This window comes from Salarias fasciatus, chromosome 18, assembly GCF_902148845.1.
Source record: "Salarias fasciatus chromosome 18, fSalaFa1.1, whole genome shotgun sequence".
Classification (NCBI taxonomy): domain Eukaryota; kingdom Metazoa; phylum Chordata; class Actinopteri; order Blenniiformes; family Blenniidae; genus Salarias; species Salarias fasciatus.
Genome location: NC_043762.1, coordinates 25,273,675 through 25,345,412, shown reverse-complemented (window position 1 = coordinate 25,345,412; position 71,738 = coordinate 25,273,675). Strand labels below are relative to the sequence as shown.

At 43.0% G+C, this 71,738-nt stretch overlaps 3 protein-coding genes across 5 annotated transcripts; 2 read left to right on the top strand and 1 right to left on the bottom strand.

The window, feature by feature from the left end:
* Positions 1-7,152: 7,152 nt before the first annotated feature.
* On the top strand, positions 7,153-13,530 carry cyp7a1 (cytochrome P450, family 7, subfamily A, polypeptide 1). Its single transcript, XM_030114501.1, has 8 exons — positions 7,153-7,354; positions 8,247-8,487; positions 8,576-8,785; positions 9,720-9,914; positions 10,081-10,280; positions 11,914-12,044; positions 12,171-12,349; positions 12,754-13,530. The coding sequence occupies exons 1-8, from the start codon at positions 7,272-7,274 to the stop codon at positions 13,051-13,053; spliced, it is 1,539 nt and encodes a 512-aa protein (XP_029970361.1). The 5' UTR covers positions 7,153-7,271; the 3' UTR covers positions 13,054-13,530.
* Positions 13,531-30,070: 16,540 nt separating this feature from the next.
* Positions 30,071-49,337, bottom strand: amph (amphiphysin). 3 transcript variants are annotated; one of them, XM_030114499.1, is made up of 21 exons: positions 49,210-49,337; positions 46,639-46,719; positions 46,387-46,441; positions 44,908-45,002; positions 44,291-44,386; positions 44,108-44,215; positions 43,947-44,032; positions 42,406-42,481; positions 42,253-42,335; positions 42,038-42,176; positions 38,169-38,288; positions 37,986-38,069; positions 37,217-37,243; positions 37,098-37,121; positions 35,485-35,733; positions 33,746-33,775; positions 32,908-32,949; positions 31,180-31,230; positions 30,843-31,031; positions 30,648-30,749; positions 30,071-30,203 (listed from the first exon to the last, which is right to left on the bottom strand). In XM_030114499.1, the coding sequence occupies exons 1-21, from the start codon at positions 49,276-49,278 to the stop codon at positions 30,099-30,101; spliced, it is 1,911 nt and encodes a 636-aa protein (XP_029970359.1). In that variant the 5' UTR covers positions 49,279-49,337; the 3' UTR covers positions 30,071-30,098. The 3 variants fall into 3 exon arrangements, with proteins under 3 accessions (XP_029970359.1, XP_029970357.1, XP_029970358.1); XM_030114497.1 differs by lacking the exon at positions 33,746-33,775 and having other exon boundaries at positions 43,947-44,215; XM_030114498.1 differs by lacking the exon at positions 33,746-33,775 and having other exon boundaries at positions 35,485-35,730; positions 43,947-44,215.
* A 5,236-nt stretch (positions 49,338-54,573) lies between these two features.
* On the top strand, positions 54,574-59,302 carry inhbab (inhibin subunit beta Ab). The gene is made up of 2 exons (XM_030114500.1): positions 54,574-55,051; positions 58,296-59,302. The coding sequence occupies exons 1-2, from the start codon at positions 54,661-54,663 to the stop codon at positions 59,075-59,077; spliced, it is 1,173 nt and encodes a 390-aa protein (XP_029970360.1). The 5' UTR covers positions 54,574-54,660; the 3' UTR covers positions 59,078-59,302.
* The last annotated feature ends 12,436 nt before the right edge of the window (positions 59,303-71,738 follow it).

The following is a 71,738-nucleotide window of genomic DNA, read 5'->3' as shown; positions in this document are numbered from 1 at the left end:
GAACAGAGGAATAGAAGTTTTATTTGAGGTCTACATCTACATTCTGTGGTGGCCGGTCTTGAGGGCCTCTCTGCCCTGCTTCTGATCCTCTCAGAGGTCAGAGGTCATATTTGCATGATCACAGTCACATTTCCATGATCACACTGATCTTTAATCACTCTTCTTATTCTGCATGTGGACTCAGTCCAGTGGCGTATTTACCTAGCACTGGGTCCTCATGCAGAATTCTTATATGTGCCCCCAATGGCAGAAATTATACATTTTTCAGACAAAAAAACAAAAACACTCAGATTAAGTGAAAAAAAAAAAACGCCCATAAAAGTCAAATATCTGTCAGTCATTAGAAATGCTTTTGTGTGGAAAAAAAAGAGAAGAAAAAAGAAAAGAGGATGAGCATTACAGCTCAGCTTCCTAACACAGTGTGGTGACGGCGCACCAGAACAACAGATTAAAAGCTCTGGATCATTTAAATACACAACAGCTCTGCTTGTCTCTGCTTACCTTACAGCTGCACCTTCCTGGCTTTTCTCTCTGCAAATTCGTCTGTCAGGGTCCGGGCGGCATGATGCTGAGCCAGAGTCTGCCAGTGAGAATCTTGGTCTCTTGAGTACAGGAACTACTTGTGATACAGCTTAACTGCTACTAAGTAAATAAAATGTGCGGAAACGATCGTTCAGTTCTTCTTTTTTACTGAAAAAACGCTGCATCGCATCATTGAACATATCACCACGTCCTGCCAGCTTTTTCTCACAACATGCAGAGACAACCTGCACTTCAGAGGCCCTTCTTCTTCTGTGGTGTCTGTGGAAAATAAGGTTGAACCATAGATTGTATATAAATGGATAGGCCTTTCGTGACGTCACCCATAGAGTTCCCAACCGCCGTGAAGATTTCAGCGAGTCCAGCAGGACGTCTCCACATTGAATATTTGAACCCGGATGTAAATGTGATTGGTCCCGCCCGTCACGTGACCGCGTCACGTGGACAGAGGAGGCGCTGTGATGGGGCGATTTATGCAAAACTTTAACTCGTAATATAAAATCAACAGAAGATTTATGTGAAAATCAGAGTCTGGTGAAGCCAGCACGGTTATAGAAACTAGTGATAGAGACCAAAATACGTCCTGAAACCGGGCGCTTTATATGTTTATTTGCACTCAGAAAATCGGCATTTTTGAATGGGTTCCAATGGGACCTGGGCTCTTTTTGAAACCAGCATCATCGCCCCCTGCTGGAATCTCTCCGGAATTACAGTTTTTTTGCACTTCCGCATTATCTTCATGTTTTATGCGCGGAGGTTGGCGCTTGGGTTGAACATGCAAACAGCACACCTAGTGGCATGAAGTGCAAATGCAGTTATGGCCCCATTAGGTAGGTTCCTGACGTGTCAGTGTAAATAATACGGGGGATTTCAAGTTGTGTCGCTGATATCCGCCGTCTGCCGGGGCCCCCTACCAGCAACTAACCGGTGAGTACTCGGAAAGGGCCCCATGCGGGGGGTTTTCGACACGCTGACATTGCAACGTCTAGTGTAGCGCCTTTAATTTGTCATTGAAACTGACTGATATCAGCCGTCCCTCGGGGCCCCCTTCAGGTCGGGGCCCTACCTGGGAGTGCCCCTCGACGTCATGTGCCCCCATGCAACTGCGTGCCATGCGTTACGCTAGTGACGCGTCTGACTCAGTCACCTTGTTGTCTTGTGATGTGTCAGACTACTGGCTGGCTGTATTAGGTCTCTCCTGACGCTCTGGTTTGTAAATTTATATCTGGATTCTGTCCTCTTGTGAGGTCCAGCAATATCATGAAGAAACAATAATAAAAAAAGAACTTAGTACACCTAGTGTCAAAAGGAAGGACACAATGAACTACAATGCCCAGTAGGCTGTGTTGTTTCCAATGAATCTCAATTAACAGTGGCTCAAAGTGTGCCAAGATAAACACACAGACAGCATCACACCACCAGCAGCAGCCTGGATCAGACACAAGAGAACGTAGAGACTTTAGATAATTACCAATACCTTGTAACTGCTGTGGATGACATGTTGAATTTCACTTTCATAAAGAGAGAATCTCCACAGAAAAAGTCAACGACTGCTCTGTGTGAGGAAACACTGAAATTCTCAGACTGATCTGTCTCTGGTGGTTGTATTCCATAGATCTTTTATTGAACCTGCGCTGACCTTTTCTATCATGTGCAGGTTTGCGAACCTCAGCATCAGGTTAAAAAAAAAAAGAATCACTGAACAGTAACAAAGACTCACAGTAAGCTTGTTGGAGCTCAGCAGAGTAAACGAACTGATCAATACACCAGGAGAATAGAATCAGAATCAGAATCAGAATAGTCTTTATTGTCATTGCAACAAGTTAGCGGAGTTACAAGTTACAACGAAATTACTTGGGTTTTTTTTTTTTTTTTGGAATATGTTTATTCATTTTTTCTTTACATTGACATAACACAACACAACACAACACAACACAACACAACACAACACAACACAACAGATCAGCGTCACTCAAAATTTATTAAACTAGGATAGCTTTGAAAATGGCAGTCAGCTTAAGAGTTGATGAAGGCTCGTGACATGATTGTGGACACATGTCCGTCAGTACAGTCCAGGAAATGTTTCCACGTGTGGTTGAATATATCTATCTCAGAATGGACCAAACATGTAAGAAAGTCCAGTGGAATGTATTCCAAAATAAGGTTTCTCCATCCATAAACAGTGGGTGACTTACTAGAAATCCACTGTAACAAGATATTCTTCCTGGCACAAAATGTCTAAACATTAAATAGTTTACTGTTATATTTGTCACCAATTTGCTTACTTGGTAGATTGAGGAGAAGAGTGACTGGATCGAAACTAACACTGATTTTAATAATATTTCTAATCTCAGATAGAACAGACTCCCAGTATCTCTGGATCTTGGGGCATGACCAAAGACAATGGGTCAGGCTGCCATCCTGAGCTCTGCATTTAGGACAATGTGACGAAGCACCTGGTTTGAATTTTGATAGACAGTCTGGGGCCAAGTGTGTTCTGTGCAGTAACTTAAGTTGTAAGTCGCAGCTTTCTAGACACTGTTCCATGTTTCTTCTGTAATATCAATACCCAGCTCTCTTCCCCAGGTCTGAGTAAGCGAGGGGCTTTCCAGTTTACAATGACCTCTCAGTATCTTGTAAAACTTAGACTTAGACTTAAAGGTGCTGTAGGCAGGATTCTGCATCTCCGCCATCTTGCTTAGGGTTACGTAAGCAAGATGGCGATTTGACCCATTTAAGATGGCGATTTGAAACCCAGCACAGCCAATCCTGTCCTGTTTTCTCTGACATCACGCCCTTACGCAAGTTAAGCCCCTCCCACAAGAACGTGTGACGAACGCCCCTCGACCAATCACAGTTAGAGCCTCCGGGGCTCTTCTGATTGGTCAAAGATACCTGGAGCTGTCGAGATTGCTTTTCAGCTCAGAACAGAGACAGATGGAAACGCTGCGCCCTCGTGGTAATGCAGTTATGCTACACTCCTAAAGGATTATCAATGGATACTCTAACATATAATCCAAAGAAAACACAGAAAAATTAGCATTGACTAGCAAAATCCTGCCTACAGCACCTTTAAAATTAGACTTCCTTTTATTGTCATTTCACATTACACAACAGTGCACTGAGGAACGAAATTTTGTCGCATTTGGCTTCCTCGGTTTCAACAACACTCAATAAATAGATAAAGATAAAGGAATGCTTTAGTATGAAAAAAAATAAATAGTATCAAAAATAGATATGAAGACAGGGCTAAGCATATGATATCCATTTAACACTATCAGTTAAGAAGATCTGACTAATAATAAAATATTTACAAAAACCGGATATTGCACTGATTGATTAGAGAATCAGTCCTCAACTACAAAACAGAGGAATATTGCACAGAACCATGGAGAGGTGATATGAGTGGCACAAATATGTGCATGAATATTGCACCGACAATGTCCAACAGATATCCAGATTCAATATGGGATAGTTATGTCCCATTCAGTAGTCTGACAGCCAGGGGGAAGAAACTGTTCATAAATCTGGTCGTTCTGAAGCGGATACTGCAGAACATTCTGCCAGACGGCAGCAGGGAGAACAGTCCATGGTGAGGGTGGGTGGAGTCCGAGGTGATCCAATGTGCTCTGACTGAGCAGCGGCTGTGTGAAATGTCCTGAATGGAGGGGAGTGGGGACCCGATGATCTTCTCTGCCGTCCTCACCACTCTCTGCAGAGACTTCCAATCTGCAGCTTTACAGCTCCTGGACCAGATGGAGATGCCGCTGGTCAGCAGGCTCTCGATGGTCCCTCTGTAGAAGGTGGAGAGGATGGGCGAGGGGAGGGAGGCTCTCCTTAGTCGGCGCAGGAAGTGCAGGCATTGCTGTGCTTTCTTGGCCTGAGATGTGGTGTGGAGAGACCAGCTGAGGTTGTCTGTGATGTGCACCCCCAGGAACTTGATGTTGGTAAAAAATGGTAAATGGACTACACTTGTATAGCGCTTTCTACCCTGCTTGACAGAGCCCAAAGCGCTTCACACTGCAATATCACATCAACCCTTTCACACCATACTGGGTGGTGGTAAGCTACTATTGTAGCCACAGCTGCCCTGGGGCAGACTGACGGAAGCGAGGCTGCCAATCTGCACCATCGGCCCCTCCGACCACCACCAACCATTCACTCTCACAACTTTCATACTAGGCAAGGTGGGTGAAGTGTCTTGCCCAAGGACACAACGCCAGTTTTACGCCTGCGGGAGCGGGGATCGAACCGCCAACCTTCCGGTTATGAGACGACCCGCTCTACCAACTGAGCTACTGTCGCCCCTGTTCTCGACAACTTCCACGGCTGTGTTGTTGATAAGCAGTGGAGTGTGGCTGGGTCGAGATCTCCTGAAGTCGACAATGATCTCCAAACATCCTAAGTGAAATCACTCAAGTTCCAAAAAAACAACCTTTCAATGTCTGAAACCTCAGTATTCTCTCGCAAAGATTGCTTATTAACAAAATCCCTTATCTGAAAAAAACGGAAAAGATTGTTCTTTTCTATTCCAAAGACTTGTACAATTTGATCAAATGACATGAGGGTGCCCTCCCTAAACAGACAGCGAAATTACTAGGGTTTTAAAGACGCCCAGGCAGCCTATTACGGCGCTCCTTCTAATCAAGAAGACGAAAGCCATCATCTCCAACAGCTCCGGTCCCTGACATGCTGACTTCTGGTTTTTGTCTTCCGGCTTTTGGTTCAGACTTCCTCGTATGAAGGCCAACAGATACAAGCACTCTTTCTTCCCGAGGCCATTTCAGTCCTGATTACGTGACAGGGAAGGAGTCGTGCCAACCTTGATTTGTGACTTCTTACAAGAACCAGGAACTTTGAATATGCACTGATTGCACACTAACAACGTTGATTTTATACCTGAACACTGTCTCGTTATTGGTAATCAGTCCGACGACTGTTTGTGACGGTGTATGGAGGAACAGCCATGGGAGTAGAGGATGGTGCTGAGGATGCAGCCCCGCATTGTGCCTGTGTTCATGATGAGGTGTGTTGCTGAGGAAGTCCAGCATCCACCTGCTGCACCGTGAACCGCCCAGGCCGGGCCTGCTCAGGTTCTGCACCCAACAATGTGGGGTGACGGTGTTTCAGGTGGAGTTAAAATACAACTAAAGGTGTTTTTGTCATCCAGGTGAGTCAGCACTGAGTGCAGGGCTGCGATGACTGCATCATCTGTTTCTAGATAGATAGATAGACAGATAGATAGATAGATAGAAACAGACTTCTCTTAGAATTCTTCAGTGTTGATGAGCATTCACAACAATGTTCGAGTTTAAAAGCGAGATGATGATTAATTGTGGTTCTATTGCACCATTCGCCAGAACGTGTGATGTTTTCATGCAGCTATTACTGCTGTTTGTTATCCTTTCATGCTGTCTTTCTTGATGAACTCGTTTTCTTGTCAACTGGCACAACAGCAAGTCTGAACAGATGACAACACACATCACAACGTAAAATGTGCTCATTCAGGCTGTCTCGCTTTCTCTCTCTCTCCCTTTCCTGCCCTCTCACACACACACACACACACACACACACACACACACACACACACACAGCATGAGCCCATGAAAGACCTTGAAACTATTTACCAACTCATATGTACTATCAGAAAATCGGAATACAGTCTTTCAGGTAACGTTGCCCATGGACTCTGGTCAAGGCCATCACACAGACACGCATACCTAGAAAGGACACACACACGCGCATACACACACACGCCCATACACACACACACACACACACACACACACACACACACACACACACACACACACACACACACACACACAGACTCACGGGTTTGTGCAGTTGTACTTGTGCTTCCACCAGGATCGTGACCATTTAAGAGTTGAACCCTGACGTTACTTTCCCTGCACATGAGCCCTCGAGCCACATGTTAACCTTTAGATATTGGAAAGTTGTCATTTTTTGATCCTCGCAGGGTAGGTTAGCAATACCAGACCGCACAATGGCAAACAAAAGAAGGAATCACACAAGCCTTGTATCCACAAAAATCAAAATCTCAGAGAAATCAACAAAATATAAGAACCCAGATCACATATCTTTTGATTTTCCAAAAGAAACACTTGTTGCTTGAAAAAAAAAAAAAAAATTAGATGATTATTTCATGTTATTTGGAGGGGAATTAACATTTTTCTTGCAAAATACGTCCAAAAGCTCTTGACTGCAGCTCTACATGTCATGTCACATGAACATGACAAAGTGGTTTTTTTTAGGTATGAGTGCAGATATGAGAAACAGTGCAGAAAACGGTGAAATGATAAAATCCCTGCTCCAGACAGCACACTCATGTTGACTATGCTGCACAGCAGACCCAGAAAAAAAAAACAAAAAAAAAACAGCTTCCCTTGTTCCTTGTGCAAACTGTGACCTGGCTGAGGCTGACTCCTCTGGTTACATCACCGTGATTACTGGCCTGATAACGCCCTCGGGTCCTCCCTAAGGAGCAAGTCAGGTATAAAACAGAAAATTGCGGCGTGCTGCCTGTTGTCATACAACTGACACTGCTCAGCCCTTGTGACAGCTGGAAGCTGAAGCAGTATCTTTTCCCCCTGGACTGGTAGCTGGACCTAAGCAGGCTGTGTTTTGCTCCTCTCAGTTTTATCTGAGCTGGTATTCAACTTTTCCGCTGATTGGATCTTCCTCCCATCATCCTCGTTGGCATCAGCACCATGGTAATCAGCTTCGCTCTGATCTGGGCTGTGGTGGTGGGATTGTGCTGCGTCCTCTGGCTCGCAGTGGGAATCAGGCGCAGGTAAGACATTTCATCAACCAACGACAAGAATCTCATGATTATGAACAACTCTGCCGTGGTCTCTGTGCGTGCATGTCCATTCATTTAATGAGGTAACTTTATCAAGAGAGAGTTACTATTAAAAGAAGAGCTCTTAGTCAAGACGGTGCAATACGGTGTGTTTTGGTCAGCATGCTGTCAGCGCCCTCACGGCATTGTAATAGAGTGAAAAGGCGGGTGACTGTAGTTGTTATTGTGCTCCTCCACATGACACATGGCTCACAGACGTCATGTGTTTTGTCATGGAAAAAAGTTAAACTGAAAACATTAAGCTATTTTAATCTTTTTTTTTTTTTAATAGAGCAGCTTAAGGAGTAGTGACATCATGACAGGACATTTCAGTTACATGATCTATGCATGTATTCACTTTCCTTAAAAACGGTTGCATGCATGTGGTCTAAGTCAATAAATCGAGTTGCGCATCCCAACTAATTCAACCTGTATTTCAGTAAACTGGATTATATTCTGGATTCCTAATTACTGAGTAACGACATGTCTAATATGTCTCAAGGAAATGTCTCCAAAACGTCAAGACAGTCTGAAGGTTAAAAGAAGAATGTTTGTTTTAATTCATTAAAAGCCAATTTAATATATTAATATTACAAATAAATCAAAACTGACAGTCAGTAACACATGATGCTGTTAAAAATACTTAAAGTACAAATGCTGCAAAAACAAATTCAAATTAACAGCTGTCATTAAGAAATTATATTAAATAAAAGGATTTAAAAATATGTATCTTTTATTAATTAAAAGTAGACACTAATCAAAGTTGAAAGAATTTTAATGTGGAAATGGGCAGTTTGTTCTTAATGAGTATTTCTTCTCGCCTCTTTCTGTTTGATGCTCACAGGCAACCTGGTGAGCCTGTCATTGAAAACGGCTTCATCCCCTACTTGGGTTGCGCTCTGCAGTTCGGCGCCAACCCTCTGCAGTTCCTCCGCAGCCGCCAGAAGAAATACGGACACATTTTCACCTGCAAGATCGCCGGCCAGTACATCCACTTCCTGTGCGACCCTTTCTCCTACTATTCAGTCATCCGTCAGGGGCGGCACTTCGACTGGAGGAAGTTCCACTTTGCTACCTCTGTTAAGGTGAGAGATACCCTCCTGTATTGTCTTCATCACACTTCAGGCAAGTCCAAAAATAGTCTTTAACCTTCGTCTACATTTTCTTCTCCAGGCTTTTGGACATGACAGCTTCGACCCTCGCCACGGTCACACCACGGAGAACCTCCACCAAACCTTTCTGAAGACCCTGCAGGGAGAAGCTCTGCCCTCCCTGATCGAGACCATGATGGGCCACCTCCAGGACGTCATGCTCAAGTCTGGCACGCTCAACCCCAGAAAGGACCACTGGGAGGTGGATGGCATCTATGCTTTCTGCTACAAGGTCAGTGAACCCCTCAAAAAACACATCATGACAAAAAAACAAAAAAAAAAAACAAAACAAAACAAAGCATAACTTAAAGACTTCACAATTATCGAGGAATTGACCTTTGGCTCAGCTCCACCCCTACCGTAACCGTTGTGAATTCAGACAAGGCGTTACAGATGACTGCAGCTTTACAATGACAGCTGTCAAAAACGTCAAAATCATACCGCAACAGGTACGGGGCAACTTCTGGAGCCAGCATTAAAGTATTTCACTGAAGAGCCTTTGGCAGGGTTGGCATTATGCAATGGAGGATTATATGCAAAATTTTAAACTGGATGTGGATGAGAAGAAGCTGAAGAGAGGCACAGAGCTTGCTGGCCACCTAGTTTGTCTGTGTTAAACCTCTTATCTTGCATGATAAGCTAGCAAAGTTGATAGCATTATGCCATTGATATTATAGGGTGAGATTGCTAAGATTATAGAAGACCTTGCCTTACCTGGGAAGAAACGTGGATATCCTTGTTCCTAGCTGTGGCACCGAGTTGGCTGTGAGGTCTGCAGCACAGCTTCATCCACAGGAAACATTTGTCCATGTTTTGTTCAGGTTTTGAAAAGAGGATAAAGTAAACCTTGTTGCCCATTCTTTCACTTCCTAGCTCAGTTGCATGTGCCCGAGCTCATCGTTTAAACAGGGTTTCCTCGTAAATGATTTAAAAAATCTTGCCAGCTCTATTAGTTCTCAACACAGTTTTGTTCGAGTCAGGGCAGTTGGTCATTGACCATGATAAGCTCGTTTGCATTCAGGAGCAGGGATCCGCCAATGTTCAATTGGACTCCCTGTTAAATTTTCAAGTGCTTCCATGTTCTACATTTGAGCATCTGTGTTGGAAACAGGTACCTGTAGCTCCAACAAGTCTTTAAAGGGTTAGTCTGTCCTCCTCTCCTTCAGGTGATGTTTGAAGCTGGATACCTGACTCTGTTTGGTAAAGAGTTTGGTGATGATAAGTGCCAGGCTCGGCAGGCTGCTCAGAAAGCCTTGGTGCTCAACGCTTTGGAGAACTTCAAGGAGTTTGACAAGATCTTCCCGGCACTTGTGGCTGGCTTGCCTATCCATGTCTTCATGAGCGCCTACAGTGCCAGAGAGGTCAGTCAGTTTTTCCTACAACTTCCGGAGGTTATTTATATGTTTAGTGATCTAAGAAGCTGATGTGCACTTAGAGGCACAGCTTTTTATTGCTTTGTTGTAGTTTATTTGTGCTCATATCATCATTGGTGTTTTTCTGTTTGCATCATGTTCTTTGAATGCATAGAACCTGGCAAAGACCATGCATGCTGAAAAACTGTCCAGAAGAGAGAATGTGTCTGATCTCATATCCATGAGGATTATCCTGAACGATTCCTTGTCTACCTTCAATGACCTGAGCAAATCCAGGACCCACGTGGCTCTGCTCTGGGCCTCACAGGCTAACACCCTGCCTGCTACCTTCTGGAGTCTCTTTTATATGATCAGGTATGTGCATACCTGTCTGTATTTTCTGTTTACGGGCCATCAGAGAAAGTTGACAGATAAGCGTGAATAGAAGCACATTAATTTTTCATTTTGATCAATATAGGACAAGTATCATCAACTACACCTTTATTGTTGCTTGGGATCAAATAGTCAGAGAAAAGCAGAGATGCAAGCTGTACAAGTTTATTTCCAACTCCATTCCTGGAAGGCCGAGTAGCTAGAATAGACTGTTACGCATTAAAAACTTCCACTCTTGGGTTCAAACCTACAAAGTTTAATATTTTGGATAAGAAAGGCTAGTCCAACAGTCCAACACATGGCACAAAACTTCTTTTAAAATTGGTTAAAATCAAAATTTTGTGATGGTTTGAATGATTCTTTCAAAGAGAGAACTTTGCTGTCTTCCACAAATAGCCCGGGGCTAGGGTGGCTGGCGCTCCCAAGAATGCACACGCTTAAGTAGCTAATTAGTCATAGTAGGGTAGTAAGTTATTGCTAAACATATGCATTCAGATACCCGTCTAACTGGCTGGACAGAGTGAACATACAGACTGTTTCGAAACTGTGAAGGAAGCTAATACACAGTCCACTCAAACCGTGCTGCTGCATCATGTTTGACTGTGCGGATGGGGCTAAAAGCAGACATGACCTTGAAATGCTAACGTCAGCTGTGTGCTGTCTGCATGGTCGTGTTTGTTCATTTGCACATTTCTTCTTGCTCTCTTCTGAACTCAACCACCAGCAGTAAACTGAAGGCAGATTCAGACTACTGGGTTAAACACCGAGATACATAGCTGTGGCTTCGGTGGCCTTTTTTGGACCATGTTCAGCTCAGTTCAGTTCAGTTCAGACAATTTTATCTATCCCTCCAGGGGCAATTTGAAGGTTGCTTCCCAGTGCACATTCATGCATGAAGGAAGCCAACAGCAAGATCCTCAATCAACCTGTTAAGGAAGCATATTTAAGCACTGAAAGGAGGGAATGTCAGGAAACTGTAATTAGCCTTGGCATACAAATCAAAGAGCGAGATAAAACAAGATAAGATAAAAGATAAAGCAAATAAGGCAAAAACAAAGCAATAAAAAAACTGTAATTAAAACACAATCAATGAATAAACAGTGACCTCTAAATAAAATAATTTCAAATGGGAGTGGTCTTTGTTCGGGCGTTTAATAGCAGAGGGAAAGAAGGGCGTTGAGTAGTGACTAGTTTTTCTTTGAGGTATATTATGACGTATGCCTGAAGGCAGAAGAGAGAATTCATTTCATGGAACATGACAGTATGTCACGTTATAGTATGGCACAGCAGTTCACAGAGAACCAGAATGTGTTTGGCTCTTTAGTGGATAATGTTTTTACCTTCCATCCTGTAGAATAAATGTGAAAAAATTTGCTTGAGCAGGAAAAAACATATACATAGTTTTCCAGCATATGCAGTGAGTCTAGGCTGGATCTTTATTCTTCCATGTTTATGTGTCTGAAGTGTATTGATGTCTTTTCTATGCGTGTACATGTGGGTTTGTTGTCCTTCAACCTGTCCAGGGTCTGTCCTGGCACCGCCCATTGTTGGCCCTACACAGGATAAAGCACTTTATTTATGGATGGTTATAAAATAAGACTATTTCTGTGTGCAGGAGTCCAGATGCTCTGAAAGCAGCACATGAGGAGGTGCACAAAGTCCTGACGGAGGCAGAAATGAGTATTGACCCCAGTGACCCCCAACTGAGCCTGAGCCGAGAGCAGCTGGACAACATGCCTGTTTTAGGTACTGCCGTGACAACAACATGAAACCCACTCTGGAGGCTGCGAGACTTCATTCATCCAGCTGAAAGTATTCAAGTTTTGAATCAAAATTCTTAATCTGAATCTGTTCTTTTTTCTTTCTTCTCAGATAGCATCATCAAAGAAGCCATGCGGCTTTCCAGTGCGTCCATGAACGTGCGCGTCGCCAAGGAAGACTTCCTACTTCAACTGGACAACAAGGAAGCTTACCGCATAAGGAAAGACGACGTCATAGCCCTGTATCCACCCATGCTGCACTACGATCCTGAAATCTACGAGGATCCTTATGTAAGAACCTTGAGGATACGTGTCTGAATGCGAGAGAAGACCTTTACGTCTTTACCCAGTGACAGCATTAGTTATCTGTCCATTCATTGGTTGGTACATGGTTTCGTCAAACCTGACACTGAAAGGATGTCTTCAATGCTGAAGAAGGACAACAGAGATGAACCTTTCAAATCTATCTCTCCGCAGTTAAAAAAGAATCCCATGAAACGTAGTTTGCTAAAAGACTCAAAATTGTCTCCGGAAACTTAAAATCTTTCACAGCTGAATTGAATTTGGCGGTCAAAGGTTCTCGTCCTCGCCACATGTATGAGTCCCAACAGACTTTATTGTGCCTATTAGTGAAAGCATATAACTGCAAAACTGAATGAACACTCAAACTCGTGTTCCTCTGTTTCATCCTGCAGGAGTACAAATTCGACCGCTTCCTGGATGAGAAGGGTCAGATGAAAACCGTATTTTACCACGGCGGCCGGCGGTTGCGTTACTCCTACATGCCTTTCGGCTCGGGGGTCACCAAGTGTCCCGGAAGATTCTTCGCCGTCTACGAAATCAAGCAGTTCCTGAGTCTGGTGCTGGCCTATTTCGACATGGAACTGCTAGACCCCGCTGTCAAGGTCCCGCCTCTTGACCAGTCCCGTGCCGGTCTGGGAATCCTCCAGCCGACTTACGATGTGGACTTCAGGTACAAGCTGAAATCGCTGTAGTAGGCACTCTCTGAGCGACTGAACCTAATCGTGTAAATAGTGTACTGTATATTTCAGCATGCAGGTGGTGACGATGCAGACGCCACACTGCATATGTACATAGACTGAATTCTGTATTTTATCTGCTTTAATTCGCTGCGTGAAGAACACACATTGTACATATGAATAGAGTCCTCACAGATTGTTGAAAACTTTATCAAACTGTGTAAAGAGATAACAGGGGTTTTTCTTTAGAAAGAAGGATCGCTGTGATTCTAATGCCGAACCAGTTCTGAGCACAGATAGAAAAACCCAGGATTGGAGCATATTTTGTTTTCTCTTGATGACCTGGAGACGTGACGTTTCTCCTCTGCAGCAGAGTTCAATGGAGTCATATGAGCCACGCCAAGATGCACTCGACCTGTTTCTTTTCACACGTGGTTTCCCAATACGTGACAATGAGATCGTGATCTGTTTCACAATCTCAATCTGGGAAAATCTGTGACATTGTCCTTTCATGTTTTTTTAAACTGTACGTGTAAGCAGTGAATAAGACAGAGCATTGCTGCAACTCTTAGAACTCTCACATTTCAAAATAGCTGGGAGAGTCCAGCTAAAGTTGGATGCTGGAAAGAAATCTTGGCTGTTTGTGGCCTTTTCCCTGTAAAGAGAGAAATTCCTCCAACATTTCCACAAAATTACTTATTATATTTTGCAAAACCAAAAACCAGAAACCAAGTTCACTGGGACTGGTTTTGTTCTTACCATCAAAGTGTTTCTGACTGATTGGACTCATTCCTATACTACTCTGTTATCTACTTTGTACTACGTACATTTTATTTTTGTTGAATTGAACATTTTTCAATAAAAGGAAAATATAAATATGTTTCTGAATGTCTTTCACATTCTCTTCACTGATAAAGCTTGAACTTCACTTTTCTCACAGCCAAACCAGCACAGTGTGAATTGATTGTATTGATCCGTATCTACACTCATTTGCTCTCTTTCACCACTTGTACATGTTACATAACACGACACGCAGTCTGTCAGAGGTTAATCAGTTATTTGTAGACACAGTTAAGTGAACTTGTTACATTAGTCTTGCAAAGAAGGAGTTATTGAGCACACAGCATGCTGATGATGTTGTCCTTTCAGGTGTCAATTTCATGAAGCTCCTATTTACTGGAGGAAAAGCTCATCATTATTATGAGCTTTTGGTGTGCAGCATTAATCACTGCCAGGATTTAAAGCAATTTCACATTTTGTTGTGCCTTGTGCAATACTTTACCATACAACACTTTATATAACTTCTTGAGAATGGATCCCAAGGTAGAAGTTTTTGAAAATGCTCCAACTCCATCGTCATGTAAACGGTAGAAATGCTACATGTGCAACACGGCCATAGTAAATATTTCTTCTGCACATGCACGAGCAGATGAACAGTAAGGGCCAATCCCAATTCTACCACTTACTCCTACCCCTCTGCCCTCGGCCCTACACCTATCATTCTCCTACCCCTTTTAGAATAGGGCTGAGGGCTAGGGTTATCTTTGCAGCACTATGAATTGGGATACCAGTGGTTTCCCCTCCTCTGTGCCAGAGCCAGATTTTACAAGTTTCAGGTCCTACAACAACAAAAAATTATGGATATTAGAAATGATAGAAATTACATTAGAAATTACTTTTGTTTTTTAATAATGGTATTATTATTTACCTTATATTTCTTCTTGAGGTTCTCCCACTTTTTTGAAGCTTTCTGGGCTGTAACTTCCCCTTCCAAGCCATTTTCTTTTATGAATTTCCTAAATTAATACATATATATTTATATAAACACTTTTTATTACTGACATATTGTAGCTTAGACGAATAATATAACTTACTCCCATTGTGTTTTGGCGCTGTATTTTGATTTCAAAAACTTTTCTTCATTTTCACCTCTAAACTGAACTAGGAGTTTCATCGGGGGTCCCTGTGTCAAACATATTACGTTAAAAACATGATGAAAGATGACGTTAATATAGTGATTAGTGCTCTTCAGAAGTTACAAAATACGATTGGAAACGGTGCTACACAGCACTAAAACGTTAATCCATGACTGGGACACTGTCATGCTAGTATATCTATAAATTTCAGTGAAGCAAATGCACTTTTTATAGCTTTTTAAATAGTATTCAGAAAGCAAGCTTGTATTTGTGCAACTCCTTGGTGGGCGCCATGTTGTTTTTTTCTGGCCAATGCAAAACTCCGCCTACCCCTATTGAGAATAGGGAGCATCCATGCAGACTTCTCTGAAAGGGGTGAAGTAGCCCTCCCCCTCTCCCCTACCCATATTCAAAAAGTAGAATTGGGATAGCCCTTAAAGCGATACTCAACATTTTGGCAAATTGGCCCATTTAGCGCAATTCCTTAGTCATTTCAAACAGCATGCTTAATTTTTTTGTGAGGGCGAGCTGTTGTTTATTCAGAGGCGAGTCGGGGAAGGTTTTCAGGACGGACACAATGGAGGTGAACGGTATTTTTGTTCCCCCTCGTCAAACTCATCAAATACACAATCCAACAACGCCAAAACACTTTGGTGGACACGTTATAATCCGCACATTCACTACACTGTGGAACACCAATAAATAATATTGTAGCGTTACGACACTGAAGCAAATACTGGGAACTACTTTTTCTTTTGAAATCACTACGCCCAGACGCCATGTTTAGTAAGTAGTTCCGTCTTAGCAATCTTCGCATAAACAACTCAATCTGGTCATTTTGCATTAATATTTCACAGCGTAGTGAATGTGCAGATTATAACGTGTCCACCAAAGTGTTTTGGCGTTGTTGGATTTTGTATTTGATGAGTTTGACGAGGGGGAACAAAAATACCGCCCACTTCCATTGTGTCCGTCCCGAAAACCTTCCCCGACTCACCTCTGAATAAACAACAGCTCGCCCTCACAAAAAAAGTAAGTATGCTGTTCCAAATGACTAAGGAATTGCGCTAAATGGGCCAATTTTCCAAAATGTTGACGTATCCCTTTAAGCCTCGTGATATGATAGGGGTAGGGCTGAGGGGCAGGGGAAAGGGGTAGAATTGGGATTGGCCCTAAGAACAAGGTTTTCAGTGACATGACTTCCGGTCCACATTCTCCTTGGCCTTGTTAATTTTACAGTTGAGACTCACTTGGAATGGCAATTCAACTTTGTCATCTGTCCTTATAAATGTTTTAGTTCTAGTTAATGTTTATAGTGTATTGTACTTTGTGTGCCTATATTATATGTGTGGCTTCACTATTAAAACACGCGATAGCACCAACTACTGGCCCAACATGAAAACTACATCTTTTATTAGCTCTTAAAATTCTGATTATTGAGCAATTTGTTCAACGCAGATGAAAGTAAGCAGGTCTTCAGTCTTTAAATTACTTTATTTCAAGGGGGGAAAAAATCCTTTCATTTGTACGTAAGTGACTGTTGGTCAGCTCTAACCATGTAGTAATTTAATAAGAGGACGGAGTAAATTTCCAGACTGAAGAATCCTAACAGACCAGTCCAAAGAACAACATTGAACCTGGAGAACATTTTCCTTCTGTCAGGCGTGGTAGAAGAAGAGAAGAACTCTTTATTTCTGCACGGCTTACAGCTTTTATAGTCGCACTGACTCAGCAAAGTCGCAAAGCACTGCGTGTGTCACAATGTCCCATTAAAGGATGAAGTGTGCATTAGAATGTGTCAAATATCTCTACATATTGGAATCAGCACGTTGAGTCCATTATCTGCAGGTAAAACTGCACAGCGTTTCCATGCCATGCATGCGTGGATGTTGAACCTTTTCACATTCTTTCCACCAAGGCGAGCCGTGCACATGTGCAAATGTTGACATACAAATCAATGCCAGCATATTTCTCTCTGTTTGTTTTCTGGCTCTACGCCAATGCCAGAGAAACGTTTTCCCTTCTGAGAATTCAGAAAAACAAGGTTCAAAGGTCGATCTGTGACTTTTTTCTTTTGAACCATGACATGCAAGATCACTGAATTTCTCAGTACCAATATGACCTTGACATTTGATGCAAAACCTTGAATATCAGACAAGTTGATCAAATTTACGCTTTCAACAATTTCTGTATTTAAAAAACTGCCTTTTTGATGAAAAAGCATCCAAATGTTTATCTCCATTCAAGATCATCTCAACTCAAATTGTTACTGAAAATCCCAAGAAATTGGAATTACTTGGAAATAACTATTTTGTTGCGTCTCCCTGAGTTAAGCCAGTTTTGAAAATATGCGCCCTGCAGGTTTTGCCTTAGTTGTCAGACGTAACGTCTCATTATGAGTTTGTTTTTCACTTTTTGTAATTGGTGGTTGACTCAACCCTGAGGACCAGTCTTTAAATTTCATCACTCCACCTGTAATTACAGAGTCAGTCAGGTCAAACAGGACACACACACACACACACACACACACACACACACACACTTGACTTGTCTCTACCAAGGGTGTTATTCTTCACAAACATACTGACTTACACACTTATGTAATGGATCGCACTTTCAGTTTTCTTGTGTTTTAAAGATGATATTCAAAGAATAAATTGATAAATAAATCACATGCAAAATGAGGTTCTTTGCATGTAAATCGTGTGTTTTAAACACAGTGATCAGGTGGAAATGTTCAGTTACTGGCGGTCATCGTAGAGCTCCCACAAACACAATAATGTAGCGCTGAACATGTTGGTTTCAAAATCTGTTTGTTGTTGAATTTCAAAAGTTCATTACTGTCATTTCCTTCTGGATTGTTGGGAAGTTACCCTCCACAAAACCCGTGAGTGATCTGACACCAACATTAATGTCAACATGTGACCTTCACCATCTAACCTCCAGGAACTCTTCAGCCTCACTGCTCAAAGGAAAAAGTCTCACTGCTGTGAAATCAACCTGTCCTCATTAGGAAACCAGACTGATGTGTGAATCAGTTTCACCTGCACAACAACACCAGGTGGAAATGAGGCAATTAGCAAGACAATCCCAAGGAGGAGTGGTTCAGCAGGTGGTGACCACTGACTGTTCTCTGTTCTCATCCTTCCTGGCTGATGTTTTGATCATTTTTGCTTTTTGTCAGTGCTCACCCCTCGAGGTACTCCGACATAACGCGAATATAACCCACACAAGTTGTTCATGTAGTGCAGCTCATCCAGGATGGAACGTCAATGTGCATTGTGTCAAGTAGGTCTGCTGTGTCTGTCAGCACAGTGTCCGGAGCATGGAGGCAGGCCAGGACACCGGGCGACGTGTAGGGCGCTGTCGGACGGCAACAACCCAGCAGCAGGACTGCAGCCTGCTCCTTAGTGCAAGGAAGAACAGAAGAAGCACTGCCAGAGTCTGAACAATGACCGCCAACAGGCCACTACGCATGTTTCTGCTTTAGCTGTCAGAAACAGACTCCATGCACATTCCACTATGTAATGACTAAAGATTTTCAATTGATTTTTTTTTTCATTCATTAATATCTGAGATGCTATTTTTAGTGGTTCCTTTGTTTTTTTAGCAGTGTACTTGTTTCAGTACAGAACAGTCTAAAATAATTTCTTTTTTTTTTGGTTTGAGCCTGATTAGATCATCTGGATGGGAAATCTTCTGAACATGCTCTGCAGATCTGCTGAATTCTAAAATATCTCACAAATGTGTGTTGTTGTTTTTTTGACTTCTTTCCAGTAGTCTTCAGTGCTACAGACTGCTTTTTATTGACTGAACTGTGACAACCCCCTGTTTAGGCCAACTTTTGGTAAATAATATAGAACAATATGGGACACTGAGACATGCATTTATAGTTAATAAGGGCTGTTATTTTTTTTTTTAATGTTTGGCTTTGCATAGGCCCAATTCTAAACTGTTCAGCCCAAACACTTTCAAACCATCAGCTGTCCAACATTTTTCAAATGAGCAGTGTTCACATAAAATGAGCCACTCAACTTTCAAAACAGATAATTACCTCCGCCAGGAGGTTATGTAATCACGTCGCTTTGTTGGTTGGTTGGTTTGTTGGTTTGCTGGTTGGTTGGTTGTTTGGTTGGCAAGATCACGGAAAAAGTAATGGACGGATTGCAATGAAACTTTGTGGAAAGGTGGGTCTTGGGCTAACTTAGAATCCATTAAATGTTGGTGATGATCATCACGAATTTTTAAAGGATTCTTTATCATTGACCAGTAGGGTGTACCGCCCAGCGGAACTTTAGTTTTAGTTCCTAGTCGGACCTGTTTCGGAACAGTCGCACAGCAGCACAACAAAATTGCCACAAGTTGGCTTCTCTTCAAAACTTGATCAGAGCTTCGCCTGTAAGTGATTTCACCCTGTGTTGGACTGTTTGTTTCCTTTGTTATGCATCTCTGCATGTCCGTCATTGTGTTGTTTTTTTTTATTGCTGAGTTATGTTACGTCAGGAACGCACTGGACGCGGAAGCATAGCGGAGGCGCCGCGAACGTCTCCGCGCCGGCACTTGGCTGTTCGCACTGGAGGCGTCTCTGCTGCCTGCGCTCTCCGCGCTGGTCACACATCGACTGCACTCGGCTGGATCCGTCTGCTCTCGGTTTTCACGTTTGTTCCCTCTGTCTCGCTCTGCCAGTATGGATGTGTGTGTGACTTTTTCTCCTCCTGTCCTCTTTTTTTCTGCATCACGTGAATGTCTGTCGCTGTGTGTGTGTGTGTGTGTGTGTGTGTGTGTGTGTGTGTGTGTGTGTGTGTGTGTGTGTGTGTGTGTGTGTGTGTGTGTGTGTGTGTTTGATTGGGTGCGTACGTGCGTATGTCTGTTTGTGTGTGTGTCCATCTCTCTTGTGATTAGACCCAGTGACAGACGGACGAACCACACCGTAACTAATCGTCATTTAATTTATTTTATTTTGAAAATTGACCGGATTCTCTTGCCTTTTCTGTTTCCGACTTCCTGCCGGGTCCGATCTGCTTGATCCAGCTTGACAAATGGCGCTCTCGCCGCTCGCGTGAAAAGTAGAATGAAGCGGAGCGGGCGCGCTGCAGAGCGTGAGTCGCGGCGCGCACGGCGCCCCCCTGCGCGTTGTGTGCGGCCAGTCAGATAGGTTAACATGGGAGGCGATCAGAAGCGCCGTGTGCGGCGCTTCCGCGTCCAGTGCGTTCCGTTAGGGTGATGACTTTCATTTGACCAGTGTAGTACTGTATCTATCCAGCAGAGGGCCTCAGTACTACGTCTTAAATTGATGATAGGGTTTGTTTACATCTGTTTACTGATATTTTTATATGGTGTTCTTATTGTTGTTGGTGACTGATTTCACCTGTGGCGGAGGTCTGCGCTCTCTGAGCGCCAAATTCTAGTTTTCTATTAAAACAATCCACCTGGTTTAAATCTGAACAAAAGGAGATTATAAAGGAGCATAACAAGAAGACCCATAGATCTTCCACACCACATTGATGGATTTCGGGGAGCTGGAATATATTCCAGTGAAGGCAGGTTACACCTGGAGAGGTGAAAAGTATTTTCCAGGATGTCAACTATAAGCAGAGTGACAAGTTCTCTGGGCACATGCACTGGATTCATCACAGAAGTAATCAACAGCACCCACTAGTGGCCCAACATGAAAACTGCACCATGGTAAATGGTAGATGGACTACACTTATATAGTGCTTTTTCATCTGCATTAGCAGAGACCAAAGCGCTACATTATCACATTCACCCATTCACACACACATTCACACGCCCGTGGAGGCGGCTGCCATGCAAGGCGCTCAGTCCATCCACCATTTTCAGTGTTTCTGTGTTTCCTTGTAGACTGGGATTGTTTTCATAACGTTGCCATGGAAACACAAAACTTTTTTGAAACCTGAAATGTAAAAATGATGCAATGGGGTGTGTGTGTGTGTGTGTGTGTGTGTGTGTGTGTGTGTGTCCCGCCCTGTTTGTCCTGACTGACTCTGTAATTACTGGTGGGGTGATACAATTAAAAGACTCTTCCTCAGGTTTTCAAATTAAAATGATTCACTCACTATGACAGAAGATCAGAAATCATCGTGAGACTTTACCCTTGAAGAGATAAGGACGAATCAGCCGTGTGAACATTAAGACTGACTTAACTAAAAATGGCCATTAGAAGTAACACAGTATTTTCTGTGTGGAATTAGAAAACTTATCTCATTTGAAAGGGGTTTCCTGTCAACCAATCTGTGGTTCAGTACAGCAGGATTTTTTTTTTCTAACCTGTCGTGTCCAGCATGGAAGCAGCAGAATGGAAGTCTGGCTGCTGTTATGTGCCCGACAGATTTGCTTTTCCAAGAGGAGCTTATAAGTGTAAAGCTCCTCTTGTTAACATGTTAGTGCAGTACAGCAGGATATTAAAGCTCGCTCAAATAAACATCTAGTTTTCAACACAGAAAAGACACATTTAATCAGTGACTGTACTTTTTTAACACAAGCTTGATTTTATATTTTCATTTGACTGAAGGGAAAATTGTTCTAGGTGAAAAAAGAATCTCCATGAAAACAAACCCAGTAAATAAAGACTGAAAAAAAAAGTTGAAAAGCAAAATGCAGGTGGAGGTAAACAAATCCAGACATTCATTATGGCATTCATAAAGAGACACTGTTCTAAGAATTCAGATTTAAAGAGATAACTCATGAATGTCTGAACATAATTCAAGAATCTCAGTTCTGGGTTTGCTTGATCTCAGCACTTCTTTTGACAATGTTGATCAGAACGTTCTGTTAGACAGACTGAAACTCTGAGTGGGCATCTCTAGTACAGCATTAGACAGGCTTAATTCCCATCTAAAAGAGAGGAACCACTAATTTCAAGTCTGAGCTCAGTAAAAAAGGACATGGAGTTCCTCAAGGCTCCACCCCAGGCCCACTTCTGTTTTCTATGTAGGCTACCTGCCACCTCTGGCTCGGATTTTAGACTGCAGCTGACATGCTTACCAGGAGACTACAGTAGAATTGAAGCACTGAGTGATGGGATTGAGCGGGTCAGCCTTTGGATGTGCCAAATCTATGGGCTCAATACAATGCCATGAATACTTTGCATCTGCAAATGAATGTTTGCACATGACTTCAGAGTTTTGCACATAATTTCATAGTTTGTATTTGTAAATCAAGTTTTCCCATGTTGTGTAAAAAGTGAAGTCAATCCTAACGTGCAAAAAAAGCTGTAATTCCAGGGAAATTTCAGCAGGGGGCAATGATGGTTTCAAAAGAAGCCTATGTCTCATTGGAACCCATTCAAAATGTCGATTTTCAGAGTGCAAATAAACATACAAAGCACCCAGTTTCTGAACATGTTTGGTCTCTATCACTAGTTTCTACAACCATGTTGGCTTCACCAGACTCTTATTTTCACATAAATCATCTGTTGATTTTATTTTATGAGTTAGATTTTTGTATAAATAGCCCAATCACGTCACGTGATGCGGTCACGTGACAGGCAGGACCAATCACATTTACATCTGGTTTCAAGAGTTCAATGTGGAGATGTCCTGCTCAAATCCTCAACATGAGATTTCAGAGCGCTGTGGGGGACATCGCGTAAGTTTCGTCTATCTTTTAACCACAATCAGTGGTTTCAACATGGTCCCAGTAGAGAGTCGAGCTGCGACTCAGGTGGGTTATAATTGATGGTTTTGTGGGAATTAAAGTTCATATTTACTGTATGCCTCTAGTTTATTGAATGGTGCAGTTGTCTTATGATCCTGCCACCTCAGAAGACGTGGACCACATCAGTCCAGTTCTAGTTCTCAGGTCTTCACACTGGCTTCCTGCCATACAGAAAATACAGTTTTGAAATATCATTACTGGTTTCCAAATCTCTGGATGGTTCAGACCCAATTATATCTTTTGTTATGTTACCAGCCATCCAGATCACTCAGGTCATGTGGATCCAACCTGCTTTCCTGTGTCAGAACCAAACATGCAGAAACTGCTTTGAGTCTTTGTGCACCAAATATTTGATACAGTTGAGTTGGCATTGCATACGGACCTGCAGGGACAGGCTGTGATTAGATCTTCCCTGTGGAGGAAGGGGTTATAACTGAAATGCTTCTTTAAAGTTGACATGAAACAAGTCCAGTGTTTTTCTATCTGAAGAGGAAAAAGGGAGAATTTGGGCAGAGCAGAATAAAAGGGAGGTGTGATTAGCGTCTCCAAAGATAAGAAAGAGGGCCTGTGGGTGCTGCGTCTGCAGGCTGCTCACCGCTGACTGCAGGACATACAGTACCAAGCTGAGTCACCATGAGCAGAAGAATATATACAGCAACCATCACCACACACGAATCCTCCCGTGGTGGACAGAATGGCGTCATGCCAGCGGCGAGCAGTTCAATGTCCATGTTGTGGTGAGTCAGCTGGGAAAATACCTCTCACCACAATAACAGAAGCATCTGTCTTCTTATCAAAACAGAAATAATAAACAGTACAAGCATTTTAGAATACCCCACAGTCTATATTAATCAGTTAGACTGTACTCTTCCCACTAGTTTGCATGATCTGAAAGAAATGCCTCATAAAAGATAAACACTGAATGAAATGTCTTGTTTTGAGTGACTCTCAAACTCCATCCTCAGTTTGTCGTGTTTGTAGATTAATTAACTTGTGTAATTTAAAGGTGCATTAAGGAGTTTTACAACCTTAAAAATACTTATTTTCCACCATAAATATGTTACACATTTTTAATGATGTGTACAATGTGCCCTGACATATTCATTACAAGTACCTCTAACAGCGCTAAATTGTCACTTGAAAGTTGCAGTGCCGGTCCGGCACCCGAATTTCTTTGGGGAGAATTTGAAAGGAATGACGTAATGCGTGCTCCGGCTGGTTAAGTTTAGTTTTTTCCGCCATTACTCCGCCAGATGCTTAGTGAGCAACAACTGAGCAGGAGCTTCCAGAAAGTAAGAAAAGACTGGCTTCTAGCACTGCCACAGCTCCAGCACAGACTCCACCAGGTAAAAGAAACTTACATTTTACTCGAGTGCTGCTAAACGAGCGAGGAAGGAGTTCCTCTCTTCCGTGCAGGCAAGTCACAGGGACAAGTTTTTCACTAAGCTGCATTACGCCCAAGGCCTGCAGGGGGCGCTGTTTCGCATAAAACGTGCAAACTCCATAATGCAATTTTTCTTTTCTGATCCCCTGTCTGTCTTTCAGGAGAGGAAAGGCAGAAACCCAGCCAATTTCTATTATCCTAAAGTGAAAAATAGAGAAGTATCTATGGTTCTGCTCTGTCTGATGCACCAGCATAACAGTTTTCACCTGTGATCAGCTGAAATCAAGGAGAAACCAACGAGAGAGATGTGTGTCAGCGTCTCGTCCACTTTAAATGTTTGACTTGACTTTTTCTCAATCCTTTGTTGGCAACAGAAAAATTTGTCTGCATTGCCTTTGCTGTTCACTGTTTGCTGTCTGACTTCCTTTCCAAAAAAAAATGGAACTTGATTTAAAAATGGTTTCTTGAAACTTAGATCCTCTTTTCTGGGAAGGCATTCAAAGCTCCAGGTCTCTGAGGTGTTTGATACGACGCCCAATGAAACAGAATCATTCTGGAATTTCTTGGAATTCTGAGTTCATTGTTGGCATGTTACAGTAATGTGGATTTGCACGGCTCTGAAAAGATTTAAAATTTATTAGTTCATAGATGACGTTTGAGTCTGTGAGCACATTGACGTGCAATTCTAAGTAATAAAGTGGAGGCAACCGGAAGCATCTTGTGTAACAAAAGGAGTAACTGGATGACTGGGTGGGGGGACGATGCAGGCTGAAAGGGGAAAAGGTGAGAAGTCACACTTCTGCAGTGCAGCTCGTTCCTATCAGCGGAGCGGCATGTCATGCAGAAGCTTCGTTTCCTGCCACGGCTGCTGTGGATCAAAGCGGGAATATTCTCCCCTCCGCTTCTCCACAACCTCCCTGTCCCGTCTGTTCAAACAGTGAAAACATGTTATTGACGAGGGTCCAGATGAACTGAACCCTCCACAGAATCACCTCAGCTTTCTGACTGTCACGTGCACATCCATCACCGCCCTCCACAGACGCCTGATGTGATACAACCGAGGTCCAAACACGAAGCGGTTCACGATTGTTTTCATGAGCGTTTGACCCATTTATCTGACGGCCGTGTTTGGAAACCTTCTGTTTGTTCCAAAGTTGTAGCTACAAACTGATGAAAACCCACAAATACACGATCAGAGATGATGAACACTGAGATAAGAGCTGCTGTTAAATCTCACCCTGTTGTTTTGTTAAATGACGTCTTTAATTCAGAGTGAAAACAGTGGAGGTTGATCCATTTCCAGACTGAACTCTGCTCCTCGCACATTAAACTGACACATGTGATTTACAAGGCCATTCTGAGAGGTGAGGTGAAATGGTGAGTCATATTTCCATTACTTTGATTCATTCAATACAATTTCAGTTGTTCCAAATTTTGAAATCAAATAATGTAGCTGGATCACACATTTCCACCGCCCAATGTTCAGCTTGTATTCACAAATTAAACACCAATACAGAAAGAATAACTTCTGTCTTTGCTAACTGTGGAGTTTTGTGCTCGTGCGCTACGTTCTCTCACATCCTGGGCGTCTCTTGAGGGCTAAAACCCCCCGTCCTCAAATCCGAGTGACGGCCCTGCTCAGGAGTCTGTCGCTGATGAACCGCAGCCCCTCAGACTCAGCATGTTAATGTTCAGTGGAACCAGAGGTTCTGCTCTTCAAAGTGAGGGTTTCAAAGGCCATGTGGCTCGCTGCTCACATTGCAGAACTTGACTGGGCTCCATCAGGGTCTTAAAAGTGCTTTAAAATATTGAATTTACAAATCAGCTTTTAATATCTTAAGAAAAGTCTTAAAAAGCTCAATTCAGTACTGTAGGTCTTAAATTATGTTGCCATAAACCTGATCGGTACGTCTCACTAACATTCCTTCTCTCTCTTGAACTCAGACTTCATGGTCTGAACCTCCCCCCGACCGTCTGCAGGTCCTGGATTTACAACCTGTTTGGTGTTTTTTGCTCTCTGTGTCTGTCCTCCTCCCTTTTCCTGTCCTCCTCCAGCCTCACTCTACTCACTCTACCCAGAAGAGAAACTCTCCCTCTCTGAGTTTGGCTCAGCTGGTTTCTCCCTGTTGAACAGGAGGGTTTTTCTCCTCTTCCCTCCGTCTCCTCATGCAAAAAAAATAATAATAATAAAAATAAAAATAATTAAAAGGGGGTGGGGGGAGTTTAGTCTAACAACAACAAAGTTACACTGGCAATTTTTTTTTTTTTTTTTCTGGAAACTTGACCAAAAAATGAAGAGGAAACTGTACATGCAGCTGGAACTTTCTCTCACCTTAATAAGATCTGTGCTTTGCTTCGTTCCTTCTTCTGAACGCCACAAGCAGTTCCTCAGAGGCAGATCTGTTGGCGAAATGCCAAAAGAAAACACCACCGGCCTCCTCCACTTGTTTCACAGGAACTTGGCTTCATTAGGAATCTGAAGCTAAGTTAAAGAGAAATGTAGACGTTTGAAAATTCTCTGCCACTTCTGGCCTGAAACTGTTAAGAAAGCTCAATTTGGTTATTTATTAAAGATCCTCTCTCATGTAAATGATATGAAATGATAAAACTGAAGTCTACATTTTATTTGTTGTTGAAGACATGCGTCTGAGTGGCCAGTGTCAATGTGCCAATTTGTTGATTTATTGAAAGTCTTTAATTACATATATACAATGATTACAAGGAAAACAACTATATCTGCACCACTGATGCCATTTTGTACTAATATACAATATTTGAAATGTACAAACATGCTGGGAAATAAATACGTTACTACTGGAACCCTGAAGAGGCGTCCTGCTGTTTCCAGTTTGTGACCCTTCACGGGAATTTCTACTTCAGATAAAGCAGGATGAGTCATGATAACTCCTTAGAGATCACTGATAGAAGCAGCTCTGACTGATCAAGTTGTTGCATAAGTGAAGGGAAGAAGCTGGTGACGGCTGTGGAACACCACCAGCTGGTAGGAAAGGGAACGACAGCAAACATGTGAAGCTGAGAGAGAAACTTGAACTTCAAGCCACAGTCCGACAGCATGTAGTGATGAAGTCGGGTTCAGTGAGGAGCATCGGGTTGCTGCAAATGAATAACTGAGTGCTGAACCCTGCACAAAGCCGCCGCTGCTCGGAAAAAAGCCCCATCAATCACGACAGCTGATAACGCCGACAGCAGCCCTGACCTGGGATGACTGGGTGGGGGGACGATGCAGGCTGAAAGGGGAAAAGGTGAGAAGTCACACTTCTGCAGTGCAGCTCGTTCCTATCAGCGGAGCGGCATGTCATGCAGAAGCTTCGTTTCCTGCCACGGCTGCTGTGGATCAAAGCGGGAATATTCTCCCCTCCGCTTCTCCACAACCTCCCTGTCCCGTCTGTTCAAACAGTGAAAACATGTTATTGACGAGGGTCCAGATGAACTGAACCCTCCACAGAATCACCTCAGCTTTCTGACTGTCACGTGCACATCCATCACCGCCCTCCACAGACGCCTGATGTGATACAACCGAGGTCCAAACACGAAGCGGTTCACGATTGTTTTCATGAGCGTTTGACCCATTTATCTGACGGCCGTATTTGGAAACCTTCTGTTTGTTCCAAAGTTGTAGCTACAAACTGATGAAAACCCACAAATACACGATCAGTCATGATGAACACTGAGATAAGAGCTGCTGCTAAATCTCACCCTGTTGTTTTGTGAAATTACGTCTTTAATTCAGAGTGAAAACAGTGGAGGTTGATCCATTTCCAGACTGAACTCTGCACCTTCGACACGTGAGACTACAAGGCCATTCTGAAATGTGAGGCTGATCTGGACTATTATCATACTCCAAAGTTTGTACACAACTTTTACTATAAAATTGTGAAGTAAATGTTCTTTCTTTTTAAGATATGAAAGAAATGGTAAAAACGGTGTAATCCATTCTAAATAAGTGGTTCTTATCACATTTATCCAACCTTGTAAAGTCCTGCAGGATGAAAACAGCTGAAAAAGTAGTAAATTCAGGAATTGCTTGTTCTTTTAACTGACGGGACATTCTGTTACTCAGAGCTGATCTGTTTGTTACGACGATGCAACTTGTACCGTAATTGTTATTTTTATAATACAGTGGCCTTGTGATGGATTATCATCAATAATTGACTATTTCCATGGGTGTGTTATTGTCATACACTTGCTGCAGCAGTCAGACAGTTCTCAGATAATCAAGCTTTACTGAACAAAAGAAACAAGGGAGGCTGGCTGGATGGTCACAGACATAGAAGCTTCTCACGGACCACTTCAGCTCATCATGCTGCCACCATATTGGATAAAAACCTGCTTCACCTTGCATTTACTGCTGTAGAGAACCTGGAAAGCAATCCACACAATTTTAACGCAGATCTTGAATCGTCTGACACTCCTGCTTCAATCCGTCGTCAGCGAGTGGATTCATCTCTGTTCACTTGTTGCTCCCGTCTCCGTCCTGTTCTTCTATCGACTAACAGCCAGAGCAGAAAGCCTCCTCCTCTGGGTCTGGTTCTGCAGGTGTCTTCCTGTTAAAGGGAGTTTTTTCCATTCCGACGTCTCCTCTGCTTGCTCCTGTTGAATTGTTGGATGTTCTCGAGAGGGCTGTGTTGTTTGGTTTTTCATGTGTGTAAGCAGCCTTGAACTACATGTCAACAGTTTCTCACTAATTATTTCAATTGTGAGAATATTTTAATTTTAATTATTTTAAATGAATTTTCGTCTTCGCTCTGAAAACGTGCTGATTTGTCCAAATAATGTTGTAAAAGTTCTCAGGAGTTTTTGTTTGTTCACCGTGTAGATTTATCTGCTCCTTCGCCATCTGACTGACCATGGAAATGCCTCCCTTCATTGTTTGTGTTTACAGGCTCCAGCGAATCAAAGAAATGTTCTCCCATGCATGCATCTGACAAAGTGAACCTCATAAACTCTGATTTATTGATCGTTGACATCAGTGGTTACGGTTATGTTCATCACAACAAGGTTGTTACGGCGCGGCTCAAGACCGCAACAAACAAGGTCTTGAGCCGGTCACAAAGGTCTACAGGTTTTACTTCACTACCAAAGCAATAGACATGGTGTCCGAAGGTCTACATTACGGCTGGAATATGGAAACCCGGAATGTACCAACAACATAAAATGCATAATAGGTTTCAGAACAGGCCCCCGCCTCTTCCGACTGGCTCCGGTTCCCACTAATATGTAAACATGTTGATCACACGGCTCTAGAAACACACTGATGAAGAGGTCATCTTTATTTTCCATCTTATAATATTTACTTTATTCAAAGTTCGGGGGGGTTTTCATCATGCTGGATGTGCACTACTTTTGTTTGCCAACACTCTCAGAATAAATATCTGGATCCTCTCGTCAAGAAAAAAACACACACTCATTTGATCATCACCACGTATGGTAAAAGAAAAGATCAATCACCACACACACACGCACGCACACACACACACACACATTCAACAATGACACTAGAGGAATACACTAACTCTGATTTGAGATTGACAGTGTTCTGGAAAATAAATAAATAAAACAACAAAAAAATAAACTCCAGAGTTTCATGTGACACTCAGTAACATTTAAATATTTCACAGCACTACAGATTCTGGTATATTCCACAGCAGAGCAACAGAATTGTTACAACACACTTGGTGCAAAGTAGATACAGTTTAGTCTTTCTTTTTTGTTTGTAGCCCTCAGAAACATCCCTTTTTTTTTCTTCTTTTATTCAAGGAAATAAACATATCTGACATCCGGACAGGGGAGGACATACTAATCACGTCATGCTTGTAAATGATTAGTAATGCTGGGGAGAGTACTACTGTGACTGGTACCTGGGGCGGAGTTTCAGCCTCGTGACGTTCGGCTCGCAGCGGCAGCAGCTCATTGGGTCTTTTCACTGGGAGTGGGTTTGGCTACATGCTGGCTGGATGGCTTCCACTCATTTCTCAGGATTCTACTCCTTTATGGTTTTTTCTTCTTCTTCTTCTTCTTCTTCTTCTTCTTCTTCTTCTTCTTCCAGCAGAAGCAGGAATTCTTTACTCCAAACGCTGGATGAAATTTTCTGGGAAAAGTCCTCTGTGAGCGTTCACGCCGAGGGTCAGCCACTCACTTTCCTTCACGCCCGTGAGCCAGCCGGCGTCCTGGACAAGCAACACAAACACACACTCACCCTGTTAGGAGCCTTTCACATCGCCAAGGAACCCCGATGACCTTCCATCACAACGTTATGTTTTTCTACCAGCTATAGTTTTTGACATATGGATGTTTTGACAACATTTATGAGATCGGTGCATTGAGAAGATCCTGTCTCTGAATTCCGCCTGAAACACAGTGATGGTTTTTTTTTTGCTGAAATGTAAAAAGACGAAACAATCAGCCTCTTCTGATTGGTTATCAGCCTTCAGTAATTTCCATATCAGGTTCTACAATATTTTGGATTGATCGTATCTGGCTTGCCTTTTCAGATAGATCAGAAGGAATGATCCATGCTGCATCTCATGGCCACTTTTTTAAAGCCTTTTTAACAAAGCTTTAATAATTGTGGCTGATTTTTGCTTCTGCTGCTTGAACCCAGCGGCTCTCACCTGGTCCTCTGCTGAAGCGGTGGGAACCACTAACACCACATCGCCTCTCTTCAGCTCCAGCTCATCGTCATTTGCCGCCTCGAAGTCGTGCATGGTTTCCACCTGCAGGAGAGACCAACACCGTCAGCACACACACACACACACACACACACACACAAAGCTGCTGGTTTTTGACCACTCGGACAGAACGCCCACCTTATACAGGAAGTCATCAGGAAGCCCCGTCACCCCCCCAGACGGAGTCATGTGCTTCATGGGCTGGCTGGCGGCCGTCACGCCGTTGTCGCTGACGGTCGTGGGAGAGATTATGTCAGCGTCGCGGTCGTCATCACCCTCGTTGCTCGAAGCGGGTTCGATCACCACCGAGGGGATCGGCATGTTTTCCTGCAGACGGTGAGGATAAACCACAAACGCTTAGCATGTTTAGCAGGAGCGCCATGACAAAACCTATTACACCGAAATGATAAAAACTTTTCTATACTTTTGTTTGAGTCGTAAACCTTAACCTCTATCCTGAACGATTCATACGTACTGAAGGGACTGGCTGAGCAGGAGGCGATTTGGGTTCTTCAGCAGCAGGAACCTGAGTACAGATATTTACAGTATCAATGGAGAACCAAGGCAGCAGATCACAGGAAAATAAACCATCAATAAACAAAACGTAGTGAGGAAGAGATTCATTATATATCAGTTTACAAGAATATTTTTTTTCTAAACAGAGCATCAGATGTCACACTTTTTTGGGGGAAAGTAAATTAAACTTAGAACATAAACACAAAGCCTCATAAAGGAGCTCTATGTCCAGGAAACAAGATGCTTGAACAACAGCTGCAGAGCTGAAAATCAGTTCAACACTTGTCAAAAGGAAGTATAAGCCAAACCCAAAATCACAATAAAACAAAATCAGCATAAACCAACCAAAATCTGTATGAACCAACCAAAACCTGTCCAAAACCCACATCTGTTCACAAATCTGCTCAGGAGAGTTCCTTCACTTTATTTACCATCTGAGTTCAATTTCAACAGATAAGAACAAAAGTAGAACAAAAGTAGATAAATGCAGGACATCAACAGTTCACCGACCTCTGGCTTCTCAGATTCTGGAGATCCAGCCGTCGTCTTTGGAGAGAAAATCAGGAGTAAAGAAACCATCAAATAACAAAATATCAAGCTAAAAGGCTCAAGAGTATTTTAACTAAATGATAACAGCAGGGACGATGATGATGATGATGATGATGATGATGATGATGATGATGATGAGACCAGTAATGATAAAGGTGATCTATGATAATAATGATGATGATGATGGAGACGATGATACTGACGATGAAGATGATGCAGTCCATATATAAGATGTTAATGATGGTAGTGATGATGAGGATGATGATGATGATGATGATGATTATATAAGAAGCTCAAGAACGATGGCGATGAAGACAGAGACAATGATCAACTAGATGACGATGACGATGATGATGGTAATGATGATGATGACTGTGAGGATGATCCACAAGCTGATGAGGATGAAGATGATGATGATGATGAGGATGAAGATGATGATGATGATGATGATGAGAATGAAAGTGTAAATTACGATGACCACATCGTGATGATGGAAAAAATAAAGATGAGGATGGCAGTGATGAAAGTGAAAAAATCATAACAATGATGAAGGTGAAGGTGATGATGATGATGAAGGTGAAGGTGATGATGATGATGAAGGTGAAGGTGATGATGGTTCCTTGCAGGCAGGTGGAGCAGCATGTGGACTCACGGCGGGCGTCTCCTCCTTGGGGCTGTCTGAAGTCTTCTCCTGCTCTTCCTCCGCAGCAGGAGGAGCGGCAGGTTGCTCCTCTTCGTCAGCAGGTGGCGCTGCAGCCTCCTCCACCTCTCCACCCACAGCAGGAGCAGCTTCGGGCTCCTCAGCAGCAGGAGACAGCTGAGGCTCGGCCCCCTCCCCTCCGGCAGGGGGAGTCGGAGCTTTGTCCGGGCCCTCGGCGGCTTCTGTTGGAGCCTCGGGGGCTGCCGGAGCTGCTGGAGCTGCAGCCGAGTCGCTGTTTGCATCGTTCTTTCACAAACAAACAGCCAAGTCAAGTCCAAAGCAGGAAGAGCATCCCACCACGCTGGTTCCTGACATTCTGCATCAACTGTTATCGGTTTCAGGATGAAAATCAGGACCTTCAAGGATCTAAGAGGCATACATGTTCGTCTAGGTACCAGACAGGTGGAGAAATAGAGATCAGAAGGGTTCAGGACTCACCATCTTATCGAAATCAGCAAAAAATGAGGGACCAGCTGCATCCTTTGAGTTTGCATGTTTCAAGGGGGAAAAAAAAGAAGTTCACGCCTGACAACCAGGAAGCAGAAAAACACAGTGAAGATCATTTGTGGAGAAAAGGGCTCAACATTTTTTTAAAACTTCAGAAGTGGGGAGAGTGGGAAATATTGAGAGGAGGCATCTGGACAGCAGAGCGGGATCCTGAGGCTTCTGAGGGTCTGGGTCAAGCTAGCATGCTGTTAGGAGTCTGTAAACCTCTGCTCTGTCCTCCTGTCTGCCGGGAAGCTGCTGAAAGCTGCTCAGTTCGTCCTGGACGAGAACTTTTGTGCGTTATTGATTAAATTACAACAGATTACATTTGAACTATCCTCATTCTTTGTTTTATTGTTTATGAATTTGGCAAATTTATGTTAGAACATGTCATAGAATCACATTTTCCTTTTTTTAATTAAACATAATTTTCACAAATTTCTAAAATGCTTGAAACTTTTTTTCTCTCTCTTTGTTTCTTTTGTGCACCACGGCTCTGGTAAACAGTTTAAAAGGTGATTACATTATTTTCGGCATTTTTGCTGTTTCTGTGTAAACAGACATCATTTTGAAAACGTTGTCATGTAAACATTGTCAGCTACGGACTGTCTGGACTCACAGGTTCCACTTCGCCTTTCATTGGTGACTTTCTTGGAAGTCTTCTCAGATTAAACTGTCTGCTACTGAAGAATCAGGAAACCTGACTTTTCATCTGCCAGGAGATTATCTCCGTGTTTCATAAAGTGCAAGTAGTAGGTGTGTTTAACTCCTTAAAGAGAAAAAATATTACCTGAGAAAATCCATTAAAGGCATTGGTCACCTGAATTAGATTAGATTAGACACACAGATTAGCATCGGAGGCCATGATTAGGTCCAGGCTCAGATAATCTGACATGACGGACTGGACTGGAGATGAGTGTCACTATGGAGTGAATGAGTGGAGGACATTCAGATGTGGGAGCAGGCAAGAGAAGGAGGAGGAGGAGGAGGAGGAGCTCAGGCTAGGATCCAGGTTTGGGATGGTTGTTTCACTCAGTTTCTCAGTTTGAGGAAGGGGATTTTTTCTTTTTTTCTTTTTATTAGTTAACTTCTAGTCTACTCTAAGCTAGTCTACCAAACTGGAGATCTGAGGAAGTCGAGTACCTCTTCCTTTTCTGTATCTATCTCTTGGTACAACTTTCCCATTCTCCGGTTCGCAGCCTCGTCTTCGGACATGTCCGAATTTTCTGGCTCCCTGTGAATTCTGGGAATGTTTGCTCCTTTTTTTTCTTCTGCTGTCGTTCCGCTGACGGACGCAGAGTTTTGTGGAGTGACAGACGAGTCGAAGCCACCGCTGGCGCTCACCTCCTGCCAGGAGGTGGCGCTGGAGGCGGAACCCTCAATCCCCGGAGAGGCTGCTGGGAAACTGTTAGCAAAAGGGTCCGCGTCCCACCCACTCCCCGAAGTAACCCCACCTCCACCCGAGGTCTCAGCAAACGGGTCCGACTCAAACCCACCCCCTCCAGACTCAGGCTGAGCAAAGGGATCGGAATCAAACGCACCTCCTTCTTTTGTTTCAGCAAAAGGATCAGAATCAAACGCACCTACTCCCGCTGTTTCAGCAAAAGGATCAGAATCAAACGCACCTACTCCCGTTGTTTCAGCAAAAGGATCGGAATCAAATGCACCTCCTTGTTTTGTTTCAGTGAAAGAATCGATTTGGAGTTTGTCTCCTCCCACTGTGTCATCTGTCGTAACTGAATCAAACACACCCTCACTCTGTGTTTCAGCTACAGGAATAGAATCAAACATACCTCCTCCCTGAGTTTCAGCAAACGGATCTGAATCAAACGCACCTCCTGTTTGAGTTTCAGCAAATGGATCTGAATCAAACGCACCTCCTGTTTGAGTTTCAGTTGCAGGAACAGAATCAAACACACCCCCTCCCTGAGTTTCAGCAAACGGATCTGAATCAAACGCACCTACTACATGTGTTTCAGTTTTAGAAACCATATCAAGCGCACCCCCTGACTGGGTTTCAGCAAAAGGATCTGAATCAAACGCACCTCCTCCTTGCGTTTCAGCAAAGGGATCTGAATCAAACGCACCTCCTCCTTGCGTTTCAGCAAAGGGATCTGAATCGAACGCACCCACTGCCTGTGGCTCAGAGGGAAAGTTCTCTGCACCTCCCGGCGGTGAGCCTGGTTCTCCTGATTGCTGATCAGCTGCTCGCTGCTCCTCTGAGGCATTCGCCGGGGACGGTTCATCATCAGCGCTCACCCAGCCCCCGCCCTGACCCCCGTCACCCCACTCCTCGGCGGTCTCGTACTCGGAGCCGGACCCGTCTGGAGACCTGGACCAGATGTCTCGTCTGTCCTCTGTGCTGTCCTCGATCTCTTCCCCGAACTCGTTGGTGAACACCAGGCCCGGCGTGGACTTTCTGCGGTCCTCCCGCCCCTCCACCCCTCCCTCTGAATCTGCCTCGTCTTCATCGCCGGGCGTCTCGGGGAAACGAGGGTTGAAGTGAGTCTGAGAGTCCCAGCCGCTAACCTCTTCCTCAGCCGCCGGGGCTTCGCTGTCCTCGGTGGGTGAGGCTGTGTCTCCACCCGGCTGCCGGCCTTCTGCCTGGGGCCAGCTCTGAGCTCCGCCCTCCACCTCCGCCTGCGCCGCCTCCGGCCCTGCGGAAGGAGACCCGGGGGCGGCCGGGGCCTCGGCTCCTGAGGCGGCGGCGTCGCCGTTGGCCGACATTGAGCCGAAGTCGGCGGACCAATCGGCCACGAAGCCGCCGTCTGCCGCCTGCTTGGAAAAGGCAGGGATGAAGGTTAACGGCCCGACCCCCTCACACACAGCGCAGAGTGACCGAAACGTCTGAGAGTGTGTTTCAGACAAAGACACGAGTCGTGTTAAAACCCAGAGACCGCTCGCACAAAGACACACTGATCATGGTTTGTGTGCACATTCCACTTTTTCTGTTTTCTTTTTGTATTTTGTCATTTTTGAAAGACTGAAACAAGACAAAGCTCAGACTGAAACTGAAACTGTGATGTTGCAGACACATAGCATACACACCTTTTAAATACTACACATGAACTTTCTAGCAATGAAATGCTCACAAAAACCCAAAACATACACAACTAAATCAACAGGATAGAAGGAGATTATAAGGACGCAGATTATTTCAATTTAGCTGAGTAAAATTAAACAGTGATGGGATTAAATGTAACCTGAAGGGCAGAGGGCGCTGTTCTCCTGGAGACATGATCAGCAGGACATCCGGGACGCGTGCGTCTCTCTTTCTATCAGTAAATGTCAGGTATGTTTTAGATCCCTGGAGGGAATGTCGGTGTCACAAGTTATTTTCTACAGGAAGCAGTGAAGAAAGGAGGATTTCTGCGTGCAATGAGTAAAATACCCTCATCTGGCATATATGGGTCTACTCAACAATTTAAAAGTGAAATGCATTTAACTGTAAAGCCCAACAACCCGTTAACGTGGGAAGTTTTCACCACAGCCTGAAGTAAACAAAAACATCCAGTTGATCTAAAACGGTTTACAGCTGCTGCCGTCTTAATCGGCCGAATCATGAATGTTTCTGTACTGTTTTTACCGAATCTCCACCAGAAGGAAAAACACTCTCTGTGCTCTTTTTAAAGGTTTGGAGTGGAGCTGTGGTGGAGCTGGCTCGCTCACTTCACTCTACGATGCTGAGACAATGTCATTTAGGAACTAAATCACATTGTCTCAGCTCTAATGGACTTTCTAACAGGAAACATCAATGCAGTCTTGAAATATATCAAATTATGTCTTTGATGCAGCCATTAACGTGCTAAATGTGGAGCTCAGGAGCGGCAACAGCTATAAATATCATATATGAAAGTAAATTCTGATTTTGTCACTTTCACCAGGGGTGTTAAACACAAGCCGATATGAGACTAAGAAAATACAGATAATCTAACTAGAACCAAAGGATGAACAGCACAAACACACTAGGAGAAAACAAACTATTTTTTTCAAAGACAGGAGTAGAGCAGCGTTGTCTTTGTGCAAACAGTCCTGGCTGAAGGTGAATGAAGTGAATGATCGCATCAACATCGTGACGTGACGCAGAAGAAACATTCTTTGAAATATGAATGAATGAATGAATGAATGACGCATGTACTTACAGGCTGAGCCGCTTGGGAATTCGCCTTTAAGAGACAACAGATGTGTCATGAGTGTCTGGACCGCCGCTGATTTGTTGAGTAAATAGACGTTTTATGAACAGACAGAAGAAGAAACTCACCGACCACATATCCCAGGGTACCGCAGTCTGAAAAGCACACACAACAAGCCGTTAGCCGACTGAAATCATGAATAACAGATTTTTTATGAGGGTGATGGTTTGATTTGGGGATGAGAGTTCATTTGCCCCTTCCTTCTGCAGGATCATAAAAATCTTAATACTTCTTTGAGTCATAGTTCAATATCTTTAGTTTGCAGGTCATGAAATCCTGATCCATTAAAGGTTTGTGCTTCAGAAAACGGGAGCAATGTTGATAACTGAAGATGAGCTATGAGGGCACACTCAGACTTTCAGCTGTTTTTGAACGATATTAATTATTTTTTCCAGATTTTGTAGCTTTCCATTTCACTCTCCTGTTCTCTGCTGCACACATTGGTGGTTTTATTCCATAAGAACAGCACCTACTAGTGGCCCTACATGCTAACTACAGCGTTTTCAGTGTCTCAATGCATTTTTATTTGAAACGTTGTTGACTGGGACGTTACTCAGTGTGACTTTAATTTCTGGACTCTTCTTACGTCTTGAAATCTTTTCTGAATCTCTTCCTTTTTTTTAACACAGAACAAAATGAAAGTGGAACAAAATGCACTTATTTTCAACCACAATAGTATTTTATCGATTACATCATACAAATATTCTAGTAATATCTTTGATCTCTCCACAGCGTCTCAAACGTTCTGAAATTTCACTTGTATTGAATCTAAAGTGGCTCCTGATGGTCTGTATTTGCGTGGGAGCAGTTTGATCTCTGAGCCGCTGCTGAGGAAACCTGTGGGATCGGCGAGACGCTTTCATCCGGCTGGAAAGCATCGAAGTCGAGATCGAGAAGGGATTCTCCGGGTCGCTCGTTGGGCTGCGGACGAAGTAGAAGAGTGAGCGGGTGAGGACGCCGCAGAGCCCATAGCGTCCCTCTGTGTGTGTGTGAGTGTGAGTGCGAGTGTGTGAATCTCACCTGAGACGGAGAAGGCGCCGGGAGAAACTCTCCTCCGAACAGATCGATGATCTGCTCCTCTGCCACCTCCTTGGTGGGCGTGACCTTCGGCGGCGGCGGGACCGGCGGTCCCTTTTTCAGCTGCCGAGACGCACAATGGGATGTTAGCTTTAGGCTGAAAGCGGCGGCGTCGCAGTAAAGAAACACATCCACACCCAGCGGCTCTGTGTAATGACTGCTGCCATCCACACCAGAGCCCAGTTCATCCTCATGACCCCACTGGGAGACAGCAACACACAAAACACACATTTCAGTTCAGAGAGACACAACATAAATGACTGTAAAAGCAGGAGGGCATTCATCCATTCATCCTGTCACGGATGAGGACAAATGAGTGGAATTACTTAACAAATTCTGATTCTGTTTTGAATAATTAGTCTTTTTGAAACAAAAAAAAAGGATCCTGTGAGTGAGCGGCAGTTTTCCGAGGTGAATGCAAGTAGCTCTACACATTTTTACCGAATGGTTAGATTTAAGAACATCAGTGACGTCAAAGTCAAGATATTGTGACTTTTCACTGTTAATTCTAGGTAGAATTTCTCTGAGGTGTTGGAAAGACTCAAAAAAATACAAAATGTGAAACCATTATTGCATTTAACTCAACATGAAATACTGTAATATATAAATAAATAAATAAATACGTGGGAGAGAACCCAAAATCAGAAAATTTAGTCTGAAGAGCCCGTGATGACGTCTTTTCACAGTAAAATCTAATCCCAGCACTTTATTCAGGAGGCTAATGCAGTCATTTCACACCACTTTACTCCATCAGACGGTGCATTGAGGCTCGTTAATCTGATCAGGAGTTAATCCGCAGCCCTCGTTTACATCACAACGTTTCAGGTTTCAGAAAAGTTTTGCGTTTCTACAGCAGCGTCTTGAGGACAAAATCCGTTTATGCAGAAATACTTGCTGAAAGCGACGCCATGAGCACGCCAGGCCACAGGTTGGCGCTCTTGTTAGTTTTTTAGAAGGAAACCACATAGAAAAAAAGACGCTATAAAAATTAACACTGGACGCCTACTCGCCCGAGTGCAGAAATAGTGTTTTCCTGTTTCAATGAAGAGGGAGCATTTTCAAAAAGTTGTCTTCCCCCGTTTCCATGGAGACAGAGTCAGAGCGTTTTTTTAAAAAAGTAGTGTTTTCAAAAAGTTGTGTTTTCACTGGTTTCCATTGAGACAGAGACGAAGTCTTAGCATTTTCAAAAAGTTACGTTTTCCCCTGTTTCCATGGAGACGGAGTCTTAGCATTTTCAAAAAGTTATGTTTTCCCCCGTTCCCATGGAGATGGACTTTTAGCATTTTCAAAAAGTTGTGCTTTCAGTGACCCCAGATCTGTTTTGGTGTAAAGAGACACCCGAAACGCAACAAAAGTGTTTTTAACTTGAAAACGTTGTCGTGTAAACGAGGCTTCATAAAGTGAGATTAACTACAACTTTGACTCAACATTTCCAGGAAACATAACTAACATCAAACTGTTGACACTAAGATCAGCCTGGACCTCAAGTTTCTCACCAACCATCCAAAGAACAAAGTGGTCTGAACGGATTTGAACATATTCTACATTCACAGTTTCACAGATTTTTCCTGGTCGACCACATTTTCATTTGGATGTCTGTATTTCATGAGCCATCATTAGTACAACATGTAGATTTATCAATAGTAACGGTCATCGAACCAACACACACGATACAAAACTCCACAGTTTCAGTAGTTTGGACGGGTCAGGTGGGTTCTTCAGCACATGATCGGGTCGATACATGTTGCAGCACCAGGAGTCATCGCCGTGACCTGATACTCGAATAAACATCTTTAAGATGTCGATTCTCCTGTGCTGATGATCGGGGATGACAGATTCTACAACACTGGTTGTCGTCATTGAGTCCAACTCGAAACTCTAAACGTCCCTAAACAGTCGTCCGCCGTGCCCTTTAAAGGCCTCTGATCTGATCTGATCTACTGAAGGTCTGCAGGTGAAGAAACGTGAACTTGAACACAGATGAATGTGGAGGCTGACCTGATGTGGCTCAACCTACATGCAGAGATTTTATGAGGTTTTGAGGACCGGATTTTTAAGCCTTTTGTGGGCTGGGCTGGCCCACGGGCCTTATGTGTGACACCCCTGGTGCAGAGTGTGACTACCTAGCTTATTGTTGATAGATTTTGTGCAGCTGTAACGATGAAGAAGCCTCTTGCAGTGTCGGCGTAGCTTCCTACTTGCTCACACAAAAAGATCCTCAAGTGTTGAGAAATTGCTGCATGAAATATTCATTTTAAGAGGGTAATCAATCCTGATGAACAGCTGTGAGGAGCTGCAGTCTTTAGAGAACTGCAGAGGGACGTTCACTGAATGAAACAGCACATCTTAGCTTTTTTTTCTTCTTTTTTTTTTAAACCCAAGGGCACAGTCCTAATGAAAAGCGTCCTCTTTTTTGACCTTCTTTTGACCTGCTTTCCTTCATCTTTAGGATGAGATCGACTGATCGATCGATGTCCCATTCTCCATACGTCCGTCTGCTTCAACTTCTTCACCATTTCAGCCCAATTCGTTAAAAACTCTTCCACAAAAGCAAAAAGCTGCAGTGAAAACGCTGAACCAGTGTTCTAGAAACTCACTATATGACTTCACATCACACACAAACACACACACACACACGGACAGACACAGACACATAGACTATAAAACCTTTTGACAGCGTCAACAAAGGTTTCACACTGACAGTGGAGACGTCGGACCGTCAGTGGGGAGAAGAGGAAAAGAGGGACGGGGGGAGGGGGGGGGGGGGTTTATTTGATCGGGTTCTACTGTATATAACAGCAGCGGTGTTATATATTGCTGGATTCACTGAGCACAGGCGGAAACAGGAGCTGGTTTACATGTTCACTCACCAAGTGACAGACAAAAGTGTGCAGCGAAGAAAAAACAGTCACAGGAAGTTACTGAAGTTCAGACAGTCGACTGGACCAACAGACACTCAGACAGCATGAACGCTCACAACCATCCGCCCATCGCTAACTAACTAACTAACTAACTAACTAACTAACCAACTAACACCACTGATTCTACAGCATGTGATGTCTCTAACAACTTTACCTATCCAGCTACTTACTGATTCATTTTCAGCTTCTGATGCAAAACAGAATATACTCTATTCTACTTAGGTTTATTGTAATCTATTGGATTCTCTCCTATTCCTAACAAATATTATCCCGTATTCACTAATAAAACCCATCAATACTTTCACCCAGCTGTAACTACTGTTAGTTTTCAATCACTAACACTGGTTATCAATCACAAATAATTACAAAAAATATCTCTGAATCATTAATAATCACTATTATTAGTGTTTACACATTTTTTGTTATTACCAGTTTCCAATTATTATTAATATCAGTCATTGATATTTCTTTCCATTCCTTTCTGACATGTTAAACCTGATATATGGGTGATTTGTGTATTTCTATTTCTACTAAGTATGTACAGATAAATAGAAAGTTAGATAGGTAGATAGATTTTTTTAAGCATCACTATTTTGGCATATCAATAATATTAACAATATTTATATCATTTAATTTTAATCACAAATTGTTATTCTGTCAGTCAATATAACTGCCTATTAATAACCAATAATCACCAATATTACAACTATTTTTAGCAATATCAACATTAACGTTTTCATCAATCACTGACATATTGATCAACAATTTGACCGCTCCCTCAGCCTGTTCCTGGATCCTCTGCCAGATGATCTGGCTCTCTGTCCAGATGTTGGGTGAAGCAGGGCGCCGCTCGCCCTCCAGCTGCGGGCTGAGCCGGTACCGGGTCGCTACCTGTATGGGGGATTTGGGCCGAGGCGGTCCGGGCGAGACGGGTCGCAGCATGTGGTTGGAGCTGGGCTCCGGGCTCTCGGGCGGGCTCTCGTCTTCGGGGGGCGACGGGGTTCTGGCGAGCCGCAGCGGTCCGGAGTCACTGAGGGGGGAGCCGGCGAACAGCAATCAGACCATGAGCCTTCCTCAGTGTCGTCATGGCGCCTCGCCGCACCCACCTGGGAGCTCCCTGGATGGTGAACATCTTGTCGGAGTGCTGCTCCGCCAGCTTGGTCATCACTTCATAAAGCTCCCGGCACACCTGGGAGGAGACACACGTCCTCAGCGGCGCCTCGAGCGATGGATCACACACTGCAGAGTCCAGAACTCACCAGAGAGATCTCCCGGTGGAACTTCGCCTCCAGGCTGGTGACGCTCTTGAAGGTGCTGAGGTAGAAACCCACCCGGCTGCAGGACACACGCACGCACACACACACACACACACACACCGCTGTGAGTGGACAACTGTCCTCACACCACAAAGAGACATTCTACAGTACAGAGTGCAGAGTCACAGCAGGTTTATCAGCGGTCATCTCGGTTGATGAACACATGCAGAAAAATATAGAAATGAAATAAATGAAAACACAATAACAATAATATCAAAGTGAATGAAAGTTCATCCCTGATGTAAACACATGTTCTCACAAACCATGTCATCTTCTGTCCTTTGAGGGGTTCCCCTTTTGTAATTTCAGGTATTTTGATGATGAATTTAGCAAAAATCCCCAATTCAGCTTTATTATCTTTTGGATTTTATTAGTGCTGTCAATCGATTAAAAAAAATTGACTAACTAATCATAACTCATGCAATTTGTGAATTTGTAACCAACACAGAAAATCACCAAAACATAAATGGCCACAAGAGGATATCTGTAACATTTTCAAGCTTCAAATGAAGAATCTAATCCTCATAATGCAAAAAAAATGCCCCATAATGCACCTGTGCTGCACAGGAATGGAAAAATGTCCCATAATGTACCTGTACTGCACAGGGATGAAACAATGTCTCAATGACAGTAAAATCAGTTTTGTCTCCTTGCCAACTGCTAACCTTGATTCTGTGATTAATCGTGATTTACAAAACGTCAATCTTTGACAGCCCTCCATGAATTAATCACGATTTATGCAATTAAAATCGACAGCACTAGATTTTACTGAATATGATTTTTTTTTGCCTCATTTAGAAAAACAAAATAACTGATTTTGTTTAGGAAAAAGGGAATTTGACTTTTTCTTTTTAAACTATATTTTCTTCAGGAAATTCACTACACAACATGTCTCCGTGACTTTGTGTTTACAATAGGAGTGTATGAGTGTTTTGGGGTTTTCTTTTTTCCATTTCTTTTTTAAATGTATATTTGAAAGTCTTTTATTTTTCTGAATAGTTGTCTGTAAAACTTTGTCCTTGTAGTATTTTCTATTTTCTTCCTCCTTTTTTTGAACTCTCTGGCCGAGGTGGCATTTCAGGTTTGAGTGTTACAAGTTATCAAAAATAAAACTGAATTTTGGAAACACTTGTCGCTGTGCCTGAGTTGATACTGCAGCGTCTGTGGCGGACTGATGTCTCTAAACATCTGCATACAGAGTGACGATTTCAAGAGAAAACACAAAACTGTGGCTTAATGTGTTTCCTCTGCAGACTGTTTAATGTCTTTGCAGATCAGTCGCACAGAAAACTGCAACTGATCCAGACATCAGATCATTATTGAAAGGACTGAAATCAGGTCTCATGAGGTGTATTATGGCACATTATCCTGCTGCTGGAGTAGTTTTCTTTCCCCAATGACTGATCCACGGCATGCAGACATGCATAAAGCAGATCATCAGTGCTTCTCAGGAGGAGGATGTGTTGTTTCACAGCCTGTCTCACCTGTCCCAGAGAGTCGGCAGTTCATCCTGGAGGCCGACGTTCAGCTCGTCAAACACTCTCTGCGCCTTTTTTAACTCTTCCTCCGCCTGGAAACGAGAATCATTCCAGACAATGAGCTTTACACAGAACATCCGGACCTCTTCACGGGAAAACCTGCACACCTTCATCATCTTGCGGTCATTCTTCATCCCGGACGCCTGCAAAGTTTCTACGTGATGGCGAGCGCTGTCGTAGTCGATGAGCTTGCGACTTCTTTTGGCCACACGAGTCTGAAACAGCAGAGTTTCTCTCGTCACACAAAGAACACGCTCACACAAACTGTCTCCGACCGAGTCGTGCGGCACCTTGAGGTCCGGGAACTGCTGCAGGTACGCGTCCAGGTTCAGCAACGTCGAGTCCACCAGTTTGTTGTGGAAGTCTTCCCAGAATGCATCACATTCCTGCAGGAAATGAAGACATGGAGACATACTGCCTTAAAGGATACTGCAGCTCTTATATGAGGGGTGTCAAACATTAGGCCCGTGGGCGAAAAACGGCCTGCAACAGCCTCCAGTCTGGCTGCAAAACTACCAAACAAGTAGTGGAAAATTCAAAGAAAACAGATTTCTTTCTTTTTTTTTTTTTTTTTTGAATAAATGTCTTAAGAATAGCGAACATGACACAGCTTTGGCTTTATGTTGAGATTTTAGTCATTTTCTGGTGTAATTGTGTGGTTTTTGAAAAATATAAACATATTCATGATACAGACTTCGCCACATTAGATTTTAAATCTAAAGGTTATCATAGCACTTTTGATCAGTCTGGGCCACTCTAAACAGAATAGAGCTATGTACGACCCCTGAACTAAAATGTGTTTGACGTCCCTGTCTCATGGCTGCAGTCCAGGTAAAATGTCTGTTCAGCCGTAAACGTGGCCCATTTGGAAGTTCTCATGCTTTGTGAGTGTCGCCATGACTCTGACCTTCCCGATGGTCAACACGTCATCTTTTCCGTGCCAGTCGGGCTCGTAGACTTCATGTAGAGACTGAGTCAAGTTGATGGAGGCCTGCTGCATACCTGCCATATGAAAGGAAATGAAAGGATCAGCTGACGAACAACAGGAAACGCATTTTCACTAAGGGCAACCAACTCAATCAGCTGTTTTTTAAGTGTGAGAGTATGACTTCTTTCTCATAGATCTTGAAGTTCAGCAAGCCTGACCATCACACCACAAATATTAATATTATAGTCATTACAATACATTTTCTGAAGACAGGTTTTAGGAAAACCCAGTTTAAAACAAGGGAATAGTAAAAAAAACAACCACAACTAAAATGGTGAATAAAAGTGAAAATAAAAGTAAAAATGTCTAGAAACGACTATGTTGTGATTGGCACTTCATAAATAAAGCTGAATTGAATTGAACTGAATAACCAAATATGATATGAAATAGTTCAAGCATTTGAAAGATTGAAAGCAGACACACCACTCAGCAATATCTACGATTGCCTGTTTTCTTCTCTGCAGGATGATGAAGCCATTGCCCGCCCTGCTTCTGATTGATCAGTAGTCATTCATTCATTTCATCGTTGTTTACTGCATGAGGGTCGATGAGCCAATCAGAGGCAGATACTGCTAAACCATAAATTATTCTAAAATCATATGACAATGAACAAACACTATGGATGTATTTCCACTAAATAAATTCATCTTAAATGTTTCTGCTTTATAACAAGGCAGAAATCAAGAGTATGTCCATTTCTCCAGTCACCACTGCACCACTGACAGGAAGCCTCCGGGTCGAACTCTGGACTTTTTCATGTTCTTCACATTATAAATTCACATTATTATGATTCATTGGTAATAAAAAGCACAAATCTTCATTTGTTAATTACATTCTTTCATTTCAGCCTTTGACTCTACATTATATCACATAAAAGGGTCATAACTGCTACATTGATGTTTGATTCTATGCTTTTTCCAACCTCTCTGAAACTCTGCGGTCCTATTCTGGGAGCTACACTAACCTGCCTGCAGTCCACACCTGTTACCCACCAACACCACCTGACAGATTCCACCAGTGACGGAGAAACACAAGCAGCTGAGCAGTGAAAAGAAACTGCCACTTGAAACAGTTGGTCTCTTCAGCTCCCACACACTTTGAGGGTGATTTTAACACTTTTTTTCCCTCATTCTGTCACTGCTGACAGAATCTGGCATGCGTGCTTCTTATAGCAAGAACTCATAAAGCAATTTATAACATCCCAAAAAAAAATCCAAAACCTGCTAGAAAGCAGCAGAATTGAAGGTTTAAAATTACGTACCCACATTATTTTCTTTTCAATTACACTTTACGCAGCTATTTTGGAATTGCAGATGAAATTTAGCTTAAAATGAAGATGTTGGAAATGTGTGTTTTACTTTTATACACAATGACACTGAGCAAAAATAAAGACTGTACCTTTAATAGCAGCCATGTAGGCCTTCATCTCCCTCTGCAGTCGAGCACCTTCAGACTGACATGATACAGTGATGGTTAATGAAACACATCAAAATAACAAACCAGGCAGAGTCATTCTGTATTCATTTATACTGATTGAGAGAAGACTTTCTTATTGAAAATAGATTTTTTTTTTAATATATTTGGAAACAGTTCCTATGTGGAGATTTGAAAAAGTACAATTGTCTGAGTGAGGGCTGAAATGTGTCTCACCTCCTGTCTCCTGAAATTGATGACCACTTGTTCAAACTGCTCATCTTTGGTCTCATCTGCTTTTCCCAGCTTCTGCAGAACCTGGATAAAAAAATAAAAAAGAAAGAAAGCTGCAATTCAACACATTAACAGGGCTCGTGAGTCCCATTAAAACCTCATAGCTAATAACATTTGTTACCTTCAGCCAATAAAACATGGCATCCAATATTTTGTTCTCTACAAGAGCGGATGCTGTGCATCTGGACCCACATTACAAAATAAGAAAATCAGGGTGGTATGCACACATGGGACTACGTTTGTGATAGCACTTTTGGATTGTTTCATTTTCATTAAAGCTCAGTTCCCCACAACTTCAACTATTTCAGGATTTCACGAACATTAACCCTGTCTCTGCAATCTTAGCTGCATCTTAATTTCCTGAAAATGTAGGACCAGTCACACACAAAATGAAAATAATGATTATTTAAGTTAGAATCTGGAGGACTGTGTATTGTTTCAGTACTATAGGCAGTTCTTCTGCCTCAGAACTTTGGACTGTCACCATCAATGTTTCAGACCCACAGTCCTCATTGTTTAAAAAAACACAAGCAATTGTCAGTATTTCAGGACCACAGATGGTTCCCACTTTTTAAGACCCATGAACAATCAACACGGTCAAAAATAAAAACAATCATCACTGTTTCAGTACCAGGGACAGTCCTCATTGTTTTGACTTTACAGACAATCCTAACTGCCTCAGTGGCACAGACAGTTGACACTGTTTCTGAAAAATGGATCATCGTCATCATTGTTTCAGAACCAAAGAGCCTCCAATGTTTGAGAACCACCAACAACCAACTCTGTTTTAGAACCAAGGACCGTCTTCATTGCTTCAGGACCAAGGACAGTTCCCGTTGCTTCACAAACCTGGACAGATGTTTTTGTTTCAGCAGTACAGACAGTTCTCATTATTTCAGGACTATGGACAGTCTTTATTGTTTCCACAATACAAACTGTCCTGACTGTATCAGCACTACAGTTTCAATGTTTCAGCACTATGGACAGTCCTCTTTATCGCAGAAGTACACAGAGTTTCCACATGTGGGATAAATAATATGGTATCTTAAGTTAGTACAGATGGTAATCAGTGTTTCAATACCATGGCCAGCTCATGTTGTTTCTACAATACAGACTATCCTAAATGTTTCAGAACCATGGACAGCTGTCTTGGTTTAGGCAGAGCAGATTGTCCTTATTGTTTCAACAATATAGACAGTTCTCACTGTTTCAGGACTCCGGACAGTCCTTATTGGTTCGACAGCACCAACAGTCCTAAATGTTTCACGCCTGTGGATCGCTTTCACTGATAGCACCATGGACAGTTCTCTTCATTTGAGCAGCAGGCTGGATTTTCACATTACTATATAAAGAGCTATTTTATGTTAAGTTATCTTAGTACAGACAGTCCTAGTGTTCTCTATTTTAGCAGAGGAGACAGTCCTCAATGTTTTAGAACTATAGACAGTTCCTATTGCTTCTACTGTACGGTGTCTTACTTGTTTCAGCATCATGGAAAGTTCCTATTGCTTACACTGCATAGTGTCCTAATTGTTTCAGAACCATGGACAGTTCCTATTCCATCTGCTGTACAGAGAGTCCTATTTGTTTCAGCACCACGGACAGTTCCGATGGCTTCTGCTGTACAGCGTGATATACTGTTTCAGAACCACTTCATTTCAGGAATACAATCCCTTGACATTGTTTCAGCAGTATTAATCAGTCCTCATGATTTCAGAACCATGGACAGTTCTCTTCACTTGAGCAGAGCAGAGGGGCCTCATTTTCTCAGCACCATGGACAGTCTTAAATATTTACAGAGGTCAGGAAAGGTTCTGATAGTCTGTGCCAAAGTCACGTTGAGTACATGACCCTGTCAAAAAGCTAATATAGTAATTCAATCTATTACATTTTATCACTCAATGACATACACTAAATATAGGCACATGGACGGAATTTGCCTGAAAGTGAAATCTGGCTTGGTGGTTGCTGTGTGCGTTTGGCAGTCCACCAGCTCCGACCTATAAATACCGGCAGGTAGCCGATCTGACGTCACATGTGACGCCATCACGCCACAGACAGGGCTTCCCCGCCTCCTCGTGCCACCGACCTTGGAGCAGGAAAACACCTCCTCACCAACCAAGTACATATAAGACGAGAATACATCTTTTATTTACCCCACACATGACGTCACGGCGAGGCACAGCCGGAGTTAATACCCCCCACCCCACTCCACCCCCCCAACACCCTCAGCCAATCACCCGCGCGCTCAGTTTTACCCTCGATTTTGCCCCCTTTCTCACGCGCGGATTTTAACGTCACCGCAATGACGTCAGGCTGTCGATAGCCCGCTGTTAATAAAATCACACGTGCGCGTTTAATTTTGATCACGCAGGAAAGGGACGCTCCACAGGCCCGCAGCCTCAAGCTACACACACACAGGCTCTCTCTCTCTCTCACACACACACACTGACACACCGCCGTCCTCCTGCATCTGTCCTCCACCTCCGCCTCCACCTCCCGCCCGGCTCCTACCTTCTCCTGCGCTCTGTTCAGCCTCTTCTGCACGTTTTTAGCGAATATTCCCGTTTTGATTTCCGCCATGATGACTGCAGAGAGGGAGATTAACGGAGAGAGACGGTGACGGGAGGGGGAGGGGTGTGTGTGTGTGTGGGTGGGAGTGTGACGAGCCAGGGGGCGTGGCTTGAGGTGACAACACGATTCTGATTGGAGAGTTCAGACAGTCCCAGTACCTTCATTTATACTTTAAATGCTAAAGAAAATACAACAAATTTCTCATATTAGTCGTTATTAAAAACAAGCTTGACGGTTTATTTCACACATCATTTCTGGAGCCCTATTATGCGGATTAAAGTCAAATAAAAATTTAAAGAAAAATGTGTTGGAGTGTTGAGATTAATTATATTGAAGTCCATAAATTTGTGGTGATTCGACAATCAAAGAAAAGATGAGGATTTCATGTGATGTTGAAAAAAGCAAGAGGAATACATGCTAGTGAAATGAACTAAGATCTGAAATACAAGATTAATCTGAAGAAGTTTAAAAAGCACTTCTTTAGCTTTGTCAGAGATAGAAAAAACATCTTTCACTAATCTTTTATCCAAATAAGTCAAGTCATTTTTCACACTGAAGCATTTGTTGGACAGAGATTTTTCTTTTTAAAGGAGATTAAATGGGATTGGAAACTCAAGCACAGTCATAGTTCTTTTTATATTGGATGACAAAAAAAAAAAATCCAGAGTCAGCAAAAACCATTTATTGTAGATTCTTCTCTTGAACCAGAGGAAAATATGGATTTGTTCAAAATACGTACATCACTTTTGTCAGCTTTTTGAGATATTTCAACCAGTCACACCTACCAATTACCTACCAATAATATCCAAAATACCCAACTGAACCTTTGCTCTCAGTTTATAGTGTACTTTTTTTTGAACCCATATGGTTTATCTTATTATAGAAAATCTAGTGGGAAAAGTTCATCTTTATCCAGAATGAGTAAAAATAAAGCAGAGAGTTCAGTGGTGCTCCTGTTATCTAATTTCCATATTCTGCTCATAATTGAAGTCAATCACAACAAAAATAAAATTAACATAACCCAAACATCAATTGGTATGACTGTACTGCCTCGTTACAACAACATGAACTAAAAAAACATATATTAATTGAACAATTTAAAAGTGAATTCACCCAGTTTACATTCAAATCATTTTACTTGGATTTTTAGAAATAAACTGAAATGTCAGTGATTTAACGCTTAGCTCCTTCACTGTTAAAAAAAAACTAAAACATGCCATCAGGTAGCAGAAATCAGTTGATCCTCTACTTGACATGACTGAGGAGACATTTCTCAATGGGAGGAATCGAAGCTGAGTGTGTCTGCACCGACTGAGCGCGAAGGTTTCAGGTTACTCTCTGGCAGCACTCAGCAGACAGATACAATGGCTAAATATCTTATTGAGCCAGTCTCAATTATCTGTCTTAAAAGAGTCTGTAACGCAAGATGGAAACAAAGTTGTGTACAACAAATTTCACTGACTCGCCAGAGTAAATCCAATGACAACAAATCACCAATACACCAAAACACTTGACCGAACACTGTAGCAATGAGTCCATGCTGTCTGTTTCTCTGTCCAGACTGTACCTTACTATTAGTCCATAATTAGCTGGATCAGTTCCAACTCTCCTGCAACCCTGAGGTGGACAAACTGGCATAAAAATGGATTAGAAATGTAGATTGCACTGTTGACCAACTAAAATCACATTATGCTGATGATACAGTTGTTTATTGTTACAGAAAATGTATAAGTGATGTGTTCATCAAAACATGTTGTCATTAACTGATATTCTGAAAATAATTAAATATATTTGAATAAAGCCATGTAGAGTTAATAACGCTTTAATTATATGCGAAAAATTTATATGGGCTATTTTGTGAATATTACTGTATAGCATGAGTTATTATTATTGCAAAAAATTGTAGAGTTTACTTTACAAGATATAGCTCTTACTTCCTGTTATCATAGATAAAGATGAGACATACACAACTTTGTATCAAGAGATATACTGATAATGGAGGTGATGGGGGGGGGGACTGTGCAGACATGTGGACATGCTCCTTTGTCACTATAGGCACAAAAATGGAGGTTTCCACTGACTTTTGACTCAGTTCAGGATGGTGTTGAAAACCATCCACCAGAAGGCAGCAGAACTCTGTGCTGAGCGACACCTGTCACTACAGACATAAAAACACTGCAGTTCAATGCAAATGTGAAAATAATGCTGCACACATGGTTTGGATATGTTGCAGTAACCAAAAATAACTCTGCAATACAGACAACAGAGCTCAGTAAATGCTAAATCATGCTGCGACACATATAATCAGATTTAACTGGAACTAGAATTGAAACAATTAGTTGGATCATTTTGAGTACAGCTTGTGGTTCATGTCAGAGGAGAGCAGGGTCTGCAATGGTTTATTTGAGTGTTTTATATGTATTCTGACAGAAGGTGCAAGACGATTGAGACATTTGAAAACAACTAAAATCACCTTAAATTCAATCCTGAATCAGATTTTTTTTTAGAACAAATGCATCAGTAGTTCCCTTAGTCCGTGAGAAACGGGTGAAGTTTAGTTATGTTAATGACATTATAAAAATGCCTTTTCCAGCCTTGCACTGGTTGAGGTGTATAAAGTTTGGCACCCGTTCAAATTCGGAAGTCTAAAATACAATTAAAAGGGGCATCACTTTTGCATGTAAATGTACAGCTGTGTATCATCTGCATAACTCCCTACCGGCTCTTAATTATGTATCTGAGAGATTACTCAGAGAAAGAGACGATGACCAGGTGCTTAACAATGTATCTTCTGTACTGTAAGGCTGCTTTGATACAGTTGGTGAAGTTTTACAGCTTTAGGAAAGTTTTAACACTTCAGCATCATAGACAAGAATAACTGGAAAAATGAACTGTGTTAAATCTAAAAAGTCTGTGCTCTGACATCAGTACACTCGTAACTACTGATCAGCTACACCACATTATCACAACTGAATATAGACGAAAAGCAGAGTGCACCATGAACAACGTGGTCAGTCCATCACAGTGCAAACTCAGAGAGACAGACAGTCATATTATCTCAGGTTTACACCTAAAGCTAATACAAAGTCATCATCCAGGCATCCATCTTCTTTCCCACTAGGTCCATATGGGATCATGGAGGTCAAATGGAGAGCAACGAAGACATCTTTGCCCCTTGTGACTTCCTTCCTCCACCTTTGCTGAGGGTAACCCAAGGTGTTACCTCTCCAGGGGCCTCCTCCCAGTCAGACATGCTCAGTAAAACTCTATTTGGTAGTCAGAACCCCTCCATGAGCTGTGAACAAGGTCCCACCATAACTGAACTTCCACTCATGGAAAGGTGCTACCTGCAGAGGCCATGCAGTCCTTTTCCATGAACTTAAATTTAGAGGTGTTCATCTACATTTCAGTCTCTTCACACTCAGCAACATTTTCACTTCACACAAACCATTCCAATATATTAACAAGTTCCTCGTGTGATGGTGCCAAAAGGACAACATCACCCACAAAGAGCAGAGACTCCAGCCCAGGATGGAGTCTGTATTGTTCCTCTTGATTCTGAGATTCTGGTCAAAGTCTTCTTTCCAGAACCCCAGCATAGATTTTACCAGGGAAACTGAGAAACTCCCTGGTTCGCTATTTTGAAAATGCAGATCATCACAATTGTCTATAAACGCTTAACTCAAGACCATTCCATACTGGAGAGGCATCAGGCAAAGACTGCCCCACAGTATTCAGGGTCTAAAGCATCTCAGGGTGCTTCTCATACACATCTTTAAGGCTGACCATAAACCAATTTTCCTGCCCCACTGAATTCTTCCAACCCAATTTCCATTATCGCCGTAGCCCTTTTAGCCTGGAGACATCTATCTGCTGCATTAGTTTCAATCATATGAAGGCTGTTTTTCTTTTTTTTTTAATGTGAAATCCTCAATGCTGGGCCACTGCTGTCCATCATCGTGTCCTTGAGTTGATGCCCTCAAAAGCATAAGCCAGTGTCAGGTCACAGATGCTCCAAACTATCGTCACAAAGACCCACAATGTGTTTTGTTTGAGCTGTTTCGGATCTCTGTCAGAGTTTTGACTTTTGTCATTTGGCTTTTTATCCAATGTATTTTTGACTGGATTAGAGTCAGACTATATGCTGGATTCACAGCACTGGAGAGGATGGGCTCATCATGCAGCGACTGAGCGTCAGTACTATTCAGATTTGGAGGAACGTCAAACAGTTCAAGATGTGATTGAGAAAATATTCCTTTTCACGTGTAATCAGTTTAATATTTCAGTAATCAGTTTCATATTTCAGTATGATGTAACGTATCTTTTGGGGTTTTGAGTGAGCTCAGTTTGACCTCTAATCATCCACACATGCTGTCCTCACGGTACCGGGACCTGACAGCAGAAGGTGAGTCGAGGCGGGCGTTTCAGGTGAGGCGGATGCTGTAACACCTGCCTCCCACCAGCAGAGGGCGTGCTGATGTCACATTGTGTGTGCGTGTGCGCGCGCATGAGAGAGGGAGAGAGAGAGAGAGAGAGAGTCTGAGTGTGTAAGGGACGGTCTGTTCTGGGTGCACTCCATCTGCTGTGTGCAGGACTCTGGTTATAACAACAAACTCTCTTTTTCAGTCTAAAAATTAATTTCACACCAACAGAGTTTCTCCTCCACGTGAGGTGATGATGACGCGACACTGACTCATCAGCGTGTGTGTTTGTGTATGTGCACGCGTGTAAGTGTGTGAAGAGTGTGCATGTGTGTGTGTGTGTGTGTGTGTGGTATGAATGAATCAGGGACACTCTCTTCCTCCTCTTCTCTTTCCTCCTCCTCTTCTGTCGTGACGTTCGTTCAGGAGGAAACACCACAAACAGTCCTGAGATATTCTGAGAGATTTTACTCACTGTGAGAGTGTGTCTGTGTGTGTTACAGTGTGTGTGTGTTTGTGTGTGTGTGTATGTGTGTGTGACTCAGAGGGAAATACCTCTGTGGATGGAGGGAGGGATTAAACAGAGAGGTATAATTACAGTAACAGAGCTCAGAGGGAGAGTAGAGTGACCCTGTACGGTGTTTGCTCAGCTCAGAGCACCAAACCATTCAGGACCACAACCTTCAGATTGAAGATCTGGCAACCAGAGACCTGCAGCCCTACACTGATCAAGACACAACCGTCAGGGCAAGTTCACTGTTGAATGCAGAACTTTCTCTCTTCTCTCAGACTCTCCTGCCGCTGCTGTCGGATTCTGTTGGACCTGTCAGAGACGATTCGGATTTGACTTGTTGCTTCTTCCAACTTGTGCTTTAAGACCTTCAGACAGCAATCGCCTCTACTGCTGGCTGTAACATCACACTCTAGCGATATTACTGTGTCGGAGTGTGACCATCACCCTGGGACCACCATGTGCGCTCGATTCGCTGTGTTCTTTGCGGCCGTCTGCCTCGTCGTCGACGCCTCTCCGATGGTGCCTCCGGCACTCCAGGAGGGGGAGCCGTCCTCCAGCTGCCCATCTTGCGCTCTTTCTCAAATGAGGAATAATTTTTCTTCGCTCGAAGGTCAGAGTGACATGGTGGAGGCGGTGAAGCGTCACATCCTCAACATGTTGCACCTGAGCGCCCGTCCCAACCTGACGCAGCCGGTTCCTCGCGCCGCGCTGCTCAACGCCATTAAGAAGCTGCACGTGGGCCGCGTGGCCGAAGACGGCAGCGTGGAGATCCAGGAGGAGAGCCCGAGCCAGGAGGACGCCACGCCGCCTGAGCCACCATCTGAAATAATCACCTTTGGACAACCAGGTGAGCCTCAGAGCCATGTCTGCACGTAAGCCTGACCAAACGCAGATCCGGAGACGAGCCTGACCATGTTTTGATATCTGGAATTTCACTGTCACCTGAAACTTTGACTTCTATGAAAAACCGAGGTAGGAAAACAATAAAGTTAATTCATTAACTTTTTAAGATCTTTCAAAATGTTCAAACCTGAATCCCGGTTACAACAGGGATTTTTCATTAAAACAACTTTTCAAATTAACTTCCACTGAAAACTGAACCAACATGGTGTACCCTTTCAGGGTCACCGCTCAGTGAACCTAGAGAAAGGCCTTATGGGTAATTGCAGGTTCCTGTGTTATTGGCAACACCTCCTAAATTTTACCAAATTGTAAATGGAGAGATTCACAAAGACTCACCAGCATTCTGCAGGGAGAGATTTTCATTACTTCTGAAAGAAAATCTAATAGTGAAGCCACTGAAAACCCAACTCCACTGAGGTCTACTGAACGCCAGCTTTACTGACACTGCGCGGCTCCTCTTATCAGCCCATACAGAATCAAATCTAAAAAGGTCAAAGTTTGTTGACAGATTACAGACACAAGGGCTGGTTTCTATTGATTCTACTCAGGTTAACTGAAAATGACATTTATTTGTTGAAATTAGTTTTGTTCTCAATCGCACTGCACATCTGAAGGTGAACTACAGTGACAGAAGAACGGGCTGAAAATGAATTGTATTAACAGAGGCAAGGTAGCATTTATGTTTATCTACTATCACTTCGCTGGCAAAGAGACAGAAAGACTGCAAGTAATTCCCGGAGGTAAAAGACAGAGCCACAAAAAAAGATAGAAGTTGTAGTGGTCCCTGGAGTATATACTGTCAAAATATCATTTTTCAGATGCAGTGGCATGAAACATTACTCTGTTTAGGGAAAACACATCCATAGTATTTGTCCATATTGTGATATGATTTCATATAATTTAACAGTTAGTAATACTCTGCCTCTGATTGGCTCGTCAGCCCTCATGCTGCACAGTAAACATATACTTTGACCAATCCAATCAGTGAATTCAGTGGGTACTAGCCAATTAGAGGCAACCTGGCTCAGACATAGTGCTGAGTGGTGCATGATGGGGGGTTTGGAAGTGAGCGAACCCCACGGCGACTGAAAAATAAGTGGATATACAGCGTAGGGCCATGTCACTTACAGACCGCATCAGCATGTCAAACACTGCACGGCTATTACAAGTTGACTATTTGAGCTGAAAAACCAGTCTTAGATTAGTCACAGGCAGCTGAAACATTGCTGCGTTCGCACTGATTGTGCAAAGTCAGCAAGAAATAGTTCAGCCCATAGTTTCTGATTCTGTCACAAACTGGATCAAAGAAAAGTAAATCTGTGGATCTTGTGAAAATATAGTCGTCGGTCATTTCTAACAATGTCGGAACCTTTCAAACCGTCAGTTCACAGAGGGTGTTCACATCATAGGTGGACCACAGTGGACTAAACTCTAAAAGAACAGTGTTACCCGCTTAGTGAATCAAACGGTTCTCTATTCCCCATTCTGACGCTGCAGAAGAAGAAATATTCAATCATCTAAACAAGTGACGCCAAGTAATAATATGGCACATGACTCTCACTTGTGGGAAAAAGTAAGTACAATCTCTACAGTGACCAAACTCAAAATTTAAGTCTAGTGAATCCTGAGTCACGTATGGAGTTTGCACATTCTCCCTTGGCCTCAGTGTATTTCGTCTTCCTCCCACACCTACAAAGATGTTTTCTGCAGCTTTAATTGGCACAACTAATTTGCCTGTGTGTGTGTGTGTGAGCCCCTTCCTGTCGCCCACACCTTACCCTGCATGATCCCTGCTGAGACAGACTTCAGGCCTTTGATCCTACTGGGGACAAAGCAGACATCAGAGACATGAAGACAATGTTCTTCAGTGGCTTTTTATGATCTTTACTTGCACATAATCTCTGGAGTCACCGTAAGTGCCGTAGGTTGAGCACCAGGTCATTTGTCTCCAGCTGGAAGTCAGGCCGGGATTGAGAACGACGACGATCTCACAGCATTAAAAGTTTTCCCGTGAATCTGAAGCAACTCGTGATCAATCACATTGCCCTGTCACTTGTTTGCTTACATAAATGAGCATGATGTCTTTGTTCTATAAATAGATGTCTCTTTCAGAAAAATCTATCATTAAAAAGGGCCCTCAAAGGCTCACCCAAATTAGTGGACGGTAACGAGAGGCGGGGGTGGGAGTCGGGGGGGCATACCAAGTGGTCTCAGGCCGTAAATAATCTCTTCATTCAGACAAATCTGGGCCTCAGTAATTATTTTGCTGCAGGGGACAAAGAGGGGAGCACAGGGCCAGGACAGGACAAGGTCTTTTTGGTGGGTGGCTAGTTAGGTGGGAGGAGGGGAGGGTGAGGGGGGGTCCTATACGAGCAGCCTTGTTAACAGCATTCCCTGAAATCAGGCCTGTTCTTTTTTTAGTGTCTTTGCTCAAATTGAGTATATTTAGAGGCAGGAGCTCCATTCATGCCCGCACCGCTGAGGACATTTACTTTGTTCATTCATTGAAGTGACAGGAAGACAAAACCAGGAAGGGGCAGCGAGGTGGTGGTGGGGGGGTCGGCATGGTCACAGCTTTTTTGTTATGTTGCATGTTGCTAATCATTGTTGATGATTTGAAAGGAAAGCCGGCAGGATCAAGGCTCCTCCACAAACATCATGTTTTGTCATGCTTCATGACACATGCAGCTAAATGACCGATGGTATCAAAAACACCTTTGCAGAGATTTATGGTCAAGAGTTCATGCTTTTTAAAAATCAGGGTACAGAAAGAAATGACATCCAAATCCTTGAAGAGCTTCATGTCATGTACTGAAACTGACATGTTGAGTTAGGATGTCGCTTTAAACTTAATTGAAATTTCAAAAAAATACATATCGGAGGGTTTGGAGAAACAAGCGCTTCAATCCAAATTAATTCTTCTTATCTGAATTCATGAAGATTATATTTATACATATTAGTGCAAAATCAGTTGTTCCATAGTAAAAATGCTGAACTGACCTGTGCATTGGTCCAAATAGATACTAAAACAGGAAGTGCATCAAAAAAGAAAACTTAAATTAAATGGTTGCCGTTTCAGGCCTCATTTAGGTGAAAACTATGGACCTAGATGCAAAAGATCCGGAGTGTTTCAGGCATTATCTGTTGTTGTTTACGTCATTAACGTAAGTTCTGTGTTTGCTCTGCAGGAGATTCTCCAAACATGGTGACCTTTGACATTTCTAAGGACGACGAAGGCTCCGCCGTGGTGGATCAGGCCAGCGTCTGGATCTTCCTGAAGCTATCAAAGGTGAACCGATCGAAGGGCAAAGTGATGCTGCGGCTCCTGCAGCCTCGCGAAGGCGAGGACGAGGAGTGCGTGTCCGAGAAGCTGGTGGACGTCCGTCGCAGCGGCTGGCACACCCTCGCCGTCCCGCACAGCGTCCAGGCGCTGCTGGATGAGGGCAGCAGCTCGCTGAGCCTGCGGGTTTCCTGTCCGCTGTGCGCCGAGGCCGGCGCCTTTCCCGTCCTGTCGCCTCCCGAAGGCAAACGGGCCACCGAGAGAGACCAGTCTCACCGGCCGTTCCTCATGGTGATGCTGCGAGCTCGAGAGGAGCCGCTGCAGCGGCGGGTCAAGCGGGGCCTGGAGTGCGACGGGAAGATCCGCATCTGCTGCAAACGACAGTTTTACGTCAACTTCAAGGACATCGGCTGGAGCGACTGGATTATCGCTCCGTCCGGCTACCACGCCAACTACTGCGAGGGCGACTGCCCCAACCACATGGCGAGCCTCGGCAGCTCGTCCCTGTCGTTCCACTCGACGGTCATCAACCACTACCGCATGAGAGGCTACAGTCCGTTTCAGAACATCAAGTCGTGCTGCGTGCCCACGAGGCTGAGGGCCATGTCGATGCTCTACTACAACGAGGAGCAGAAGATCATCAAGAAGGACATCCAGAACATGATCGTGGAGGAGTGCGGCTGCTCGTAAGCACGTGCGCTCCCCACACGAACACGAAGCCTCCTCTGACAGCCTGCCCCCTGCAGGACATTCTGATCAGCTCCTTCCCAGTGAAGACAAAGGGCCTTATTTTAACTATTTAAAGCGCACGAACTGAAGCTCAGGTCCAAGTCCATTATCTTAACAGCAGACACACTGAGCATGAAAAGTGACTTGAGATTGAAAAAGTGGGAGGGATTGTAATCAGTCTTTATCGATGATACGCCTGTTTGAGGCACGACGTTAGACAAACCGATAAGAGTGTCGTATTTCATTCCCTTTATGAGCAAGCTGCACTCGCACCGTGGCACATCGCTATCACGTGAAAGGGCTGCCGAGCAATAGACAAGACAGTTTTCTACAAGAGAAACTAATTTCCTTTTCTTAAAGGACCTTCTCATCAGATGACAAGATGCCAACTATTAGGTGAATGACTTTCATGGCAGGCTTACTGTTTTCTCACAGCCAACACTTTGGAAAAACATTGACATTTGTCACGACAACCATCAAGTGCATGAGGAGCTCAGGATCGAGCACATCTTCTGGGAGACGAATGAACTGTGACTGTGAGACAGCAGATGACTGGAGCTGGAGGAAAGCGTGCAATATCATCCACTGGAAAATGTTGACTCATCCTGTACTCCATGCCAGGGTTGTTCTGACTTGTCGTATTGAAGCTCTCACTGCACATATCTGCAGTTCTGTGCCTTCCGCACCCTAAAACTAACAAGCAGACACTGCACCACTGACTTCAGACTTGGGTTCAGTTCGTCATTTAGCAACATAGAAGTGGTTGCAAACGCTAATGACCACATTGGGATTGAAGACTAACAAATCCATGGCCATGTAAATGGACATTAACGGTCCCATATTGCGCAAAATTCACTTTACAATGGTTTTCTGACAGGATTAAGTGTCACCATAGCTTGGGTATGAGGCCCCAGATTGAAGAAACTCTGTCATCTTCCTTGCTTGCTCCACCTTTGTAGTGCTCAAGCAGGGAAATCAGAGACTTTCCCTCCATGGTGTCATCCAGGGAAATAACCACATGACAAAGGTACAAGCAAAACAAGGCAGTTGCTCTGTTGGTAACTGCATTGAACAAGTAGGAGTGGACTGACACAGCTCATGAGCACTTAAAGGTCCAGACCCAGAAGCAGCCTGTTCTCAGCAGAGCTCACGACAGGGACTGTTAGATGGGCTGAAATTCAGGACCAAGGCTGGTTTTTGGGGAAATACACTTGTTGCTGGATCTCTGACATCTCTGTGAAATTGTTTAGATGTACAATATGGGACCATTAATGACCAAAACAGCACAGAACAGAGAGACGACATGACAACTGCATTGGTTTGAAACTGGAAAAGAAACCTGTATTCCACTTGGTGCTGCTTTACAGCAGGTATAAGATAAGGTCCAAGCCTCGTGTTTAGGGACGAGGATTTTGTTTTTTGTTTATTTTTTATTGAAGGAGACTCTTTTCCACATTGGAATGAGCTGAGACAACTATGCAAGACATTCCAACTTCATCCATTTTCATTTGTTATGCCACGTGTGCTTAGTCACAGTCTTTTCTCTTTTTTTTTTTCCTTTTTTTTTTTTTTGCTCGAGAAAATGTGAGTCAGCACACAAACGTGTCCCACTGAAGGCTTAAATTATGATGAAGTCTTTGTTGAAACAAATGTGTTCATCCAGCTGCTGGAGCCAAATGTCCGTATTAATAGTATTGTCATTGTCATGATTGTTAATATAAAAATTGTGATTATTACTGAATATAATGATTGCAGATATTTGCACATTTAACAGGATTCTTGCAAGTTTAGTTTCAGCCTCAGTTTTTGAGCTGTTGATATTCAGCCGAACGCCAAAGATGACACTGAGAAGCCAAGTTGGCTTCATTGTCTTCGCCATGGCTGATGTTAAGTTATTTGCCTGGTAAAATGTTTGTCATCACCTTTTTTAAAGGGGAAAAGTGTCTTTAACTTATTTGCAACATTTTGCTTTTTTTTTTCTCTTTTTTTTTTTTTAATTAGTTTTTGTTTGGATTCATCATTAAAAAAAAAAATTCCAGTCAACTTCTTGACTCTTATTTCTGTCTTGGTACCAATTATCAAAGAAAGAGAATGTTTTCTGGAAGCAAACTGCCCAATACCATTCATGTTCATGTCAATCATTCAAATTCCATTTCCACAGTTGTTCAGTCAAACAAATGTTAATTTTCCTTTGATACAAATTTTGAAAAGTTTCTTGAAATCCTGAACCAATGATCAGTTATGAATGAGTTCAGAAAAATGGAGAAAACATGAATATCCATAGAAAACTCATGCACAGAGAGAACATGCAAATCCCACGCAGAATGCTCCACAACACTTACCTACTTATAAACAGGGGACTTTCTCACCATAAAGCAAAAGCGCTAATCATCCCACCACTGTGGCCAAGTGGAGTAGCCAACTCTGATTCATGCAGTGTGAAACTCATTACTTAAACTTATACAGCTTTGTCCAAGATGTCATTAAAGGCTGCTTCGATTCCACGCTGGGGATCTTTTCTGTGTGGAGTTTGCTCTCTACTTACTGTGGAAGTGAACGTAGGCACGTCAGATAAATATGAATAGCGGTGCATAAAATCAGATTTCAAATGGATTATAACTCAAAGTGCTTCTCAAGCTTATCATCTTACAGTTCATTAAAAGCTTGAAGAGAAAACGTTGAATGGACTTTACTTATAGAGTGCATTTTATCACTTCAGCAGTCCCAACACATTTTAAATAACCAGTCACATTCACACACACCCACACACTCATGATGACGGCTGCCATGCGAGGGCCTCTCATAACATTGTGGGAGGAATTTAGGTTCGGTGTGTTTGCCCAAGGACACTTAGACACATGGACAGGGTGAGATGGATCGTGAAACCATCAACCTACGGATCAGAAGACAGCCCGCCTCGCCAGCTGCACCAGGGTCAGCGTTGAACTTCAGAGAACTCATCATCATCTGTGCCAAAAATCTCAATATTGATAGCATTATTTTAACAAGCCTGCCTAAAACCACGGCATGTTTTCCACAGTCAGAGGGTTTTTGACCATGTGTGCAATCACACACCACTTACTGACATATTCAAAGATGTCTGTGGAATAGTTTGAGACCCCCTGGAGAGGTCAGTGTTCCAAGGAAGCAATACCTGGCTTCAGGTTTTGCAAAACACACTATTTGCCAAAAGAAATCCGGGTAAATGCAACATAGATCTATTGCTTTTTCACGTTCTGTGGGTTCACCCAGCCATCCCTCTACTGTCCCAGCATCATCCTAGTGAGAGCTACAGGAGCTGGAGTGACCCTCAGCTGACAGTGGCCAGGTCAAAAGTCCATCAAAGGGCCGACAACGAGGGCCGCATAACCCAATCCAAAGATAAACACACTCACATGTGTGGGCTTGTTAGAGTCTCTTTGTAAAGAGACCCAAGAGAAAAGAATCCTTCCTAAGAATATTTTCCCCCTTGGCATGTAAAGGCACTTTATGTTTTAAGTTTCCTCTCAGATTTGTGACAAAACTTTCCCTTTGCCTGGAATCTGCTTAATTTAAACCAATAAAAGTTCAAGTCAAACTCAGAACTTGGAGCAGATCGTGTCCTTATCAACTGATTTCTGGCAAAAATACTTTGACATTCGTGTTTTGCCATATCTGAGCTGCTTTGCAGTCAGAGATAACACGATACCTGTTGTTCACTTTGTATTTTGGCATTATCAGTGGCTTTAATCTTCTGTGCTGATAGTGTGTTTGAGAAAAGCAGCTTGTCTCCCATTTAGGGGATTTTGTTAGCGGAGATCAGGATCAGTCCGAGCTGCATTCACACTTCCACAAAGGCGGCCGGAGAGATGCAGGAAACCCGACACTCTGTCCTTTGTTTGCAGGTAAAAAACCGGAGAGATGGCTGGCAGACTGAGCGGCTCCTGCACTTCCTTGCCGCGTCCCACTCCGCCGTCTCATTGGCTGCGCAAGCGCTAGCGGGTGGCAGCTGAAGATCGGTGAAGTTAAACCTTGGCTAGCCGAGGAGAAGCGGGGCAGGCAGAGCCAGTTGGCACTCGGTTGCCCTTGTTTGTTCGCTGACCTACAAACTCACTGCTGAGTTGACAAGTTGATTTAAGAAACACAAAGACAACTGCTGAAGCAAACACAAAGAACTGTGGGTACCAGCGCACAGAAAACAGTGAGAAACACAATAAGACATAGGACTCCTGTCAGGACTGACCTCGGAGCTTCGGGCTTGAAAAGAAACATAATGATGGAATCACAAACGTGATGATCAGGACCTGAGATCGGTTCAAGTGCATTCACCCAGTGAGATCATCTTCAAACTGGTGCATGTTGGTGAACTTTGGATCACATCAGCGCTGATCCAGGGCTGTGAGGGGCAGCTGCTCTCTGCCTGCTCACACTGGGTTTAAAGCAAGGTAACTGCTCCATCACAGGAAGAACATGCAATTCAGATGTGTAGGAGAGAGCCTATGCAACATGAAAACCCAACACAGAAAGGCTTTGATCGATTCCAGGGTTTGTTTTTTTTTTTTTTTTTGACATGGAGTGAGTCTTACCCACCACATCACCTGTAGCTCCCAATATGTTAGGTGTTTTTTTTAATATACCAAGCACAAATAAAACAACATTGTATTTTCTGAAATCATTTCTTCATGCTGACTGAGGTATCAGTATTATCTTATTACACAGTCATGTATGTGCAGAATAACACTTTCCCTGATCAGAAATCCTCTGAATCACAGTCGATGTTGCTTTAAAGTCCTGCAAATGTTGATCAAAAGAAGAAGAGAAGAGAAAGCACAAATGCATCTCCACACACCACAGATTTTAAATTCATAATTCTGCACAGGTAAGAAGCCAGAGAGTCCTTCAGTTCACAGGGTCCATTCATCCAAACAGTTTGCATATTGGCAGATGTCCATCCTATGTTAGCCCGAAGCAGGTCCACCTTGAATAGACTATTTGTCGAAGCACCATGAGTCTTAGTTAACACACTCCATTGTGATATAGAATATTTTGACTTCAAGTTTTCTGGGACACTGTGAAGGACACACTGCATTAACTGGACTTGAGAGGACTCAAGAACTTTCATCTGAATAACAAAAAGATGTGATTCTGATGACCTATACCACCTATATAAACTGGACTGACCAAAGCCATGCAGAGGAGGTTGGAGTTCTGTGCAGCTGACTTGTCTGCAACCCTTGATCCTAAAATAAAACCTCCTTGTGCAGCGTCAAAGCTTTGTCTCCTGATCTTTGGCTCTGGATCACCAAAAATTCCACAACACATTGGAAGTCGGTGTTCTTAGGATTTACTGTCTGGCCTAAGGACTCTTAGGTACATTGTCAAGATGTGACGGCGTTACACCTATACCTTCTGACTGGCGGACAACCCACCTTCAAGCATCAGTCCCAGCATGATTCAGATTCAAAACATAAGGTAAGATAAAGGCAGATCACCTGGAGAAATACTAGTTCAGAAGTCTCTGTCGACCAGGAAGTTTGATCTGAGAAACCTTCTTACTACGAGTCAACAGGCTCGCTTTACCACTGTGCACCACAGCAATGGTTTCTAACAAAAGGCAAGCTTGACTTAAGCCTTGTTACAATGTTTAGAGTGGAGACACATCATTTTTATATTTTTAGTTCAGAAAGTTTCCTGTTTAGAAAGTGATGCCTGTTTTACAGAGAAATGGCAGGAACATTGAAAACTGTAGTTAGAATTTCAGGCCATGAGTTGGTGCTGTTGGTTGTTTTTGTAATGAAACCACACACAGAGAATAATCCACTATAAGACACAGGTGTCAAACTGCATTCCTTAAGGGTCAGTGTCTTAGTGTCTTACATGATCTAGACGTTTCTCTAATTCAGGACGCCTCAATTTGTTGACTTAACGAGCTCTCATTGCAATCAGCTGTGATGCAGCTGGGAGAGCCCTAAAACGTCCAGGAATGGGCGTTATGGCATTCCAGAAAACTTGTGGAGGTCTGTGGAAGTCATCGTCTGTAACAATGCCTGTAGTGAAGAGCTGCAAAACTATTTAACATTTTTTCTTGGTTAACAAGCTTTGTTTTAAAATGCACTTTATAATGAACTTTGACTCGACTTTACTGTAGATGCTACTTGACCTGAGATATGTTAAATTAAGGCCGTGCGTCTTCTAACGGCACAGTCTTTCAAAAGATATGAAGAAAAATTATATTTATTCATCTGTGGAAAGGAAAAATAACACATTTCCTTGATAAAATGAATTTGTACTAGTGGTTAGCACTCTTTTCTCATTGTGGGAATATCCTAGGTCCCAGTCTTTCTGTGTGGAGCTCGATGCTGTTCCTGCGCCTTCACAGGTATTCTCTGGGTATTCCTCTCACAATCCAAAAACATTTACTTGACATGAATACGTGACTCTCAGTTACCCATGGGTGTGTTGAAAGACTGTGTCTCCTGGTGTTTGCCCTGCGACACAGAGGCAACACGTCCACCATGCCTTTTATCAGCTGGGATGAGCTCCAGCTCCAAGCCGCCAAATGATTCCCAACCACTCCTTCTATCGTCATTTTCTACACTCTTTTTTTGTTGTTTGTTTGGTTGGTTGGTTGCGTCACTGGTGTGTTTGAGCTTTGGAACCAGGCCATCAGTGGCTCCAGAGAACCTGAGCAGACAGCTGATGCCTCACCTCTACCAACCAAACGCCGTCAGGGCGTTGACTGAAGCTGGGGTCCAAAGAGATGCTGAGCTTTTTGATTACCCAATAAGAAGGCCGAGGCAGACGAGGCAGATGCGCCGATTGTCAAAGTCTGCAACATTATGCAATAAAGGCAAAACAAGGAAAGCAAACATTCAATGTCTGATCATTTGTTAAAAATTTGAATCGATATTTGTAGTATTTTAATGTTTCTCTGCTGCAGGTTAGTTTTTGCTAAATTTTCAAAACATGTGGGAAAATTATGTTGCAACAAAAATCTTTTGTGGACAAAACAAATGAGGAAGAGTGATTATTCATATCAGCTGAGCTTTTCTCCATACTGTGATGCCATCTATCTGATTTCATGGTTTCAAAGTACAGCATGGGTAATGATTTCAGGTTTGTCGTGTTAATTTTTGTAATTAGTTCATTATAATTTAAAATAATCACATGCCTGTGTCTAAAGCACTGCAAACACAAGATGCCGGTTTAAGCTTTAACTTGTATTTATGGAGGCTGGAGAACTTGCACTACAGTCATGTACTATTTTACTGCTTCAGAGCTCTGAGGCATGATCATAAGTAGATTTGACTAAATTCTCTGAATCATTGAATCATACTCTTGACTACAGCTGAAGAAACTGATATTCTTCACAATTTGGGATTCAAAGTCTTTATTTTCTGACTGTCACACGATTGACAGTAAAGAGAAGATGACCTCTCTCCTCCTGACCGACGAGACACTCGTCTCCTCTTAGATGCCGCCTTCACACTCAGTCACATTACCAACCAAAACACCGTTGGCCTTGCGAGGTGCTTTCACCAACTATCTTTCTCACATCGTCTTGTCAACATTATCGTCATGATGGTAAAGATTGTTTTTCATTAATACCACGTGAGTTTACAGAGCCGATGTCTAAACGTAGGTGAAGTCCCCACCGTTCAGATTGGAGTTCATTACAGGTCTGACCTGATAACAGATCAGTTTGTTCAGAGATCAAATCAGTCAGGGAGAGGGGGCACTGAACAAACAGTCCGAGTCCATCCACCGCAGCAGCAGGCACGCCAACGCTGAAGCGATGCAATGTTGACTCTGCACATGCTGCTGGTCAACCAGTAAAGCTCCGGTTTACCTGGTTTACCTGCAGCCACTCCCGCTGGCTTTCCATGTCGAGGCAGAAGAAATTTAATGGCTTCACGGGTTCGATTTCAGTCATTTCACTGCTCTGTCTCATTGACAGTTTTCTGAGCAAACGAACCCTGGAGTTGGATTCACTGTTTGAATAAAAATCTGCACACTGGTTTTACTGGTACCACGCCAGTTGTTGCACCAATTTTTACTGGTTCAACCAAAACTACTGCCCAAGTGCCAATGGTCAGTGGAGTCACTGCACTAGTTTCACCCATTCAATAAAGTTTTATCCTGCTTTGCTTTCCAGAAAAAGACAATCACAGCATTTGTTCTACTGATTCAACAAGAATCACTGAATTGGTTCGGTTGGCACCGCTGAAGTCACTGCTCCAGGTTTTACTGATTTAACTGAAGTCACTGCACTCATTTACAGGCCCATTTTATAGTCACTACAGAATGAAAATTTGTTAAATTACAGTAATTGTCACAGTCACCAGTGCAGTTAGACGATCTGTACTAGTGTCAGTGCCTTACTAGGTGATCTTAAAAGAATACGCTGAAGATTTTGGACCCACGCCCTATCCCTATTATTTACAAAGTGAGATAAGCTCATAAATACCTTTTTTGTGTCCGTTCGTCCAGTGCCTAGCTAACAGCTGTTAGCATCGTAGTTAGCTTAGCTCAACTACGGCAGGTGAAGAGGAGACAGAGCCAGACTGAGAAAGTGGACAAAATCCTCCTTCCAGTGGTCCCGGGGACGGCGTATTAGCACGTGAAGTAAATCCGAATGGTTATAAAACATTTTAAAAGACGTGTTTTCTTTTCAATCCCTTAAAATAGCGTTTTGATACACACAGGTCTGCACAAGCATAGTGCGCTGCGGAAGGATATACCGGTGCACAGCGGCTGAGTCTATGCTTCTACTGCTGTGCGCCGGTATATCCTTCCGCGGAGCACTGCCCATGCGCAGGTCTGTGTGGATCAAAACATTATTTTAACGGACTGAAAAAGAAAACACGTCTTTTAAAATGTTTTATAACCATTCGAATTTACTTCACGTGCTAATACGCCGTCCCCTGGACCACTGGAAGGAGGATTTTGTCCACTTTCTCAGTCTAACTCTGTCTCCTCTTCACCTGCCGTAGTTGAGCTAAGCTAACTACGATGCTAACAGCTGTTAGCCAGGCACTGGACAAACGGACACAAAAAAAGGTTTTTATGAGCTTATCTCACTTTGTAAATGATCGGGATAGGGCGTGGGTCCAAAATCTTCGGAGTATTCCTTTAAGCAATATTATGATTGATACGATTGATTCATCAGTTCAATTTACAGTTGACTTGGGATGCTCTGGTTTTGGTTTGGACTCAGCATTGGATGAGATGTTCTTGAGTGCAACATAAGTTTACAGTAACTGTGATGGTTTCATTCAGTTTAGAGCCACTGTAATGGTTTAAATGGTTCAGTTTGTGTGATTTCACCGAGTGACTGTTTTTACTACAGCAACAGGACAGATTTGAAAGGTTTAACTAATGGACGGAGTAACTCGACAAGGCTGGGTTGCACTAACTACTTGTTCTCCTGAACGTCTGCATAGATCCAACTGATTGAATGCATATTTGTTCTTGGGGTACCAAGAATTAAACTTGGAGGCCCATATAAAGGTCTTTAAAAAACATAAGCTGCCACTATCGTCTTTTATATTTGACGTACTAAGTGTGGATAAACTTTATTTCTTGATCTGGTTTTTATTTCTTCTCATCTAGAAATATGCAACTTTATTTTCACATGATCATGCACGAATCTTTTTTTTTTTTTTAATGTTAAAATACTACTCACGTGAACAGAGTATGTCACTGTCTCCAATTCAGGAATAGACGTCTTCACTGTACCATGCCTCACAGTATGTACTTGGATGTTCTCTACCACCACAAAAAGACTCATGAAAGGAACACCAGCTCTCTCTAATCTCACTGAAAACTGCAGGGTGATTCAACCTTAGATGCTTAAGGAGGTTTGCAGTGTTGCCAAAGCATCCCTAGAGCCCTATCACACACAGAATGAATTCTGTTTTCATAGCTAAAGAAGCTCCTGACACGACTGTGTTACCGTCTGCCTTCGTCAACCGAAAAGGCTCTGTAGCTCTGCAGTCCACTGGCAGAGATCACAAGTTAAATTGCATAACAACAGTTATCTTTGATGGAAAAACAAACATGATGATGTAGTAGTTTGCTCTAGTCTGGTTGAGACTGGTTGAGTCTGGTTGGGTCTAGCTGGAACTGACTGACTCTTGTTGGGTCTGATTTGAGTCTGGTTGGGTCTGGTTAAGTGTGGTTGGGCCTAGTTTGAGTCTGGTTAGGTCTGGTTGAGTCTGGTTAAGTGTGGTTGGGGTCTGGTTTGAGTCTGGTTTGGTCTGGTATGAATCTTGTTGGGTCTTGTTAGGTCTGGTATGAATCTGGTTAAGTGTGGTTGTGTCTGGTTGAGTCTGGTTGAGTCTGGTTGGGGTCTGGTTGAGTCTGGTTGAGTCTGGTTAGGTCTTGTTGAGTCTGGCTGGGTCTAGTTAGGTCTTGGATGGGTCTGGTTAAGTGTGATCAGGTCTGGTTGAGTCTGGTTTGAGTCTGGATTGGTCTGGTTAAGTGTGGTCGGGTCTGGTTTGAGACGACTTGAGTCAGGTTTGAGCCTAGTTGACTCTGACTGGAGTTTAAATGTTTTCCCTCTGCATGAATAGGTTTTCTCCTTGCACTTCTCCCAATAATCCAAAAAGATGTGTTTCGGGTTAAATAATGACTACTTTGTGGGTGTGACCGTGTGTGTGTTTGCCTCTCTGTGTTTGCCCTGTGTTGGAGCAGCAATAGGTCCAGTGTGTCCCCTGCCTTCACCCATAGTCAGCTTGGATCTGCTCCAGCTGCAGAAGATCAATGGAGACACAAATGTTTGTTTGAAATAAATGTGATCTTTCATGAGAATCAACACTGAAACTGACACATAGGATTGGAAGTGATAGAAAAATCAGCATCTGCCAGGTTTAGACTGTCACTGACATGATGCACTGCAGGTGAAAGGGACACGTGCAAAGTCAAAAGCACTTCTGTTCTCTGCAGTTTCAAATGTTTTTCTGACTTTGACTGACTTGAACTATTTCATTTCAAACCTTTTCCTGCATGATGAGCAGCAGGGTGCGTCATTTAGCTTGGAAGCTAGACAGATAAAAAGTAAAATTGTTTCACTCTAAACAACCTTCTCAAGTCCACCAGGGTGCATCACAGTTTTGATGCCTTGTGAACACAGAATGCCTTTGTAAAAAAAAAAAAAAAAAGAAAAAAAAAAGATTGCATAGGTTGAAATGGCTTTTCTTCTTCTTCTCTTTTTCTGTTAAATCATTGAAACACAGCAGAAACACAGCATCTGTTAAAGTTATTTTTGGTTCTAGCTATATGTTGTGTAAAACCCTTTCTCTGTTGTAGGGCCAAACACATCACACGACGTACTGATGCACATTTCTAAGACTCAATCAGAGTTACATTGTCCAATTACGCAGCAGATTACAGCGCACTGGTGAATAGCATGCAATGCCCGGGCTGCCAACAGGCACTGCATGCTGTGCTGGAAACACACAGCAGGAAACACCAGGAGAAGTGAACCTCACCACCGAGGTCGACCACACAGCATGGACAAAAGTGTTTTTTGTCAAATTACTCCCCGCATGTCTTCCTTTTGCCTGAAACAACAAAGGAGGGCTGTTTAAAGTTACAGTGGTTCACATTCTTGCCTTACAGAAAATAGGACTGTGTTGAATTTGCCTTTTTGAATGTAGCCCCCTCCTGTCTGTGCCAGCACACAGCGTTTCAATAAATCTGGCTATAAATCTGAAATATAAAAGATTATACAGCCCAGTTTTCCCAAAGAAAAGACGACATTTGAATTTAGAATTTCGAGATGTGGAAAGGAAAAATCCTCACTAAGTATTTCTTCTTTTGTTTTTTTCTGCTTCTGTTAATGTTCACAGGTGATTAGTAAACAACTCTTTGGCACATTGCTGCTACATTCTGAACTTCAGGGTTGGTTATTTGGTTTTTAATATTTCTTTGTAAAATCTCATCAAATACATCCCCCAGATTCGATACTTTTATGCCTTTTTTTATCTCTTGTCCTGATTAATCTTAGAGAATCTTTCTTGTTCATGCCGGTGACAATCAGACAAATGACAGACTAATGGTCATACAGAGGAACGGATGGAGGAACATTCAAACCTGAAAATGTGTCATTTAAATAAAAGCTGGTCTAATATTAAAGCGCTTTATTTTAAGGAAAAGTTGTTTTCTTTGTTCCACTCCAAAAAGGTACTGAATTAACACCATGGGTGTTTAGCCCAGCACACTGAGGGGCTTGATCCAATTTGATTATCAACTTTATCAATACATGTTTGGAAAGTTTACCTTACGCTATGTGACAAACCGCTTAGTCAGAAGACGTCCGAGACACGGAGGAGTCAGCTTTGCATGGTTCAGGACGTGTCAGATTTCGTTAAAGTGTGTTTTCGGCTCCTCCTGGCATCAGGAGGACGGTCAGTGGGGGGAGAGCCGCGTCTCTGGTGTATTTTTACAGGTTAGCCGCTTTTAATGAGACAGCCTGACGAAGGCAGTGATGGTGCAAACGTGCAGACGTACTGCGGGGAGGGAAGGCGTCCAGAGAAACGTGATGAGAGGTGGAGGATCGTCGTGTGAGTCAAGCCGAGGGATCTATTTTTTGTGTGTGGGCAGGCTGCGGGACACGTCAGTGCTGTTAGCTGAGGGAAGG

What these genes read in the sequence shown, in the direction of transcription:
- cyp7a1 (XM_030114501.1), top strand. Translation starts at nt 7,272, where the DNA reads ATGGTAATCAGCTTCGCTCTGATCTGGGCTGTGGTGGTGGGATTGTGC. An exon ending in GCAGTGGGAATCAGGCGCAG is followed by an intron (nt 7,355 to 8,246) that starts GTAAGACATTTC and finishes TGATGCTCACAG; the next exon opens with GCAACCTGGTGAGCCTGTCA. An exon ending in AAATCTACGAGGATCCTTAT is followed by an intron (nt 12,350 to 12,753) that starts GTAAGAACCTTG and finishes TTCATCCTGCAG; the next exon opens with GAGTACAAATTCGACCGCTT.
- inhbab (XM_030114500.1), top strand. Translation starts at nt 54,661, where the DNA reads ATGTGCGCTCGATTCGCTGTGTTCTTTGCGGCCGTCTGCCTCGTCGTC. An exon ending in AATCACCTTTGGACAACCAG is followed by an intron (nt 55,052 to 58,295) that starts GTGAGCCTCAGA and finishes TTTGCTCTGCAG; the next exon opens with GAGATTCTCCAAACATGGTG.
- amph (XM_030114497.1), bottom strand. Translation starts at nt 49,278, where the DNA reads ATGGCGGAAATCAAAACGGGAATATTCGCTAAAAACGTGCAGAAGAGG. An exon ending in TCCACCGGGAGATCTCTCTG is followed by an intron (nt 42,336 to 42,405) that starts GTGAGTTCTGGA and finishes GTCTCCTCCCAG; the next exon opens with GTGTGCCGGGAGCTTTATGA. An exon ending in CCGCTTCAGCAGAGGACCAG is followed by an intron (nt 30,204 to 30,647) that starts GTGAGAGCCGCT and finishes TTGCTTGTCCAG; the next exon opens with GACGCCGGCTGGCTCACGGG.